The 72,089-nt window shown below is 37.3% G+C and overlaps 3 protein-coding genes and 2 long non-coding RNA genes across 6 annotated transcripts; 3 read left to right on the forward strand and 2 right to left on the reverse strand.

Moving 5' to 3' along the window:
* Positions 1 to 25,512: 25,512 nt before the first annotated feature.
* LOC135596584 (uncharacterized) lies at positions 25,513 to 28,914 on the reverse strand. The gene is made up of 4 exons (XR_010480969.1): positions 28,786 to 28,914; positions 28,575 to 28,704; positions 28,360 to 28,486; positions 25,513 to 25,808 (listed from the first exon to the last, which is right to left on the reverse strand). It is a non-coding gene; the product is annotated as an uncharacterized LOC135596584 (long non-coding RNA).
* Positions 28,915 to 36,265: 7,351 nt separating this feature from the next.
* LOC135596419 (vegetative cell wall protein gp1-like) lies at positions 36,266 to 37,156 on the forward strand. Its single transcript, XM_065088470.1, has one exon. It carries the CDS (start codon positions 36,266 to 36,268, stop codon positions 37,154 to 37,156), a length of 891 nt encoding a protein of 296 aa, XP_064944542.1.
* A 3,516-nt stretch (positions 37,157 to 40,672) lies between these two features.
* Positions 40,673 to 41,920, forward strand: LOC135597146 (uncharacterized). The gene is made up of 2 exons (XR_010481128.1): positions 40,673 to 41,378; positions 41,445 to 41,920. It is a non-coding gene; the product is annotated as an uncharacterized LOC135597146 (long non-coding RNA).
* LOC135597145 (probable protein S-acyltransferase 6) lies at positions 41,587 to 47,934 on the reverse strand. Of its 2 annotated transcripts, XM_065089702.1 has the most exons (7): positions 47,684 to 47,934; positions 47,077 to 47,266; positions 46,692 to 46,874; positions 45,471 to 45,779; positions 44,681 to 44,767; positions 42,403 to 42,636; positions 41,587 to 42,309 (listed from the first exon to the last, which is right to left on the reverse strand). In XM_065089702.1, the coding sequence occupies exons 2-7, from the start codon at positions 47,191 to 47,193 to the stop codon at positions 41,827 to 41,829; spliced, it is 1,413 nt and encodes a 470-aa protein (XP_064945774.1). In that variant the 5' UTR covers positions 47,194 to 47,266; positions 47,684 to 47,934; the 3' UTR covers positions 41,587 to 41,826. The 2 variants fall into 2 exon arrangements, with proteins under 2 accessions (XP_064945774.1, XP_064945775.1); XM_065089703.1 differs by lacking the exon at positions 44,681 to 44,767 and having other exon boundaries at positions 47,684 to 47,933.
* A 5,557-nt stretch (positions 47,935 to 53,491) lies between these two features.
* On the forward strand, positions 53,492 to 54,827 carry LOC135597147 (inositol polyphosphate multikinase IPK2-like). The gene has a single exon (XM_065089704.1). It carries the CDS (start codon positions 53,589 to 53,591, stop codon positions 54,519 to 54,521), a length of 933 nt encoding a protein of 310 aa, XP_064945776.1. The 5' UTR covers positions 53,492 to 53,588; the 3' UTR covers positions 54,522 to 54,827.
* The last annotated feature ends 17,262 nt before the right edge of the window (positions 54,828 to 72,089 follow it).

A 72,089-nucleotide genomic window follows, 5' to 3' on the forward strand; every position in this document is an offset into this window, starting at 1 on the left:
CTGTGATGTCCGCATATGGGACAGGTTCTATGATGCGTACGCTACTCGGCGTAATCGCAGATTCGCAGCGAGGTCGACGGTGACCATTACTGCTTAGCAGTTCTTGGAAGATAAAGGTAATTATGCATCGTAAATTAATTTACAGATCTAATGCATGATTTCAAAAACCAGGCTCTGATACAAATTGTAAGCATAAAGATCTGTAATTATGCTATGTCAATAATGCGGAAATAACCTATATGCCAGGATTGAAATCAATACATAGATCTAATTATACGATGCGTACCTTTTGATGCCATCCATTCAGAGATCTTGTTTGATCTGCTAAGCACCGTGATCCAAGATTGTTGTAGGCTCCGTCTTTAATCCGATCGCGCTGCGGAATATGCAGGGAGTGCGGAGAGTAGACCCTTTCTCGATTGATGGATTTGGGGAGAGAGTTTTGGGGAAAGAGTCGAGGAGAATAACTAAATCCCTTAACGGAGAGGTGCGACGCTCTAACACCCCCTCAACCCCTAGAGATCCTGTCCTTTTATAGGCGAGAGCAGAGGGTCTACGATGAGATCTCAGAAGATTTCCACCCATCAAGGATATCTCCGAGGAATCGTTCCGTAGTGGACTTAGTCTTGGCTAAAATATCTGAACGGAACCCAATTAGTTATTCTATTATATATCTTATTCAATTATAAAAGGGCCACATATTCTAACAACCGATTCTCGATGTAGGTTATGTTGGTCGAGTCCCTCGAGGCTCACCTATATCGCGATTCGCTATCTTACCTATGATATAGAGATGTCCCTCGAGGGTATATCATCGAATCAGACTCATCTTGTAACGATGATATTGACTTAACCGAACATCATGGTTATTCAAGTCTTCAAGACCATGGTGGTTCGGAGGCCGAACATGACGGGAATCATAAGGAATTGTGATTGGCAAGAGTTGCTTACCTTTTGAGCTTAGTGTGATTGGTTGAGTACCTTGAGGTTACACTAAGACGCTAATTGGATCCCGATCCCCACTAGAAATCTGCCAAAGACTTCCGTTTCACGTACTGAGGGTATTGCGTGACTCGTCAGTAAAATAGTGGGAGCATATTAAAATAGAAGTCCATATCGTAATTGTTTATTTTTTTAAAATCTACATATTATTTATTTCTACTACATCTTTATTTTTAGAAATATGTCGCATTGAAATCCCTTACATCGCATATTTGATATCAACTGTCTTACTAGTCCAAATTATACAGATTGACTCCGCAATTTGAGAATTGTTCTCATGGTAGAGAAAATTATGCACGTCCTTGATACAGTGATGCCTACGCCTGAGGAAGGGGCAAGCGAGGATGAGATTGCTCGTTACGTGAAGTACATGGATGACTCCACTCTTGCTTAGTGTTACATGTTGGGCTCCATGAGTCCTGAGTTACAAAGACAATATGAAAAGATGGATGCTAGATCCATTCTCTTACATGTCTGCAAACTATTTGAGGAACGGAGAATGACTCAACGATATAAGATATCGAAGAGCCTCTTCTGCTCTATGATTACTGAGGGGATATCGGTTCAGAACCATGTCCTAAAAATGATTGAGTGGATAAAGAATCTCATAGGTCTAGGTATAGTCCTAGAGGATAACTTGTGTGTTAATCTTGTGCTTCAGTCCCTACCAGATTCCTTTTCACAGTTCATAATGAATTTTAATATGAACAAGCTTGAGGTGACTCTTCCTGAGCTTCTCAATATGTTGAGGGAGGTAGAGAGCACTATCAAGAAAGAGAAGCTAGTTCTCTATACTAGTGAGACCAGAAAGAAAACGGAAAACAGAAAAGTCCCTTAAGAAGGGCAAGGACAAGGGCAGACTGGGTAAAGCAAAGATTGCTAAGAAAGACCCGGCAAAGGATAAAGGTCAGTGCTTCCACTATGGCGAAGATGCACATTGGAAGAGAAACTATAAAGAGTACCTTGCAAAGAGGGTGAAATAGAAGCTTGGAGAAGCTTTAGGTACATTTATGATTAATCTCCAGTTGTTAGATTTTTGTGATAGTGCATAAGTATTAGATACCGGTAGTGCTTATCACATCTGTAATTTGTTACAGATTCTAGCAAAACCTAAGAGATTGGCGAGAGGCGAGATGGACCTCAAGATGGGCAATGAAGCAAAAGTTACTACAGCAGCTATTAGCAATGTCACCCTACATACCTAGTGAAGCTATTATTGCATTGGATGCATGCTATTTTGTTCTTACTATTATTAAAAATATTATTTTTATTTTATGTTTGACAGTTAGTGGATATAAATTAGTTTTTGAGAACAATAGTTGTTCAATATTATTAGATGATGAGATTATCACGAGAGGAACATTGTATAATGATTTGTTTATGTTAGATACTACTCCACATATCATGAATGTAAGTGTATCTAAGAGGAAACGAGATGAGGTAAATAGTGCATACTTGTAATATTATAGGCTAGATCACATCCATAAGGGAAGGATCCAAAAGTTGCTAAAGGATGGATATCTAGATCCATTCGACTATGAGTTATATGCAACTTACAAGCCTTGCCTTTGTGGAAAACTGACCAACTCTCCTTTTAGTGGAACTGGAGAGAGAGCCATTGAGCTATTGGAACTCATACATAGTGATGTATGTGGACCCATGTCAACTCATGTCATAGGCGGTTATTCCTACTTTATTATTTTTACTAATGATTTCTCAAGGTATGGACATGTGTACTTGATGAAGTACAAGTCCAAGGCTTTGGAAAAATTCAGAGAGTATAAGAATTAAGTGGAGAACCAGATTGGAAAGAGCATCAAGACTCTTCGATCAAATCGAGGAGGTGAGTACTTGAGTACAGAGTTTATCCAGTTCCTCAAGGACCATGAGATTCTATCTCATTAACACCTCCTTATACACCTCAGCTCAATAGTGTATCTGAAAGGAGGAATCATACACTGTTAGATATGGTGTGGTCCATGATGAGTTTCACTGACCTACCCATCTCATTCTGGGGATATGCCTTAGAAATCACAGCTTACCTTCTAAATAAAGTTTTAACTAAATCGGTAGTGTTTACACCATATAAGATATGGAAAGGAAAAAAAACCGGATCTTAAGGTTGTTAAGATTTGAGGTTGTCTTGCCCACATTAAAAGACACAACCTTGATAAGTTGGAATCAAGGATGGAGCGGTGTAAGTTCGTGGGATACCCCATGGAAACTTATGGGTATTATTTCTATCATCCCGAGGATCAAAAGGTCTTTGTAGCCAAGAGAACGGTGTTCTTTAAAAATGAACACATTCTTGGTGGAGACAATGGGAGCATGATAGAGTTGAGCGAGGTTGAAAACCTAACTCAAGCACCACTCCACAGCCAGAGTATCACATCCTCCCGAGAGATATGTGAGACATATTAGAGGAGATGATGTTGAGGATATTGATCCTCAGACCTACGATGAGGCTATTACGAGTATAGACTTCGGGAATTGGCAAGAAGCCATGAATTTTGAGATTGATTCCATGTACTCCAACAAGGTTTAGAACCTAGTTGATGCACTTGAGGGTATTGTATCTATCGGTTGCAAGTGGATCTTCAAAAAAAATATCGGAGTAGATGGAAAGATAGAGACCTATAAAGTAAGGCTAGTGGCTAAGGAATATCGTCAAAAAAAAAGGTGTTGACTATGACGAAACCTTCTCACCCATAGCTATACTAAAATCCATTCGAATTCTATTGGATATTGTAGCACACTATGATTATGAGATCTAGCAGATGGACGTAAAAACCACGTTCCTCAATGACAACCTCGAGGAGGAGGTGTATATGATACAACTTGAGGCATTCGTGTCCAAGGACTACCCAAATAAGGTGTGTAGGTTGCTTAGGTTCATTTATGGACTAAAGCAAGCTCCCCGAAGTTAGAACATAAGATTTGATGAGGCAATCAGATCTTATGACTTCGTTAAGAACAAAGATGAATCTTGTGTATATAGGAAGGTAAGTGAGAGCACTATCACCTTCTTAGTGTTACATGTGGATGACATCCTAATATTATTGGGAATGATGTAGGAATGCTATCCATAGGAAAGACTTGGTTATTTAGACATTTCTCAATGAAGAATTTAGGGGAAGCATCATATATCTTGAGGATTTGGATCTATAGAGATAGATCCAAGCAGATGCTTGGCTTGTCCCAATCCAGGTATATAGACACAATTGTTAAAAGGTTTGGTATGAAAAATTTTAAAAGTGGTCTCATACCAATGAGACATGATATATCGCTCTCTAGGAGTATGTCCCCAAAGACTCTTGAAGAAAGGATGAACACAGATATGATACCCTATGCCTCAACTATAAGGTCTATCATGTATACAATACTATGTGTCACGGACTTAGTTGGAATTGCCTAAGTCATGAGGCACCCTTGTGGCAAAGACGCGAACTTAACTTGCATTGCCTAAGTCGTGCCTCGCCCTTACGATATGCGTTCACAAAGATTAGCCCACTTGCAACCTCTTGCAGGTCTCGAAGGACCTGTAAAAGATAAAGTTGATTAGTTCAAAAAACGAGCGACGGACAAGTCCTAACATCTCGCGAAAAGGGAAAGATTTACAAGCAATTCAGCGAGCACCTTGCGTGCATAAGAGAAAAGAGGGAGAGGAGGAAAACAAGGACTTTAGAAGGTTGAACGAATAGTTGCAAGTCTGCAAACAGCTGCTCATCGGGTGCCGGGCATGACAATAAGTTCCCATCAAGGCAACATACGAACTTACGAAAGATTGTTTAACGCCCGACATTATACCGAAGCCCCATCCCCCATTGTGCCACCTGGGTGGTTTTAGGGTGCTGAGATGGCCGACATTTCGCGTGCAACAGTGGGCAGTAGAAAACAACCCATGGCATGCAAAAATGGAGCTGTTTTGCTCGGTTCGGTGAGCGGTCGCACTGTAGCACTGTAACTTATTCGAACTTATATTTTTATAAGTAAAAGGACATAAAACCAAGCCAAAACATGTTGTCACGTAGCTGTACATGTAAACATAAACGACGAATGATTCGTTGAACAGAGTTGTTGTGGGTGCACATTGACTGTTCGTGACATTCTCCCCCACTCGAACTGTCGACGCCCTCATCGATGCTTATTAGTAGTTGTTGATGATTACTTCTTCATGTCGTAGGGAGTCTTCGGGCTCCCAACTAGCTTCAGTTCGGGGAAGCTTTCGCCACTTCACCAAGTACTCGGTCTGCTATGCTTCAATGGGTAGCTTTATCTTACGGTCCGCTAAAATGGTTTCAACTCGCTTCTCGTAGGAGGCTCTGGTGGGGGGTAGCTGAGTTGGAACACTTCAGAAAGCATCTTGCGGATCTTAGTTGTTGGCTTTCAAGTTGCTGGCATGAAGAACATTGTGAATTTTGAACCACGCCGGCAACTGCAACTTGTAAGAGACGTTACCCACCCTACTAATAATTGGGAAGGGCCTTCCATACTTGCGCACCAATCCTTTGTGCACTTTGTTCCTAAAGAATTGGAGTGATGCTGGTTGGAGCTTGACCAACATCAAATCGCTGATCTTGAACTCTTGCGGTCGCCTTCCCAAGTCTACCAACTTCTTCATTCTTTTTGTCACATTCTCCAAGTAAGCCTATGTAATTTCTGCATTTCGGTGCCACTCCTTTGTGAAGTGGTAGGCTAACGGACTACTCCCAGTATACCCGATTACCATGGTGTGAGAAGTTGACGGTTGTTACCCTATAATGACCTCAAAGGGGCTCTTGTTGGACGCAGAGCTCCGCCCAATCTCATTGGTTGACACTCACGTAGTTCCGAAGATATTACTATAGGAGCAAGTTTATCCTTTCGGTATAGCCATCCATTTGGGGGTGGAGGCTTGTGGAGAAGTATAACTTCGACCCCAACAATTTGAATAGCTCGGTCCAGAATCATCCCAGGAACCAAGCGTCTCGATCACTGATGATATTGTGCGGGACTCCCCAATACTTCACCACATCCTTCATCATTAGCTTGGTTGCCTCCTCTACTAAACAATGTAAGGGAGCAATAATGAAAGTTGTATACTTTGAAAATCAATCGACTACCATGAGTATCGATCCAAGTCTCCCTATTGTTGGCAAGCTTGATATGAAATCCAAGGATATGCTCTCCCACGGCCTTTTTGGTATAGGTAACGGGTCCAAAAGTCTCATTGGCTTTTGTTGCTCCACCTTGTCTTGTTGGTAAGTGAGGTACGTTCGAACATATTCTTCCACATTAGTCCCCATTTTCGGCCAGTAGAAGGCCCTCTCCACGAGAGCCAAGATTCTGTGAATGCTTGGGTATCTCGCCCAAAGGGAATCGTGACACTCTCTTAAGAGTTCACGCCTCAGATTGTCCACTTGAGGAATATAAACCCTATTCCATTTGGTGTAAACGAGTCCCTCCTAGATCCAAAACCGTCGTGCCTTGCCTTCTTTAATACGCTACATCAGGGTTACTACTTGGGGATCACTGTACAGACCATCCCTGATCCTAGAAAGGAAGTTGGAGTGCAACTGACTTGCTTGGCCTCTGCCCTCCAATTGTATGGCATTCACACGCTCCACTTTCCGACTCAATGCATCGGCCATGATATTTGCCTTTCTGGGATTGTACTCCATTGTCATGTTAAACTCAGCTCGGAAGTCATGCCATCATGCTTGCTTTGGGGAGAGTTTCTATTGAGTTTGGAAATAGCTCAAAGCGATGTTATCTATCCTTAACACAAATTGCGATCCAAGAAGGTAGTGTCACCAAACTCATAGATAGTGGATCACCGCTGTCATCTCCTTCTCGTGCACCGGATACCGTCGCTCGGTCTCGTTAAGTTTGCGGCTCTCGTAGGATATCGAATAACCCTCCTGCATGAGTACTCCCCCAATAGCAAAGTTTGAAGCATCTGTATGGACTTCGAAGGGCTCCCCATAGTCCGATAATTTGAGCACTGGTTCTTCCAACACAATAAGCCTTCAGATCTTGGAATGCAATTTCACATTTATCATACCACCTCCAAGGCTGCTCCTTCTTCAACAACTCCATCAGTGGAGTTGCATGCTTTGAATACCCTACTATGAAGCATCGATAGTAGTTAACGAAACTAAGGAAGGTTCTCAACTCTGGCACCTTCTTTGGGGTTTGCCATTCCGCAATCGCTTGCACCTTCGATTTGTCCATCCGAATGGAGCCATCACCGATTCGATGCCCCAAGAATAAAATCTCTATTTGAGCAAAGTAGCATTTCTTTATTTTTATAAATAAAGTGTTCTCCCTAAGAACCATGAAAATTGTTCGAAGGTGCTTGACATGCTCATCGAGCGTTTGACTGTAGACGATGATATCGTCCAAGTAGACGACCATGAACTTATCCAAATACTCTTTGAACAGTTGGTTCATAAGAGTGCAGAACATAGCCGGAGCGTTGGTTAAGCTGAAAGACATCACCAAGAACTCAAATGCTCCATACTTGGTCACACAGATAGTCTTCGCTTCGTCGCCTTCAGCAATGTACACCTGCCAATACCTCGACCGAAGATCGAGTTTTAAAAAATACTTGGCTTTGCCCAATTGGTCGAACAAGTCCACGATGAGCGGGATAGGATGCTTGTTCTTCACTGTCACTTTGTTGAGGGCTCGGTAATCGATGAATAGTCGAAGGCTCCCATCTTGTTTCTTTTGGAAGAGAACTGGAGCTACGGATGAGACCACCGCTTAGTAGTTCACCTAACTACTTTCTGAGCTCTACCAACTTTAGAGGGGGCATGCGGTAGGGTGGTCTCATTGGAGGCTTCACTTTTGGCTCTAGCTTGATGTGGTGATCCACGCCTCTGCGTGGCGGTAGAGTCTTTGGCAACTCGGGTGGCATAACATTCGTGAACTCCTTCAGGACGTTCACCACCATAGCAGGTTCATGAATGGCCTTCTCGTCGAGTGGCTCTAGCTTCATAGCAGCCACGAATGTTAGTTCACCTTTTCGTACCCCTTTCTTCAGTTGTAATGTCGTTATATGCTGGGGTTCCCTAGTTTCCTTCTGAGAAACGAGAACTACATAGGGGTCGTCACCTCCCTTCATACATAGGGAGTTTAGGAACGACATTGGCACCAACTTCGCTATGTGCATGAATTTTATTCCAAGAATCACTTGGAAGTCATCCAGTAGCACCGCCATCATGTTTGTGCTCCCGCTCTATGTTCCGATCTTGATGAGAACTCCCTTAGCTAACCCGAAGATTTGCTTGGCCTCCGAGTTCACCGTCTTCATTCGACTTGGGCTCTTCTTCAAGATCAGCTCAAGTCGCTTTGCTTCTCGATCGGCGATAAAGTTGTGGGTAGCGCCTATGTCCACCATTGCAGAGGTCATTTGGCCATTGAGCTTTATGTCTACATACATCAGCTCGCCACTTCCTATTTTTTGTAGCATTGTCTTCGTGTTCTCCCCCACTTGACCCCACATGGCGTTCAACAAATGCATTACTCCCATCTGGGGTCCTTGCGACCCCTCACCATCGCTGTTGGATTCAAAACTACTCAAACTAAGAGTGACAGCCTTGCCCTTGTCCGATCGGGAGGGATGGATTGAAGCTATTAAAGCATTGAGTGCCTGTTTTTGTAGGTACTCTCTCACCATGTGCGGCCCTCCACACAAGAAGCATCTGCCAGGTTTTGGGGCCTTGCCTTTCGGGTTTGGCCCTTTGCGGGATCTCTTCTTCATTTGTTCGCCCCTATGCTCCTTCCCTCAAGAATATTTTGGAGGGCGATTGCTTGAAGATTGTTTTCTTTTTCTCAGGTTTTCAAAGAAAACAAAGTCGGTGAGCCTTTCTGCGGTGACAATTGCCCTGATCACATCGACGACATTCCTTCGATGTAGTTCTTGTTAAGCTTATGGCTTCAAACCATCGAGGAAGCTGAACAACTTATCCTTCTTGAACATGTCCTGTATGTCTAGCATTAGCGCAGAAAATTGCTTCACGTAGTCTCGAATGGAAGTATATTGGCGGAGTTGTCTCAACTTCCTTCTTGCGATGAACTTTGTGTTCTCCAGTAGGAATTGAGTTCTCAACTCCCGCTTCAAGTCCTCCCATATGTCAACTCGACATCGACCTTGTTGGATCTCCTCCTAACAGGTTTGCGACCAAAGTTTTGCATCTCCGTTCAGATACATGGTTGCTATAGAAACTTTGGTTTCTTCAGAATCAGGCATCATAGCTTAAAAGTATTGTTTCATGTCGAATAGAAAATTCTCGAGCACTTTGGCGTCTCGAGCACCTCTATAACAATGCAGCTCGGGTGCTCTCAAGTTTTGTGCCTATGCAACATGGGTGTTGCTTCCTCCCGCATTCAGTGCCCTCGTGAGCATAGTCACCCTAGAAGTGAGTTCCGCCATGACTTTCTACAGGTGTAGCATGGAGTCTTTGGTGTCATCTGACAATCGGTCAACTAGAGCCTCAACCTTATCGATTTGGGACTCCGCTTCTTCTTGCGAGCTCTCTACCCCAACAAGCCTTCGTTGGCCATGGTAGAGTTCCTCCAAGCTCGCTTCAATAATATCCAAGTGGATTTTCGCTATTGTGAGTCTCTCCTTATGACTCTTCCTCCCGGTTGGTGCTTCAGATTGCGCCTCCTCCACTCGCGAAGAGTAGCCAACTTCTCACTCATCATGTTCACTGCCGCGCTCCTCCTGAGCGGCTCCAATAGCATAAGAGTGAGTATATACTTGCAGCCCACCTGCAGCTGCTTGGGGCAAGGGTCTAGCTTGCCTCGTCTTGCTTGATTCGTCATGATGCTTTGCCATGGTGAAATTACGAAGTTCCTTCACTGCTCGCTCAAATTGATTGCCCGCTTGGATACCACAATGTCACAGACCTACCTGGACTTACGACAAAGACGCGAACTTAACTTGCATTACCTAAGTCATGCCTCACCCTTGCAATATGCATCTGCAAAGATCAGCCCACTTGCAACCTCTCGCAAGTCCCAAAGGATCTGTAAAAATAAAGTTGATTAGTTCGAAGAACGAGCGACGGACAAGTCCTGATGTCTTGTGAAAAGGGGAAGCTTTACAAGCAATTCAATGAGCACCTTGCATGCATAAGAGAAAAGTGGGAGAGGAGGAAAATAAAGACTTTAGAAGGTTGAACGAATAGCTGCAAGTCTGCAAACAGCTGCTCACCAGGTGCCGGGTGCGATAATAAGTTCCCGTCAAGATAACGTGCGAACTTACGAAAGATTGTTCAACGCTCGACACTATATCGAAGCCCCATCCCCCATGGTGTCACCCGGGTGGTTCTAGGGTGCTGAGATGGTTGACGTTTTGTGTGCAGTAGCGGGCTGCAGAAAACAGCCCGTGACACGCAAAAACGAAGTTGTTTTGTGCTGTTTTGCTCGGTTCAGTGAGCAGTCGTACTGTAGCGCTGAAACTTGTTTGAACTTACATTTTTACAAGCAAAATGTCATAAAACCAAGTTAAAACATGCTGCCATGCAACTGTACATGTAAACACAAATGACGAGCGGTTCATTGAATAGAGTTGTTATGGGTGTACGACGACCGTTCGTGACAAAAGGTTTGGCATGAAAAATTCCAAGACTGGTCTCATACTGATAAGACATGAGATATCGTTTTCTAGGAGTATTTCCCCAAACTCCTGAAGAAAGGACGAACACGGATAGGATACCCTATGCCTCAACGATAAAGTCTATCATGTATACAATGCTATGTACCAGGCCTGATACCATATTCTCTGAGTGTCACAAGAATGTATCAGGCGCATCCAGGTTTGGAGCACTAGAAAGCAGTAAAGTGTATCTTTAAGTGCTTGAGAAGGACTAAGGATCTTTTACTGGTATATGGAGGTAGTAGCCTCAAGGTTGAAGGCTACAGGGACTCGAGTTTCTAGTCCGATGTCGATGATAGCAAGTCAAATTCGGGGTATGTGTACACCCTGAATGGAGGAGCAGTGTGCTCGAAGAGTTCCAAGCAAAATACTACTGCTGACTCGGTTAAAGAGGCGTAGTACATTGTTGCAGCAGAGGCAGCAAGGGAGAGAGTCTTGATGAAGAAGTTCATCACAGATCTAGGAGTCGTGATGGGCAACGAGGAGCCGATTCCCTTATATTGTGATAATAATGGGCGATTGCTCAAGCGAAGGAACCCCTGTCTTATTAGAAGTCTAAGTACGTTTTGAGGAGGTTCTACCTGATTAGAGAGATCATGACCCGAGGAGATGTAGCAGCGGAAATAGTTCTATCTAAAGATAACATCGCATATCCACTAACAAAGTCGTTATCTTAGATTATTTTTAAGCGTCACAGGGGTCTAATAGGGATCAGACACATAGATGATTGACTTTAGGTCAAGTGGGAGATTGCTAGTCATAGATGCCTTAAAAGTCAATCACTTGAGTGATGATACTATTGAATCTCGAATTGTGATGATGAAACCAATTGATAGTGTTTATGATTTAATCTGCGTTTTAAGTGATGTAGGGTGCTTCGATCAAGGATAGACAACTAAAGCAAGAAGAATCATGTTGGGTCGGAGAAACATGTCAGAAGATTGGACATCGAGCCGAAGGATCGGTCGACGTATCGACAGAAGGCTTCGGGCTATGGATTCGAGTATCGGACCAAGAAGAGCAGATATTGTGCCAAGGATATCGGAGTTGCGGAGGTCAACTAGCCGATTAGGCAATAGGCCGCAAGAGAGAACGATGCGTTGAAGAATCAGACGAAGTGTCGATGGACTAATGACATACCGGACGACATGATTCATGCTTAGTAGTAATTGTCTAGATCGAAGTGTATTTTTATATATGTAGGATTAACTACGATATCAAGGCATAAAACAAAATGAAGTCCCGGAGTCAAGAACGCGATTTCGTTGAGAGTTCGAGAGTTCATCGAAAGTCTGGACGTTCGTCGAAAGTTATACCAGAACCAATCGAGAAGTCCAGGAGCTTGCCAAAGAAGCTCATTGGAACTCGTCAATAAGATCATCGTGAAGTCTAGGAGCTTGCCGGGAGACCGCCGGAACATTGCCGAGAGATTGTCGGAAGATCGTCGAAAGCTCGCTAGAAGAAACCGGACTTATCTTGCTTAGATTATGTCTTAGGAATCATAGTTAGTACATAATTAGAGTTGTGATTGGGAGTAATCTCATCAACTCTATTAGGGGCCAATTGGGCCCGAAGGTGGGTTGGTTTGGGTCGGATTTAAGGCCCAACTAAGGTGCTGAAACCTTGGCCAACGGTGGCACCGCCAGGGTCGGCGGTGGCACTGCCTGGGGAACATCACCCTAGGAAATCTGGGCGGTGGTACCGTCGGCAATAATGCTGCCAGCAGTGGTACCGTCGACAGCAATGCTGCCAGCGGTGGTACGACCCCTGTTCGGCAATGGTATAGCCCAGTACTAGATCTTGCGGCGATAGTACCGCCCAGGAACGACGGTGGTACCACAAGTACCTAGGAAACCTGGGATGAGACCTTTTTAGGCTCCAAGTTTGAATCAACTTGAAGCCTATAAATACCCCTCTCATCCCTGGTTAACACATATAAGCACAGAGAGTTTTAAAGTGAGAAAACGCTGTAGAAATCACTTGAGAAATCCCTCCTCTAGATCTAACTTTAGAATTATGTTTAGAGAGGAGTGTATATGCTTGTAAGGGTTATCTCCTAAACCCGGTAAAAGGAGAAGAGGGGTGTAAGAAGGAGGATGATCTTCGCCTATTAAAAGAAGATCAATAGTGGATGTCGGTGTCCTCAACGGAAGAGGAATCAGAAGAGTGGATGTAGGTCACGACGACCGAATAACTATAAATCGGTTTGCATTTCTTTTTTGTCATTTATCTTAACTGCAAACTGTCTTCCTTGCTTTACATCAACTACACTTCCGTATACTTTTAATTTAAAGATCTTTCCGAAATGGTTTACGTAGAAATCAGAATTTATCATACAAAGGTTTTTCTAACCGACGTAATTTTTACTGCTGCACTAATTCACCCCCTCCTCTTAGTACTGACTCATTCTTAATAGTTGGTATTAGAGCCTTATTTTTTTATTTGGTTTAACACCCAAAGAGAAATAGCTCTTTTTAGCTTTCAAGAGGGTTACTCTCTCATTCGTCCTCCATTTTTCAATGGGACGGACTATACTTATTGGAAAACATGAATGAGAGTTTTCTTGCTTTTATTGAATCTCGATTTATGGCACATAGTCGAATTTGATTTTCAAATGTCTTCTCTTCTAATGAACCATTGGACTGATTTAGAGAAGAAGACTTTTTTCTCTAAATGCAAAGGCTATGAATGCCTTGTTTTGCGTCATAGATAAAACTGAGTTTAATCGGGTTTCTATGTGTGAAACGACTTTTGACATATGACGCACTCTCGAAATCACACATGAAGGCACTAGCAAAGTTAAAAATTCAAAAATCAACTTTTTAATGCATGATTTTGAATTTTTTCGAATGAAGCCGAATAAAACCATTGTTGACATGTACACCCATTTTACAGATGTCGTCAATAATTTAAAAGCTCTTGGTAAAAGTTTTTCGAATCTCGAACTTATGAATAAAGTTTTACGCTCACTCTCTAAAACTTGGGATTTGAAAATAATTGCTATACAAGAATAAAAAAATTTGAATACTTTTTTGATCGAAGAACTCATCAGGTCTCTAATGACCTATGAAATGACGTTCAATGCACATGAAAAACCCAAGAACAACCTTCCAAAGAACAATAAGAATTTTACACTTAGAACACATGAAGACCACTCGAGCATAAGCTCAAGTGATAGTGAACTTGAACTACTTATAAAATTTATAAAATTAATGAAACAAAAAATTAAAGAACAAAAAGAACGCAACTACTTGCTATGAATATAAGAAGAGGAAAGAACTTAGGCATGAATTGAGCTCCTCGGAAGACGAGGAGAAAATCAACAAAGGTAAGGTAGCAAACTACGCCTTAACGGCTTTATACAATGAGGTAAACAACTCAAACGAAACTCTTTTAATTTATTTTGAAATTACATGATGCTTTTAATGAGTTATTTTTAATTTAGTTTAATTATTTTTCTTGAAATTTGCATGTTTAATGATGTAATGAAAAATGCAAGAATAAATTAGGAATCATACTTATCATTCTAGTAATTTTAAAAATAATCATGAAAATTATATGTTTATGATAAACAAAATGATTTTGATTAAAAATGCCTTATGAAATCATGTTTAATGATATCATGCCTAATAAATTTATTTTTTCAAAATTATGCATGATGATTTGAAGTAATGATGAGTTTTGGGTAATTTATGGTTTATTGATTTTGATGATTTCCATGATGATATTTGCTCTTTCGATTTTAAACTATGATGTATGGTTTTCATACGAAAAAAAATTTAACATGCTTATATGAAATTAGTCACTTAAAATGTAACACATAGAAAGGAAAATATATTATTGGATTTAAAATCATGAATCTATTTATGTTATGAATTTTGTGAATTATGAAATTGATTTTGATGGTTTGAATTTAATGGGTTTTATTGAAATCATGATCTTGATTTCTCAAGATTTATAACTTGAAATCTTTTATGAATCAAGATTTCTTACTCTTTATTCTCTAACATTTTGAGAAAATTTTCAATATGAATCATAAGAGTTCTGATGCATGAATTGAAATCTTTTTCTCCTACGTTTCCTTTTACAATTTACTAAAGAGAATATCGTTTTCAAAATTTCATGACTTAAAATTTCATTTGAATATATTTTATTATTTGATCTCCTAAGAATTCTTTTTGTTAATTATTTAAGAGGAGATTTGTTAAAATAAATCATGGTTTCTCTTGATTTCTCAAACTTTAGGCTTGATCTTTCTTTTTTTGATGATTGAAATAATGATTGGAATATTGATACAATTATGAATGATGATTTGGTATTATACATGCAATACTTCAACTTATGATAATGATGCATGCAATGATAAAATATTCAGGATGAAAAATTATTTTGACATTCATAACTTGATTTTTTTTGAATCATCCTTTGTCATGATTTGAAAATTATTGTAAAGGGAAAAAGAGATACAAAACTGTATTCTTCCCTTCTTTTTGACAATGACAAAGGGGGAGAAAAATTGCTACCTCAAGATGCAAAATTTGAAAACTTACACATTGCAAAAGAAGCAAACTTGCTCATATCAAAAGAGAAGCAAGAAGTGCTATCTTGCAAATCTCAAGACACACAAATGCAAACTTAGAAAATTTATAATTTTGCACATCATTAAAATTTATGATGATTCGGTGATTATACATGTTCTATAATGTTGAAAGATTTACTAGCTTGCATGATATAGAACTTGCTATCTTGAACATCACCAAGAAGTGCTATCTTGCTTATCTCAAGAAGCTTGCACATCTAGCAAAACTTATATTTAAAGAAGCAAGAGTTATTTTCTTGAACATTTCAAAATTGCTAGCTTGCATGTTTTAAAATGTTGTAAAATTTTGCTAGCTTGCACTTTGCAAAGGAAGCAAAAATGACACTTCTCAAAAGAGAAGAAAGAGCTTGCTATCTTGAACATCGCTATCTTGCATTTGCTTTCGAAATTTTTGCTAGCTTGTATGTTGTAAACTTGCTATCTTATTACCTTGCATATCTAAAACTTGATAGGTTACATGATGTAACACTTGCTAAATTTTCTAGCTTACAAATTGCATGATGATAAAACTTGATATTATGTTTTTCATGCAATGATTTGAACTTGTATGTCTAAACATTTGATAAGTGGACTTCTTCTTTTTATTGATAACAAAGGGGGAGAAGTATGATGATGTTATGCATAAGTTTATGATAATATGTTACTTGAATTTTTGAATCCAAGAGTTCTATCAATATGATATATTGATAGGGGGAGTTTGGTTAAACTCCGGGAGTTAAGGTTAACTCCATCATCAATTGGTTGTCATTATCAGAAATGGAGAGATTGTTGAATCTCGAGTTTTGATAATGAAACCAATTGATAGTGTTTATGATTTAATCTATGTTTTGAGTGACGTAGGGTGCTTCGATCGGGGAGAGACAACTAAAGCAGGAAGAATCATATTGGGCCGAAGAAATATGTCAGAAGATTGGACGTCGGGCCGAAGGATCGGTCGATGTATCGATAGAAGGCTTCGAGCCATGGATTCTGGCATCAGGCTAAGAAGAGCAGACATTACGCCAAGGATATCGGAGTTGCGGAGGTCAACTGACCGATTGGGCAATAAGCTGCAAGAGAAGACGATGTGCCGAAAAATCGGACGAAGCGTCGATAAACCAATGACATGTCGGACGACATGATTCATGCTTAGTAATAATTATCTAGATTGAAGTATATTTTTATGTGTGCAGAATTAACTACGATAGCAAGGCATAAAGCAAAATGAAGTCTCGGAGTCAAAAATACGATTTCATTGGGAGTTCAAGAGTTCGTCGGAAGTCTTGACATTCGTCGGAAGTTCGAACATTCGTCGGAAGTTCTGCCGGAACCAACCAAAAAGTCTAGGAGCTTGCCAAAGAAGCTCGTCGGTACTTGCCAAAAAGATCATCGTGAAGTCTAGGAGCTTGCCGGGAGACCGCCGGAACATTGCCAAGAGATCGTCAGAAGTTCGCCGGAAGATTGCCAGAAGAAACAGGACTTATCTTGCTTAGATTATGTCTTAGGAATCATAGTTAGCACATAATTAGAGTTGTGATTAGGAGGTAATCCCATCAACTCTGTTAAGGGCCAATTGGGCCCGAAGGTGAGTTGGTTTGGGTCGGATTCAAGACCCAACCAAGGTGCTGAAACCCTGGCCAACGATGGCACCGCCTGGGGAACATCACCCTAGGAAATCTGGGCGATGGTACTGTCAGCAGCAATGCTGCCAGTGGTGGTACCGCCCAGTACCAGATCTTGCAGCGGTAGTACCGCCCAGGAACAACGGTGGTACCACCAGTACCTAGGAAACCGGGGATGAGACCTTTTTAGGCTCTAAGTTTGAATCAACTTGAAGCCTATAAATACCACTCTCATCCCTGGTTAACACACACAAGCACAGAGAGTTGTAAAGTGAGAAAATGCTATAGAAATCACTTGAGAAATCCCTCCTCCAGATCTAACTTTAGAATTTTATTAAGAGAGGAGTATGTGTGCTTGTAAGGGTTGTCTCCTAAACCCGGTAAAAGGAGAAGAGGGGTATAAGAAGGAGGTTGATCTTCGCCTATTAAAAGAAGATTGGTAGCGGATGCTGGTAACCTCGACGGAAGAGGAATTAGAGGAGTGGATGTAGGTCACGACGACCGAACCACTATAAATCAGTTTGCATTTCTGTTTTGCCATTTATCTTAACTGCAAATTGCCTTCCTTGCTTTACATCAACTATACTTTTGTGTGCTTTTAATTTAAAGATATTTTCAAAACAGTTTTTATAGAAATAAGATTTTATCATATGAAGGTTTTTCTAACCGACGTAATTTTTACCGCTGCACTAATTCACCCCTCCTCTTAGTGCCGACTCGTTCCTAATAGATACGTGTGACTTGACACATAGTATTTTTGCTTGTTATTATTATTTAGTATTTTATCAATTTATATTGCATGTTGCTTGAATATAATGTGATGTTCATGGATTTGTGCAATGAGAATCGGATCGTGATGAGATCACAATAATGAGATCGATTCACCTTTAAACACAAATCCTAAATAATCCTGGTAATAGATTACTCGAGAGGGACATCGAGATAACCAAATAGACCAGTGTGATATATACCCGTCTATATGATGGATGCAGTTGGTCTCATTATTGCTCATGTGGGGACACTAGAGATACAGTACAAGTGCTCATTGGAGAATGAGTTTACTGATTGATCCGTTTACTGAATGTTGGATGGCTGATGATGCCTTATTGTCAAACAATAATTTTATAGTCATAGTGGTGTATCTGGTCCTTAGACTTGAGACACCAAGGATATCCTATATGAGTACTTCACTCTTTGATACTAAACTTATAGGTCTGGAGGTTCCAGATCTAGCACAACCAGTCATCAGGAGTAGTAGCCAACCTTACGAGGACTATTGAGTATCGATAGAGGATCATCTGCTCTCGGTCTTATGAGAGGAATATCTTATATGTTCTTACTTAGACAAATCTAAAGCTAGGGTCATTCGGATTTGTAACATCCTCCATTTTTGAAAATTTAGTAAAAGGTTTGTTTGTAAAAATAAGGATTATTTAATAATTATTTTATATTAAATGATATTATATTAAAAGTTTATAGCTAGGGACCTAAGAGTAAATATTAGAAGTTTGATATAATTTATGAAAGATTCAGATTTAAGTTAAAAAGAAAAAATAGTGGACATGTGTCACTAGCTAATCTAAGGGTACTACTTATGTTTACTCGAAAGATGACACCTAGCCCCTTTCATGCATGCATGACACATTGCAACTTTTGCATTAGTCAAAACCCAAAAAAAAAAAAGAACTAGATGAAATTGTTAAAGAAAACAAACCTGAAGAGTTACAGCGAACGTGAGTTTGAGAAGAGAAGGGAAGAAGAAGAAGAAGAGCTTGAGGTTTTTCATCAATTTTCCCACATTTGGGATTCAAATAATTTTATGGCAAGTGTTCTAACCCCATCCCACAGTAACCTTAATCTCTTTTTCCATTTTTATTCTGTAAAATTTGAGAGATTTCAACTGAGAACCAAGCCTTCTTTCGTTTTGATACAAAGTCATGAATCTGTAATTTTTCGGTAATCTAACCTCTATGCAATGTTTCGGTCATAACATTTTGTAATAAACTCTGATTTAGACAAAACATTTGAAATTAGACAAAAAAAATCTTTATTTTGATACTAAGATCGAATGATTTGTAGTTTAAATGTCTATTAAGACTTCTGTTTAAATTAACCCTACAAATTCTACAAAATAGGGATTGAAATTCCTGACCTCTTATTGCTTAACTGCTTATAACTTTTTGCTGTGAACTCAGATTCATATAACATATGATTTATTCGAAGTTAGACTCAAAATTCTTTCGTATATACCTGATTTGAAATTTTTGGAGTATAATTGCTAACTGAAACATCTGCTTTCATTGATCCTATGGATTCAGTAAAATAAAGCTAATATTTTCAGACCTTTCGCTACGAAATTATCTGTAACTCCCTGTTGTAACTTCCAATTCTTATAAAACTTGATTTGCCTAAAACTAGATTGACAAAGCTTTCTAATAACATCTATTTTGTATAAATTGGAGTATAATTGGTTATCCAAATAGTTCATACAATGTTCCTATCAAATTCTGCCAGAATCGAGCTTTGGTCGATTTTGGCTTTTCTTGTTTCTTCTCTTTGGAAATAGATTTCGGCAAAAACTCTTACTTCAGTTAAGCTTTACATTTTTACCTTAAATTCTTGTATACTTTTGTCCTTTATTTATTTGTACATCTGCAGCTATCATCTAAAGTTCATGTTTGCATCGTAATGATTCGGCACATGCATCCCATTGTTCCGCATTTGCTTTCGATATGTGCCTCTTCCAGTTTCATTTCTTTGGATATTGAATTCATCAACTTTCTTATTTCAATTGAGCTATATGTGATTTCTTGAAATCTTTGTATGATCTTGCTTTTGTTTCCTTTCAAATCTGAATACATTTGTGAAAGATTATGTTTGTATCATATTGACTCGAAAGGCATATATACATTTCGTTGTTCCGTATGTGCTTCCGATATATGCTAATTTCATTATTCATACTGTCCCTTTATACTCTGGTGTTTGTGGGATAAATGTGAACCTTTGCTAGAAATGGTAAAGGGAGTTATGCTTAGAGCCCGCGATGCTCTGTCGACCCCCTATGACTTCACTCAGACGTGGGTGGATGGAGCTCCCAAACGTGGGAGACTTATGTTTGGTGGTCATTCAGAAATGGATGGACCATATTATGTTATGATCCCGCTTTATCTTCTATGTGTTTGATATAATATCCAAAGCTTTTGCTATGTTTCTGTGCATGTTTTGGATAAGAATGAAATGAATGCATCGTCATGTGACATTTGAGCTTATATTTATGTTTTGTTCTTTGATATGCTTCCGAAATGTTATAAGTCTTTGTTATACCTTAAAATTATCATATGCCATGGATATGCTCCTTATGTCAATGATATGCTCCAATTACCCTTCCTCGATTATATGAACAAAACATGCTTCGAACGAAATGACATCGTAATTCTGCATTCAAACAACACATGCTTCTGTTTCATCTTGTATCTCTGCTTTGTATTTTTGATACCTTATTTGTTTGAAAAACTGTTCTCTTTGCTATGGATATGTTAGTCGCTTGCTGAGCTTTATATGCTCACCCCGTTGATATATAAATTTTTCAGGATAGCTTATCACTCGCTAAAATATGTAGTTTGGGTTGAGGCAGTGGGAAGCTAGAAAATTTTGGGGCAAATCTTTTGTACTTGATATGTTGATGTTGTATAAGTTCCTTTTGTGTGTATCAATGACAAATCTAGATTGATGTATCTTGTAAATATTTGAAAAGTACCTCTCATGTTATGATTTTGGGAATGTTTAGTTAAATTTATGTAATGAATGATATAAACATGTGGTACATGTTGGTTTTATAAATGTATAGATTCTCACAACTATGGATTTATGATGTGGGTATGGTTTAGTTAAGTTGCCTTTCGATTTTAAGAATCATATAGTGACATGATGTATGATCATAAACTGCACAGGTTTTGTGAATTGTGGATTGTAAAGGTGAATGACTTGAATGTTTTTATTAGTGACCTCAAATATGTAATTGGATCTTGGATTGTTTGTTAAATTATAATATTATCAATTTTGAGTTAGGTTCACACCTCCTGAATGAAAATTAAATTCGAGAGGGGCGTGATAGGATTGAGAGAGAAATAGTTCTCCGGGAGAATCCGATTAGAGTGAGACTCGAGTAAAAACCGTATGAGTCTGACAATACCATGCCCAGTATACGGTCTTTGGGATATTAGATAAATGAAGGACTATATGTATATAGTAACTTAGGATAGACATGTTCAATAGATTGGATTCCCTTATATCATTTGAGGACTGTGGCGTAGTGGCCTAGTACGTCCGTAGTCGATGAGTTGAGTGAATTATTATGGAAATAATAATTCACTGATTTAGAAAGAATTCTGACAAGTATGACTCTTCAATATTGGTCCTAGAGGGTCATACACATACGATAGGTATTGCGATGAGTAGAGGTTCATATATGAGATATCCGCCGGAGCCCCTATCTTATTGGATATCCAATAAGCCCCTAAATTAGGATCCTAAGGATGAGATGCAATAAGAGCCAATGAGAGATTATTGGATAGAGATTCACTAATCTAATATGCTTGGGTAGTTGGATGGTGATCTAATACTCAATAGGGCATGATCCATTAGGGTTAAGTTGATAGGGGCCCTTTATAAATAGGAGGGAACTAATGGTTCATAGGCTAGAGCATTTTGGGTTCCCTCTCCTATTCTCCTCTCCTTCTCCTCCTCAGATATTAGGCCTAGAGTTTTGAGGAGCATCATCACAATCTTGTTGTGTGGATCACTACTAGAGAGGAAGACGCTTGACCTCCTTCACCCTCTCCTATAGATCTGTAGGGATTCAGGGATGTACGATCTCTCTAGGTAACACAATATTTCATATACATAGTTTTAAGTTTCACGGATTTTGCGCACCAATCTTCGCACGATGACAAACACATCTTTGGAAAATAGGGGATTTTGTTTTTAATGTTCTTCCGCTACGCATATGATGTTTTTAATGTTCTTTCGTTGTCCCAACAACTTGAAGCCTCTCTCAGTTGGCTCCTTTGCTTAACTCATAGAGTTTGAGCTCTACTTCCTCGAGAATGTGTGTCCAAGGTCATCAACGATGATGCTTCTCGGACTTAGGCAAGGGGAGGAAGAAACAATATCTGACTTTGTCACTCAATTCACTAGTGAGATCCGAGGTGTGCAAGAAGACCATATATTGCTTGTAATATAGGCTTCCATGGTGGAGCTAAAACACTATCACTTTTTATGATCATTGGTAGAGAGGCCACTAGCAACAATGCCCAAGGTGCTCAAGAGAGCCAACCAATATATTACCACTGAGGCAATGGTTTTGAGTAAGTGTGATGAGATATGTAAAAGGCTAAGACAAGAGCGACTACCATCAGTCCCAACCCTGAAGTCACCACAATGAAGAATAAATGACCGATCCGAGTTATCTTGCCGTAGGTCCTAGTCGACTCCCTTAAATATGACTAAAACCGACGTCTTTTTGCAAATAAACAAAAAATTGGCTCTTGAAAGACCCTTAATCGATGAAGATACCATTAGAGTAGAGGAACAAATCTAGGTACTACCACTTCCACCATGATTATGGTCATGATACGAAGGACTATCACGATTTGAAGGAGCAAATTGAAGAACTCATTCATCGACGACACTTGGGGAGGTTCGTTTAGAGGCATCGAGAACCCTCACCTCGACCTTAGGGGTTGGTGGAGAGATAGATCGACATTATCATCAGTGGACCTACCTTGGGATGAGACAACTCCTCGGGTTGCAAAGTCTATACCCGAGCTGCTATTAAAAAGCGCTCGAGGTCTGAAGACGACTCAAAAATAATATTCAAGGAAGAAGAGATAGAGTACCTCGACTCAAATCATGATGATGCCTTTGGTGATCGATATATGTAACTCAATCGATATCCTCTACTTTGGCACTATTCAAAAAATTAGGCTTTCGACTAACAATCTTGCCCTTATGACTTTTTCGCTGACGAGGTTCACTAGCAACTTCATCTTCTCTCTCGGGACCATGAGCTGACACGTTATATTCGGCAATGAGCCCTGCTCAAAAACAGTGGTGACCAAATTCATGGTGGTCAACATCCTCTTGGCGTACAACGGGATCATAGGCTAACCTATACTTAAGAGAAATTTGTTACGTTGAAGGCACATGACGAAATATATCAGAGACATGTGCCTAAGGCAGGCCGTTCGAGACTATCTTCCCCCTACCACCCATGTGGACAAAATACCAAGAGGGGGACGTTGGAGCGGTTACAAGTTGTCCCCTCTAAGGTCAGGTATAAAAGGTATTTCCCAACGCTACGACAGATGACTCACTTTTCGAGAAAAAACCCATATCCAAAAATGACCTCGGACTAACTTGAGGATTAGAGGGACCGGGTCGAAAAATTTTCTTTGACACCGATTTTAATATAGGTGACGCCCCGAGAGCTTGACACTTCCACCTCAAATCTACTTCGGAGCCACTTCAAATACTCCTATACTCTTGAGTTTGTATCACGTCGGGTAGACTTAGAGATCGAGGATGATTTTTCCTAATAACATAAAAAATTAAATTTAAACTCATAACCTGCTATAACATAATGATAGATATCTTTTTATTCAGTACATACTTAAATTACTAAAAAAATACCTGACATAATTATTAACTCTAATGAAAGCTATGACAAACAAAGTCTCCGAAACCATCGGATGGTCATAACTAGTAACTCTAATGAAAGCTTTGACGAACAAAGTCTCCGGAACTCGGATGGTCAATGTCGAACACTATTAGAGATATTTTCATGATACTTAAATTGATATTGACATAACATAACAAAGTTGCCAACTGAACGGTCAATGTTTTCTATAATTGCTAGTAACTAGCTAGCGTGGAGAGGAAATTGTCATCCAAATTCTTTTTAATTGTTTTATCTATATAATATTGGCATTTTTTCCCCCATAAACATTCTTTTTTTATTTTTTTAAATTGTATGTCTAGGATTCTATTGTCTATCTGTTGGTTTATTTTTAAATTATTTTTGTATGTTACTATATGCATTAGAGTTGTTTATGACGAGATTCAAATCCTTGATCACTTTATTATATATACAAATATGTTAATCATTGGATGTTTTCTTAAATATGTCTTGTATACAGAAAAATATTTCCATATGTATTTTTCTTACGAAAATAAGATTTGATCACGAAACATTACTATCGATAATCAAAATACTCGCTCTGTCGAGACGTCGAGTGGCCGAGGAATTGGGTAGAGTGACGGTGTGGGGGCCCAAGAACAGATGTGAGCACGTGGCGATCTCTTCGAGGATGGGTGGGCGCGCGATTCCTGTCCGTGTCTTTTCACCATCGCGTATCGTTTTCACCACTGGTGCGTGGCATGCGAGCTCACGTCAATCTTTGCGGCTCAAAGGCTTGACCTGAAGTCACGCTTTTGTGCACTGCCAGAGAGAAGGAAATGATTGATGGGTGGAAGACAGATCCATTATCCAACTCCATACGGTATATGTTTTTTCACCTCAATTATATGATCTCAAACAAATTTATATTAATAATAATATTATTATTATTATTATTATTATTATTATTATTAAATTTAAATAAAAATAAACCAAACACATCAAAATATATCAAATAAGATTTTAAATCCTGATAAATAAATTTAATATATCATCATCAAATTAATATATTATAATTGAATTCTTACTACCGTCGATTGACTAAAGAATGGATCCAAACCAATTAGATGTCGATGAAAAATCTACCTTTAATGATAGTCTCTAAGGACAATCTGATAAGATTGTCATTTTAAATTTAAATAAAAATAAACCAAACACATCAAATGTATCAAATAAGATTTTAAATCCTGATAAATAAATTTAATATATCATCATCAAATTAACATTTTAAATATAAAATTATAATTTTATTTTAATATAATATAATTGAATTCTTATTACCATCGATGATGTCGATGAAAAATCTAACATTATTGATAGTCTATAAGGACAATCTGATAGATACTTTAGAAACGTTGGTAATCTTTAAAACCTCAAGAACATAGAGTTTTACTCTATCATCAATGAAATATTCTTCGAATAAAATGTTAAGAGGCCTATCTATGAGAACTAACCTTTGTAGACATATGAAAACATGACTGCGAATGCACAGAACATATTTCATTTAGTTCACAGGTTCAAAAATTTCTCCCAGAAATTTTTCAGATGCATGTTTCCTTCATGATTATAAGCCTTCAATCCTCTGCCTCAAAATGGACCAAGACATTCCTATGTTGTGAGCAGGTGGCAGGTTGGATATTGTGGTTAGTACAGTTTTGTGTATCGACCCACAAGTAGCAGCAGAAAGTAAGAAACAAGTTGTCCATGCTTGGGCTCAGACTAAAACAATGTACTTGTGAACCTTTGTAGTTCACCCTCTAAGAATGATATGTAAGCTTATATGTATCTTCCCATAATTTACAAACCAATCTGTCACCACATAAAAATCACACTTCCGATGAAAATATAAAAGAAAAGAAAGAAACAATCTGACGGTGAAGAAATTCGAGCGAGCATTTTGATAAATTATCGACCACAGAGAAGCTGTAGAAAAGAATATATTGAAAGAACAAATGGTACATTAATCGAGCTCAAGAGATTAAGCTGCAGGACTAGGATTTGCTCAGGTCTCCGGTGCAGCCGTGTAGATTTGACATAATCTTGGAGTGGATAACACACAATACCCACAGAACACAGTTAGAAAAATATAAAACATGAAAATAAACATAATACTAAAAGGAAACACAGATTTTTTATGTTTGAAATGCTATACAGGATTGTTCTTGACTGCTTCTGGTGCTTGCTCTTAGCAGTAAGCCACTTCCACAGATCTGGGCTTTCCTGCAGAATTTTTTACAAGCAAAGGCAGTGTCAATACTACAGAAGAAACATCTAGCAAACTCATTAGCACTAAAAGTGGCAGATAAAGCCAACAAAATATGTAAATAATTGCTACACTCATGCAGGGACTAGTGTAGCTATGTGGAATAAAAACCATGTTATTACCATTAATTTATTCAATTGGAGCAAGACCATGTTATTATTGTGAATTTCTTCCCAATCCTCCTTATTCCAAATTACATTCTTAATAACATAATGAACCTGTGCCAGTTGCTAGTTATATGTGTTAATACATTCAGAAATCAAGAAAGGCAAATTAATATTAGAGACATTTGGAATAAGGACCACGCTACTATTGTAAGTTTCTTCTTAATCCTCCTCATTCCAAGTTACCTTCTTGATAACAAATTCAACTTGTACAATAGTTGCCAATCATAACATTAATACTTCAGAAATTGAGCAAAGAGAAACTAAGATTAGAGAAGGGCCACCACGCTAGATTATTGAATTAAACTTGACATATAGCAAATACATGGTGTCCCTGATATCACACACAACACACTAAAAGCCTCAATAATAATGAGGTAGGCAACTATTTGCACCCAAAATCTGAACAAAAGTACCAAATCTATGAATAAAGATCTGAAGAACTAGGATAATAATTTTGTGATGGCAATATGAAGAGGGAAGCAATTAAGGTGATATATCAAAAGTTGGAACTTCTCAAAATTCAGTGTTGGTTTCACTTGTAAGCAAATACCTAGGAAGTTATTTCAGAATTCATAAGAGTTAAGAGCTTTAATAAACCAATTGAGTGCTATTGTGGAAAATACTAAGCTTATAAGCAGTATAATAAACTTCAATAGGTGTACCTTGTCTGAATTATCAATCAAATAACTGCTGAAAATGTTCAAGTTCTGATGAGTATGACATCAGTTTATTTTGCTTTTGAAGTATTTTCCTTGATATATCTTTTATCAATATGTATAGAGTCGATTTCTTGCATCCCAATCTCATGAAGATGTTCTTCTATATACATGTCTGATCTAATATTGAATTAAATGAAGCATATGACATGTCAGGTTATAAAGGTTCATTAGAAGAGTTACCAAGGATACTACTCTGGAAGAAATGATTCGGCATACATGGTTGAATAAGCAAACTGAAGATAATTTTTTTATGATTACATGAATAGTTAATAAGATTGTATATGTGGAGGTAAAGGTAGCTAAATTTGATGAAAGATATATTGTACATATCTATCAAACAACATACAGATGTTGGATTGAAGGTGTGATCCATGACAATGAATGGCAACAATTTGATAATTCTGCTAAACAGACAGAAAATGAAAGAAAGTTGTATTGGCATGTGGAGCTCTAGAACCAAGGCAAGATATAGTAAGTGGAAAAAGGATGAAGAGTCCTTCATAACAATTTTGAATATCTTATATGGCAGCACTTTAGTCTTAATGATGATTATATGTGGATGCACAAAGGAACATGAACAAATTGACTGGAAGAAAACTCTCTGCTGCTCTTCAAGTGATGAATGTAGTTACCCTACATAACCTAATTGAACTGAGTGAGCAAATAGGTTCAGAAACGTGGGCATCAAAAAGTTTCTGACATAGTTGTACAAGATGCATGCATGACAAGCCTAAATTACCCTCTGATATGATGCTTGAAAAGAAAGTCCTAATTCACGGTTACAAATGAATGAAATAATAGGTCACCGGCACACTTAATTGTAAAATGTTGAAATTTTGACCATGGTAAAAGGTGTTTTCTTGGTTTGTCTTTTGGTTGCATCAATAAGGTGGATCTACTTTAATGCTCTCACAATGGAAAAGAACCTAGAGAGGGTGCCTCTTTAAGTTCATCACCCAAGCATGTTATTGTTCCAACTTGAAGCAATTTATACCTGCCTCAACAATTAATATCTTTTATAAACTAAGATCTCAGTTATGGCTAAAGACTATTCAGACAAGTATTTTGAGAATTCAAAAAGAATAGACAACACTACTTCTTTTCCCCAACTACAAACCCAAATATGAAGCACCATGCTGCCACTGCCCCTAATACCAATTGCAACATAAGCATAAGTCTCAAAAGCTGCTCAACAGTAAGTTATAACACCAATTCCAGAGATTGAATAAATGCAATTCTAGCATGAAATACCTGTTGTTTGAAATCTGAATGAGGATCAGCAAAAAAAAAAGAAATCTGAATGAGGATAACATTGTAAATTGGAGGATCATTTTGGCTTACTGTAATACTAGTACACATTCTTCTTATTGACAATTTCCGTTCCTTAATAGACCTAAAAGATGAGACCTAAAAGATGATTCAAACCCCACACGGCATGATGAGACCTAAAAGATGACCTTAATAGACATCATAAGATGATTTCATCAGAGCAGAGAAGAACAATGGAACACTTTTGGTACCTATATGGCTCAGCAGCTTTAGATATGCTAAATTCAGGAACATTGCAACAGAGTAATATGAGGCAAGCAAATTAAGATAGAACACAAATCAACTAAACTCACCAGGTCAAGAACATCCATGAGGGCTCTGATATGGAGCTGATCCAAGGCACGAATGTGCTCCCCTACCCATGTCCCCACTACCAAATCCAATTCAAGGAACCCCCTTTGCCTGCTCCTACACAATAACCTGCCCACAACAAAGTGAACTCTTTATGGCTTCCAAGATCACACAGCACACGAATCGATTCGTCATGATGGATTGACGAGCAAAAGACCTGTTATGAAGGCGGCGCTCGCTCTCTTCGTCGGAGAGGCCGACGTCAACCGACCCATGACGCGAGGAAATCCAAGAAACGGGTCCAACATGATATTGAATCAAGGGAGAGGATCAAATTGGATGAAACCCTAGAATCCAAGGAAGCAGCTAAAATCAGGCATGGATTGGAGGAACAAATCGAGGATCAAGGTCAGAGAAATATTCGGTACCTGAGGGATTGTGTATATCTCGGAGCATTTAGCATGATGATTTGGCGAAGACGGAGGAGGGATCTGCTTAAGGTCGCCTTGGGCGTCGACGGCGAGCTCGAAAGCGTTCGCCGTCCCTCGCGTTGCCGGGGGATAGAAGAATTGAATTGATATAACGACACCATAAATTTTACTTTACCCGCGAGAGTGGAATTTAGTTCAGCGACTGGGCCCCCCCGGACTGGTGGTGTAGGCGACAGAATGGGTGAGCATATCAAATTTGGTCACCTCAGTTGGCTCGACGGGTTTCTGGGCGGATCATAATTCGTCGCACGTGCTGCGGATTTGTCACCGTTCGTAATCCACGAATTGGTAAATCGGATATGGCCATCCGGAATAAGTCATATTTTTGTTTTGATTTTTTTTGACGAAATTATACATAAAATGCTCGAAATTATATCTAACTTTTTTTAAATAACTACTTATGAATATATGAAGATAATCTTTTAGTTGTCTCGAGATTCAAAACCAAACATGTTTCACTTTTATATTAAATTAGACTTGAAATATCCATTCAATATATCTATTTAGATCTAAGTATTATCATCTATCATTTTTTTATAATATTTCTTTTACACATGAAGATCATCATATGTATGTTCGATTTTAGTTATCGATGTAATAGAATAGATAGAAGTACATTATGGCATGATTAGTCACCGGGGCAAACCAATCCTATCCCAAGATTTATTGTGCTATGCCCCTCAATATCCCTATAGAGTGAAAGAGTTATTTGGTGATCCCTAAGTTGATTGTTAACTCTTAGCATCACTATCATCGTTTCTCGGATCGACCAATGTCTCGTCTTATATTATAATGTTAGGAAAAAATCGATTAACACCTCATCTTAGGTTATTCTTAGGTTATGGTGTTAGGAAAGCAAAGATCCAACCCTATATTCTATAAAAATTATATGGAAGGCAAACCAAACAAAGTTTCTATAATATTAAGTTAGTTTATATTTGAAAGATTCAGCTAAATACAAAGTTTATAAGCTTGAAAGAGTCATGAGCCCTTAACAACATACTTGCAAACATTTTTATATAGTGTTATCATCATCATGATTAATATTACAAACAATTATATGTCTCGTATGATTATGAGTGTGAGTGTAAAATCATGAACAGAATAGGGTAACAATTTTGTTGACTCAACTTCCCTTACATGGTTGATGTCCTTCAACTAACGTTGGTGTTGGGTCCAGCTCATAGGTGAGCCTGGATCAGACAATAGGACCATTGAGCTAAAATCTAATTAATTATTAAAATTAAAAAAAGAAATTAAGACATGCAAGCGAACGAACTAAAGAAAATGAGATGAAAAAAAGAAAGAGAGAGATAGAGGAGAGAGAAAGTTAGGTTTGAGCTTTTTATTAGACGATCAAGCAACTAAACTTTATTAGTTTTGATCCAAATTTTATGAAAATAATCCTTGCAACAAGCTCTATAATCTTAACAGTGTTAATCTGTGATTTATCCTCTTTGAGATACTTTTCTGATATACTCACTTAGTGAAATCTAAATCTTTTTTTGATAAAATTTATTTATGGTGATGATAATATATTATTGTGGAACTAAAATCTATATTCTTGATGTTATTATCATCCTTTAGTTATTCTGGAGAAAACTTGTTGTAAACCTATTATCATTATTAGTGATAGTGGAGGTTTGAAGTGGACTACGGTCCCGTAGTTTTTTCCGTATTGGAATTTTCACGTAAAAATTCAGTATCTCACTTTGTGATTGATTCATTGTTCTACTGTTTATGCTGCTCTAGTTAATATTTATTTTTAGTAACAAGTTGGTATTTTGGTGATGAACTCATTTTGATACACAAAGAGAGAAAAGAATTATCCCACTATAATTATTTTTTCCTAACAAGTGGTATCAGAGTCAAATAGTATGATTAAATTGAACTAATCAAGTTATTTCACTTGGAAGTGTATGATGGAAGATTTGTTCTATTGCAAAGATTTGTATAAGCTCATCAAAGTTAAAGAAAAACCTTTTACTATGGAAGATAAGGAATGAGAGGTTCAATATAAAAAAGCTATTGCCTATATTAGAAGATGGATGAATATAAATTTGCATGAGCATATTTCTAATGAAATCAAAGTTGATGTTACTTAGTAAAGGTTAGAAAATCTATTTACGAAAAAGATAATGATGTAATTTCTCTTCTTAGAAGACTTATCAATTTAAAGTATAAAGATGATGGCAACATTGTTGAGCATATAAGTCTATTTCAAAGTCTTACAAATAAACTGGTTGCTATGAAAATAAATATAGATGATGAGATGCAATGATTGTTACTTCTCAGCTCTTTATCGAAAAGTTGGAAAACATATATGCTGATAATTTCTAACTTCACGCTAGAGAGGACTCCAACCATAAACATGGTTAAAGACAATTTGCTAAACGAAGATACCAAAGAGAAATAACAAAGATAATCTTCTTCTAGCGTACTTGTTATTGAAAAATATGAAAGACGTGAAAGAAGTCATAGTAGAAATCCACATGGTTATAGAGGAAGATATAAGTCTAAAAGAGATATCAGTGTTTCCACTATAATATACTATGTCACATGAGAAAAGAGTGTAGGTTTTGGAAGCGAGAGCATAATGAAAAGAAGAAAAATGAGAAAAAAACTAATACAGTTATTGCTGAAGGTGATATCATTATTGTTTATGATGACGGACGTGTCAGTCTTGCAACTCAAGATAGTAATTGGGTAATTGACTTTGGTACTTTATTCCATATTACTTTTTATAGTGATTTTTTTCAAATCTTACAATGTTGGTTATTTTGGTAATGTTAAAATGGAAAACAGTGGTACATCTAATATTATGAGTATTTGCGATATTTGCTTGGAGACTAGTACCGAGAGCAAATTAATACTTAAAAATATTAGACATGTTCCATATATTCATCTTAACTTGATATCTATAAGCATACTTGATAATGAGGGATTTACAAATTATTTTGGTGAAAGCAAATGGAAGCTCACTAAATGTACTCTAGTTGTGGCAAGAGAAAAGAAGCTAAACTCTTTCTATGCTAGGGAAGTTAAGCTACACAAAGGAAAGATTAATGCAATTAAAAAGGGTGAAAGCATAGATGTTTGACATAAGAGACTTAGTCATATCAGCAAGAATGGACTTCGAACTCTTGGTAGAAATCAATTCTTACCAAAGTCGTAAGATACATATCTTAAATCTTGTGATCATTGCTTAGTTAAAAAAATACATAGAATTATCTTTCATACATATTCACCATATAGAAGATCAAATGTTATTAATTTGGTTTACACTGATATATGTACTATATAAATTAGAACTCTTGGAGATGCTATTTATTTTATTACTTTGATTGATGACTATTCTAGAAAAGTTTAGATTTTTACTTTAAAATTTAAATATTAGGTACTCGATGTTTTCAAAGAGTTTCATATCAGTGTTGAAAGAGAAACTAGTAGAAAGCTAAAGTGTGTTTGAGCAGATAATGGTGGTGAGTACAAGGGTCCTTTTGAGAATTATTACAAGTTTCATGGTATTAGGCTTGAGAAAATAGTTCTTAAAACTCCTCAACAAAATGGTATGACAGAAAGAATGAATGGAACCATTGAAGAAAAAATTAGGTATATGCTTTATTATGCTAAGTTATTTAAATCATTTTGAATGAAGGCTTTGAGAACTACAATTGACTTGATAAACCTTTCTCTATCAGTTTCTCTGAAAGACGATGTTTTAGAGAAAGTACGAAAAGGAAATATGTATCTTATAATCACTTGAGAGTCTTTGGGTGCGAGACATTTATTCATATTCCTAAAGATGAGAGCTACAAGCTTGATAATAAGACAAACACATACATTTTCTTAGGGTATGGTCATGAAAAATTTATGTACAGATTATAGAATCTAATGAACAAGAAAATTATTAGAAGCAAAGATGTTATATTTCTTAAAGACCAATTGTTTAATAATAGAGACAATATTGAGAAGCCAAAAACCTCTGTTTATATCCCTTAGAGTTTGGGTCTAATTCCTCTACCTATAGTTCATGATGATCATGAGGAAGATGAACAAAAAGATTATGGTGAGAATATCAGTAATGATGCTCCTATAGTCGATGATGTTGAACCAACTGAACAATTTGAGCAAGCACCTCCACCACCAGTTGAGATTCCATTAAGAAAATCCACAAGAGAGCAACAATCATCTACAAGAAATCATCCATATGAGTATATTATATTTACTGATGGGAGAGAGCCAAAAACTTACTAAGAAACTTTTTTATATGAGTACAAGAATGAGTAGGTTAAAGCCATGCAAAAATAGATGAGATTCATGCTTGGGAACCATACCCATGACTTAGTAAAGTTGCTTAAAGGGAATAAAGCTCTTAAGAATAAATGAGTTTATAAATTAAAGACTGAAAATAATAGCTCACAATAAATATACAAGGCATGACTAGTTGTGAAAGGATTCAGTTAGAAAAAAGGTATTGACTTTGAAGATATTTTTATCCTATGGTAAAAATGTCCTCTATCCGAGTTGTTCTTGATTTAGCTGCCCACTTAAACTTAGAAGTTGAGCAACTTTATGCGAAAACTATATTTTTTTATAGTGACTTAAAAGAAGAAAGTTACATGGAGCAACCATAGAAAATAAAATCTAGTGTACAAGCTTAAGAAAAGCTTATATAGACTCAAACAAGTACTTTGACAGCGATACAAGAAGATTGATTCCTTTTTTATTAACCAATAGTATAATAGAACCACATCTGATCATTATGTGTTTACAAAAAAAATTTTAAATAATAATTTTATTATTCTTCTACTATATGTTGATGATATGCTGATTGTTGGCCATGATGCTAGTAAAATTAAGAAGCTTAAAAAAGAGCTAAATAAGTCTTTTGTCATGAAAGACTTATATCAGCAAAACAAATACTTGATATGAAGATTCTTTATAATAGGAATAATGAGAAGATTTGACTATCTCAAGAGATCTACATTGAAAAGGTTCTTAAAAGATTTAACATGAGTAAAGATAAAGCAGTTTGTTCTCTACTTACAAGTCATTTCAAGCTTAGTTCGAAATAATATCCTACAAGTGAAAAAGAAAAAGAAGAAATGTCCAAAGTGTCTTACTCATATATGGTAGGTAGTTTGATGTATGTTATGGTTTGCATTATGCTAGATATAACTCATGTAGTTGGAGTTGTTAGTCGATTTCTCTTTAATCTTGATAAGGAACATTGAACAATAGTGAAATGAATATTAAAATGTCTAAGAGGCACTTTCAAGTTATGTTTATGTTTTGGCAATGGTGACTCTGTGCTAGAAGGGTACATAGATGCAGATATGTCAGGTGATACTGATTCCAAGAAGTCTACTTCGGGATTCTTGATGACATTACAGGGGGAGCAGTCTCTTGGCGGTCTAAGTTATAGAATTGTATTACTCTATCAACCATTGAATCAAAATACATAGCAATTACCGAAGCCTGCAATGAAGCTTTATAGATGAAAAAGTTTCTATAGGCAATGCCTTGAAACAAGAAGGATATATTATTTATTATGATAGTCAAAATATCATTTATCTCTCCAAGAATTCAATATACCATTCTAGATCGAAGCATATTGACTTAAGATATCATTAGATTTGTGATGTGCTTGAAATGAAAGAATTACACTTAGAAAATGTACATGTCAATATGAATATATCAGATATATTGACAAAGTCTTTATCTAAGGAGAAACTTGAAGCATGTAGATGAAGAGCGGGTTTAGTACAGCCCACCAAATGAGTTGGAGGGAGAGAGTTATTAGGTTCAAGATAATAGGACCATTGAGCCCAAATCTAATCATTTATTTAAAAAAAATAAAAGAAAAGGGAAGCGGAGATGTGCATAAATAGAAGGGAATGAACTGAAAAGTGTGGCGGCACAAAAAAAAAAAAAAAACAAAGAAAGAAAGAAGAGAGAGAAAGCTAGGTTTGAGGTATTTGCTAGACGATCAAGTGATTAAACTTCGTCGGTTTTAGCCCAAATTTTATGAGAAGAATCCTTGCAACAAATTTTATAATCCTAACGGTGTCGATCTATGATTTGTATACTATAAGATACTTTTTTGATATACCTACTTGGTGATGTCTAAATATTTTCTTTGATGAAATATATTATGATGATAATATGTTATTATTGAATTAAGATTTATATTCTTGATGTTATTATGATTCTATAGTTAATTTGGAGAAGACTTATTATAAACATATTATCATTATTGATGATAGTAGAGGTTTGTAGTAGACTACAGTCCAGTGATTTTTACCGTATTAAGTTTTTCATGTAAAATATTTACTTTATATTTACTTTCAGTAACAAGTTAATATTTTGATGAAAAATCGTTTTAATGCATAAAGAATGAAATGAATTACTTTACTACAATAGTTGTTCCCAATACTTTATATATTTCTTTTGATGCAATACAACCTCAAACTACAAGCAACAACAACAAAGAGGCAAACGACATGAAGAATCTATCGCGTCGTTTCTATTCCATTCTTTTCTTTTTATTTTACTTTTTTTTCCATTAAAGCTTATTTATTTTCACCGAGGAATGGTGGCTTCAAATTGAGCCAAATAATTCCCATTCACAAAATGGAGTTAAATTTGACCAAAAATATATGTTAATCTGGAAGATTATAGGACAGAATTTAGCATCTTATAAGAACTGTTCTCGATCACTTCTGTGATGAGGATCGACTTGTGCTCATCGAGGGAACGAGTTCCTCTTTTTATCTCCGTCTGTTCCATCAATGTCCGTGCTGATGCATCACCCAGTCGTTTTCTGCTGCGCCCCCAGCACAGAGAAAAAAGAAAGGACACGTCATACATCAGGCGATGCGACTCCTCCACCTCCTGCAGGTCAACGGCAGAGCGAGTTCGAGAACAGCATCAATGCCAGATTCCCCCGAGAAATCGGCTGGAGGGCACGCGGTGTCTTGTTCGGCCTACACAACCCAATCTTTCCGAGCTCCAAAGGAGGCACCATGGCCTCATCCTTTACCGACACTGGAGTGTGCACGTTTGAGCGGTTCATCGGAAGATTTGCAGAGCTGCTGCTACGTAAAGGAACCATGTACAGAACGCCACCTTTCTTCAGCTTTCCACGATGACTTGATACCAATCTTATGCATTTTGGAGAACATCTACATCACATCTCCCTTTTCCTTCCGCTGTTGGAAGTATCTGATTCGTTGCCTTTTGCCGTAGTTTAATATTAGCTGTGTCACACGTCTCCTCAGTCCTCCCCACCTACAAAGAGGACTGCAGGGAGCCCTTCTGTCACCATCCCCCCGAGTGACACAGGGCGAGGGAGATGGAGAATCAGCCTCCGGCGGGCCGACCGTGGTTGCTCCGACTGGCCTCGCAGGCCCGAATGGAGCCGCAGATTCAAGCTCCGCCGCCCCAGCCGGCGCTGCCTCCTCGAGGTCCGCCAATTCGCCAAGCATCGCTAGCCCTTGGTAGGTCACCACTTTTAGCATCAGATCCACCACCACCGCCAACTCAGCCCCGGGCATTGCCTCAGACCGCACAACCGGCACAGCCTACATCACCACAACCAGTGGCCCCGCCAACACCACAGCGCCCACAGTCGCCAAGGCCTGTGGCGACGGCGGCGACCCGGTCGCCGACGCCTCCCCAGTCTCCCAAGGTGATCCAGACTCCCTCCCCTCCACCATCCTCGCCCTCCAGGATGACCTCGACACGGCCGCCTTCTTCTACTCCGGTGCCACATCCGGAGCCTGAACCGAAGCGCACAGTCGAGCAAGAGAACGCCAAGAAAAGTGGCGCCAACGGTTCCAGCAACGACGTCGTGGAGGCGCAAAAGAACAGCCGCAGCAGCAACCACAGTGACTCCTCCAAGCACAGCGCACAGCCCACCGACATGAAAGCATTCCCTTCTCCTTCTCCCCTCGAGAAGAAGGATATCCGCAAGATGAAGGCCATCACCATTGCAGGACACAACGTCGGAGCGTTCATGGATCTCGGTTCCTCCTACAGTTACCAGAGCAGAAGGCAGCAGGTTCACTACGCGAAAAGCGAATCCCAGGTTGAGGACGTGAAGAACACGGAGGGCAAGACGTACGCCGAGGAAAAGGTGACGAAGGCCGCAACCAACCAGCAGCCGATGTTGTCGCTGGTGAACAGCAACGTGCAGAGTGTCAACAACTCGTTGCTCTTCAACACCTCCTGCGCCCACGGCAGCCCGGGCGTGCACATCAATCTCGCCAGCAATGGCCACAAGAATCCTTCGTCTCCGCACTGAGACCGGCTATACATGCTTTCTGCCCATGGCCGGCATCAGCTATATGTCCGTTTGTTTCCACTAGGAGTTTGCTCATGGTATAACTCTGCCTTTCTACAGCGAGCATTTATTGTAATAAGTGTCGGAGATATAATAATAAAATAATCTTTGATTAAATCAAAATTAGATATTGCATACTATCATAAGCCTATTATTCCTCAACCGCATGCGCAACTGTCATCAAGGAGTCACCAAACATATAACTGAGATGATTCTTTTAATCGTAAAGATTCTGAAGACTTTTATTTTTATTTTTATTTTTTTTCAGAATTTTTGGTGTATTTTGTTTTCACCCCTCTGTGTTAAGTAGGAAGTGGCTTATTTGTAATTAATTAGACACAACAAATAAGCAAGTGTCGTATGGCAATATACAAATATAGTAGCGAGCGGTGCAAGCTCTCACGTGGCGCACACTCGGTCGACACGTCGGTGAATGCCACGTTAACGCATGGTACACACTCGGGCGGGCGGCACTTGGCGATACTTATGCAGTGGTGATTACTATAGTAGAGGGTAAATGGATAATTTTATAATTATCCAACGACAATTACTGTAGACATGGGTGATTTGCTATAAAATAAATCAAATATATATCATTCCTAAATCTAACTTATCAAATTCAAGTGTATATTAATGGGGTTGGGCCAACCTTACTTTTTAATCTTTTAATGAAACTTGTAAGGTAAAAAAGTTCAAGAGAGAAATCCCTCAATGTAGGACTAAGGTTCAAGAATTTCAAGTTCCTCCTATAAGATAAAAGATGAACATCTTGCCTGAAGCTTCACATGCTTCTGAAAGAAACTATCCAGATACAAATTGATGATTTTTGTTTTGGAACAAAACTAAAATATAATAAAAAAAATTAACTACCACACTTCTGAATGGAAATATACATGGATTAAAGTGTACAAAATAAAATTTAAAAAAATAGATGTTTCCTTTGAAAAAAAAATAATTTTGATTTGATTTGAAAAATAAAATAAATATTCTTATTGTTATTGGTGTGATAGGCTCATGAGTAATTATTCATTTTGGTCGATGAATATACTTATACGATTTTATCTTTTTGAAACTCGTGAGTTCTAAAAAGTACTTCTAAGGATAAGGATAACCCCAAGGGCTTATAAACTCTTAGTTCTCTTATTTTTCAATCAATGTGAAACTAAATATCCTCATCAATACTCCCCCTATAGGAGAGCCAAGAGCTTATGACCCTCCTTCTAGCATCAATATGATAAGTCAGGTTTTGTCCTCATTAGTATAATAGGCTCACGAGGAATTGTCCACTTTAGACGATACACGTACCTACACGATTTTACCCTTTCGGAACTCGTGAGCTCCAAAATACGTATTTGAGAAGGATGACTCGGAGGGCTAATAAGTTTTTGGTTTGTTTACTTTTCAACCAATATGAGACTAACTATTCCTATCACTTCCAATCTTCAATAAAGAATGAAATTATTATTATTTTATATAAATATTATTATATACATAAAATATTTTAAACTAATCAAATTTAATTTATTAATAAATAAATAGCAGCGCTCATAAATCTACGGATGCATGGTCAAGATGGTTTATATCTTTTCATCAAGCTGGTGAATGGGGAAGGAGAGTGAGGAACGGAAGCCAACAGGTGCCGGAGGAGAATTTTCTCACGACTATAAGATAAGCTTTCTACAGCAGAAAGAGGAATCAGATTTGACATGGATTGCCCAAATCAAGTTGAATCCAGTGACTGGCTAAGGAAAAGCATAAGTTTCCAGGACGCAGGAATCGTGGATGGATGGGCACAAGCACTTGACAGACCAAAAATGCCATGCCAACCACAGACTTAGTAGCTTAACGTCAGCTCATTATTCCTACAGTGCAAAAGAGATCATCAAAGCAAAAAAGAAAGATGTGCTGTTTCACCATGAACAACGAAAAGGAAGGATAGATAGAGCAAAAGCAATCAAGACTGTGTTCGAATATATAGAATTTTTCTGTTTAAATGCAATACTGAAATAGCACAGCCATTGTTAATTTAGACTCGGACATTTTGAATCGCCATACAACTTCGTCTTTCGACAGCGAAGAAGAAACAGATGATACAACTCTGAACGTTGGTAACAGCGGGCACTTCTTCCGGCAGGGAGTGGTGTATCTGCTGCTGCTGGTCGTGGCCAGCAAGAGTTCGTCGGATCGTCAACGACGTGTATGATTCGTCGAGGCAGGGAGGAAAGTCTTGTCGAAACTTGTACTTCGTGTCGGCTCATTCAAAGTACATGTCAAAGTTGAATGAATCAAATGTCGATTCATTCAACTTGGACATAGGCTTAAACAAATTACCTTGAAGAAAATAGTCTCAAATAAAAAAATTTAATTTGTACACAGATCTCACGAACCAATCTGAAATAGATTAACCATATTCTCTAGATTACTAGTCTCTTAGAACCATCATTGCACGGAGGATCTGGATGTCCAGAAATGATGTAGTTTTCAGAGTTAAATGTGCTCCTTCCTCCATTATTTACCGACCTATACGTACCATCTATTGTAGTTGAAGGAGGTATGGGGTCAAATTTTATTCTAGACAAAGTCCTGTTGGATGGTTTAGAAAGAAGGTGATCAGAGACAAGAATGAAAAATATGTTCCTACATTCCTCCTCAGGGAACTACTAGGAAACAGAGTCGATGACTATTAAAATTGGGTTGAGACAAGCGTGATCGGCTAGTATTAAGAAGACTTGAGGTGGAGACTGACGGAGAATACATTGTGAAAATATTAAATAAGTGTTGATAAATATTTTATACTTTTTTAAAACTCATCATCACCCGGGGAATAGAAAATTCTAGTACAAGAAAAATTCTAAAAAAAATGATATTTGAGAATTTATTTTTTATCTGATGTATTTTTTGGATTTTAATGAAAGAGAACAAGATGTGAGAAATACTCTTGATGCTCTTGGGTTTATCTATTAGTGTTGTAGAATATGCTATCTAGAATTTATAGAAAGAGAGAAAGAGAGAGAGAAATATGTATAAATTTTTTTGAAGATTATGTGAGAGAGTAGGTAAGAAATTTGTCCTTGAGTGATAATAATTCAAATGTCTCGTAATTGATTTCACATGATAAAGAATTTAATTTTATCTATGGATGTAAATAAAGATTTATCGAATCACATTAATCTTGTAAAGATTTTATAGTATATTATTGATTATTAATCTCTATTTTATTATTTTAATTTTTTTTTTCTTCGGAAACAATAAGAAGGATCAACCACCTTAGTTTCTTTTCAAACTGTACAAACAGATCTCTAACCTAGTGATACAATTTACGAAAAGAAAACTCTAGAAAGGGTAATAAGAGTGCACGTTAAACTGCATATTTTGCTAAAATATTGGTCATATTACTAATGGTTGAAAAAATAATTAGCCATCGGAGTTGGAATGTATTTTATAATTTGATGAGGAGTAGCTTGTAATAGATTGATTAAATAATCAATCTATTTTTGTTCTATTTCTGTAAAAAAAAGAAGAAAAATAATTATAGCTTGCAGTATTGGTCAAATGCATGTATGTATGTTTGTTGTCTTTGCCGAGACTTCACATTCACTGCAGGTCGTTCACTCGATGATTCCAGCACCGAGTCATGGGTTGAACACTACAAAGTACAAACTATAGCTGTTGTCACTTAGCGTGCGCAGAGAGGCGCGTAGGGCGGATGTGGCTCTCCACAGGCCACAGTCCTCGCCCTTTCGATGAGGTGAATAGCCACAGCTTGGAGTTTTCTTATGTGGAGGCAAAACGAGGATAAGGTTGTGATAGACAAAAAAAAAAAAAAAAAAAGAAGAGATGTGAACAACACATCACTTTCCACAGGCTATTTCTAATCCCTTAGGCCGGTGCTATGTGGCCTATAAATACCCACATAGACAGACCTCCAATGGAAGACATCATAGGAAAGACAAAGAAAAAAGGAGCATGGTTTTCTTGGATCTCTCTCCCTCAAAGGTTTCTCTTCAACCAGAGGCTTAGAGAAACTTTTGTTGGAGAGGAACCCCAGAATGGTCCAATGCATGCATCATCTGTTCCCCCCCTTGGTTCTTTGGCTCTAATCTAACATTTCGTCTTTTCCTGTAGGTTAGCAGTAATATGCAAAAATTAGGCTTTTTGGTGAACATCAACAAGCGAGAATAAGGTGGAAACACAAGATTTGAAGCTTACACGTGTAGTAGAGAATGATTATACCTTTTGGTTCATGCAGATCTTTCATCCGTCTTTCTCCAGCTCAATGATTTTGGTCGGGATGATTGGCACATAGTCTATAAAGAAAGATCCACAATTATCAAGTTTTACTTCACCCTGGCCTTGAGCAGTTTAAGAATCATGTCAGTTCTACAGGTGCACAACAAAAATAGAAAGATAAAATTACCAACAAATTAGCGACTCATGCAGACCCTTACAAACATCTTTAAATTGAGGTCAACTACAGTATACAGTTGATACAGCATCATATTACTCCTGTCGGAAGCCCTCGGAGCAAGAGTGAAATTACAGGCACCTGCTTTTCGCAGCTCGACTCAGACAAAGGCTTCATTCCAAGTCCATCAACTCCTAGATTGGATTCCGGCTAGCTTGATTAGCAACTACGTTGCTGCTTCTGAATGAAACGTGTCGCCAAATCCACTTTCTGTTCCAAATTCAGCAGACGATGCTTCTATATCATGTGTTCTTTCCCAATTGTGTTTGGTTCCAAATCCAGCAACCAGTTCATCATCCCAATTACCTTTGTCGTCAGTCCAGATCGAATGTGATGGTTGGGTGTTGCATCTTTCCAACGGCCTGATCTCGAATTGGTTCTGTATGTCTTCAAGCTCCTCCGTAGACACAGTATGCCTCTTCACACCAATCTCGAGGTCGAAGCTTGGCTTTGACAGATCTGGAGCCATAACTTGCCCTGTAGAATGTAATGAGGTGAACCTGGCTGAATCCTCTATCACCTTTGCTCGAAAATTATTCATCGACTTGGGAATTCCTGAGAAGAGGACCTCCTTCACATTATGAAAACACCCATGGTTATAGGGATTCATTTTGCCATCATAGCGATATCGAAAATTCTCATATGTCGTCTGCAAGCACAATGAGTTCAAGCATTAATGTTTATGTAAGTGCAGTATACAAAACAGACCAGCAATCCATGACTTGAGAAAGAAAAAGCAAACCTGGTTGCTGCAAATTAAGTAAATGTGAAAGGTTGTCAAGCCTCCAACGAACCAAGCTCCTATGAATGTATAAATGATGAGAAAGCCAGAAACAGGTGATTTCACAACAGCTCCCCAAAGATTGCATTCATATGCGTCCATAATCCTTTTGATGTTAACCCAGCAGAAGGAAAAGACATATAGACACAGGATGGTCGTGGAGGACACGAACATAAAAAAGAAATGATAATTCCTCTGCTTGAATAAAAAAATGAATCCAAGTGAGGCATAAAGATGAAACATGTGGTGTCTGTATTTAATTGATGATTTAATGCTTTTCTTTTTTAATTAACTAGATTATATGTCATCGGAGAAGCATGGTGGTAAGAATAATGTCTTGCAAAGGTACAAACGGTACTTGAATAATGCAAGGTGAATCAGAACAAAAATACAATCAGAAGTTTGTTATCATTTCATCTTAAGAAATTAATCCTTTGATGAAAAGTTTCAAACCTTGAAGAACAAACCTGCTACTTTTTGATAAAGTAAAGAAATAGCTACCTCTAGTATGACATCAAGACAGTATTTGACTGCATATATTCTTCTCTTTGGAAGTAAAAGTTGGGAACAATGAAATTTTATGCTAGCAAAATCTGTGCCAACAACTGACCAGGCTGGAGCTTGAAATAAATGTGTTCAGCATAATAGCAGAATCGGACAGAAGCCTACATGGCCTTGCTGAAGCCAATAAAAGTGCATAATTTTAATAATTGCTTAGTTTAAACCATCCATCTAAAATGATGAATGGTCAAGAATAAGCTCTAGAGATAAGATGGCTAACATTCTGTTCCCCTCATGCATATCCCACCGGCTGGACACTATTCTCCACTAGATAGTCGATAGGACTAAGTTTAACAATTTTGTCCAGTGTTGCTTTTTCTTTCTTTTATGCTAGATCAATAGGTGTTTCTAGTGGATAGGGAAGGAGGGGAAAAGAAAAAATTCTATCATCAGGCTTTGCACAAGAGAAAGGAGTTTGTTGACAATAAAAAAAGATCCTTCTTAAAGAAAAATGGAAGCAGTACAGACTCCAGCAAATAAATTTGTAACTTGGACTGGTAATGTTTCTGGAAGAAGAAAACAACCTCAACCAACACCGACACTAAGATTCTCATCCCTCCATCATATTAACATCTCCAACGCGCAGGAAGCTGACGACAATATCAGGACGATTGTGACTGTCATGACTCACAAATTTAGGGGCACAGAGTGGAGAGGCTATCTAGAAATTAGAAGGGCTAGGGAATCCCATAAATGCCACCACCAATGAATAATAGTAATTGAAACTTTGCACAAGAGTAAGTCAAGGCTGACACGACCTAGGATTCTTTTGTTGGGTCCAAACCTCGCTCAGACATTTGTGAAGTCGAGTTGTATTGGGCTAAGACTCTGCTCCAGCTAGACCTAAACTTCACTGCCGAGTCCACGATAGCCCATGAGACCCTATAATGAATGTGAAAATAAACAGCTAGTGTTTGTTTCCAAGATCTATAAATAAGATTTTCATTTTCGCAGGCACAATTGTGTCAACTGACAGTAGGCCTGGAACGTGCAATTTATACAGCACACTAAACCTCCACAAACACACCAATGTAAGTAACAATTATTTGAAAACCAACGGTTAGGCTCTCAAACGTAAAGTTTCTAAGTAGCAACAACCCCTATTTACCACATAAAAAAATTATGTTAAAACGAGTCTTTTATAGTTCCCATCACAACAGTGCAAGAACCAATTTTATAGTGGCATGATGAAGATTTTCGCTTACCACAGGCTAGCATTGGGTTGACAGTAGAAAACACTATGGTAACTTTTTGATAATTATTTCAACCCCTGAGGACCATTGGATCACATAGGAGGGATCCTCTCCCATGGAGTAACTTCAAAATAACCACCAATGATTAAACCAATCACTTTGCATTTGTCAAGAGTTCCTGGGACAGTTTTCTCTTTCCCTAATCCTACGAACTTTGCGGCACTGAGCTTTCTGGTTGTTGATAAAGTTCGAATATTTTCAGTGCAAATTATGTTTGTCTTTGTCCACCAAAAACTGTGTTTGTGGATAGCCAAGACATTTTGCTCTTGCAATCATTCAAGTAGGTTGTTTTCTTTGTGAAAAAGTGCGACGAGTGAGTGTCATATGGATTAGTCTGACAACAACTGTCAATGACAGTGCAGAGACGGGTTATCAGCAACATCCAAAAGAAAACATAGTCGGACAAAAAACACAAATGTATTTACCTCCATCCTCATTTTATGTTCAGCTCCAACCTCTCCTAGTTTGTCTGTCATCCCCATGGAAAAATAGCAGCAACAAGGCCATTCTAGCTGGAAACACTATAAAGTTAAAATCCCCAAAACCCAAAAGAGGGCTGACAGGATCAGATTTAAACTTACTTTAAAATCAGTCAAGTCTGCAATCAGAACTCTATGTTTAGTCCAAAAAAATCTTTAAAACCAGCATGCCTAAACTGATCCAAGTCCCCTTGTCATGTCTCAATCACTACAGCACATCACTTTCCATCTAATATGGCTTAAAAAATATGAATTCAAATCCCTAATTATAAATCACATGGAGCTATGATAATAGTGTCTCTTCCCCTCCTATGTTGCATCCATGAGTTATATCGAATTTCCTGAAATATTCATGCTCAAACTATAAGACTTGAGGATTTTTGAAGTACTAATTGTTCAAAAAAAGTAGTACCAAAATTTGACATCAGAACAGTAATTTATAAATTAAGAGACATACTAAGTTGCTTTATTGAGTATTGCATAAGTGTTTAGACACCAACGTTATTCAGTACCTCTTTTCTGCCAAGTATAATTTAACTCATGTGGACTTCAGGGATTTAATGTCATTAATCAGGCACAAAAATACTAACACCTTAAAACTCTCATGAGCTCAGGATGCTTGGCATCAAATCTAATTTAAAAAGAACTTGCACTTAATCCATGGATAATTTAACAGGAAAAAAAAAGAAAGCTACGGAAAAGGGTAGTATATGAAAAAGAAAAAGAAAATTCATACTCTTCCAATACACTGTCCAACCCAGGGACAATGATGATCAAAGCGCTCCACACAGTTGTTGCAGATAGAGCAGTGGGAGCAACGAGGGGGGCGATATAGCATGCATGTATTGCAATACTTGACCTTCACAATTGTGCCATTTACAAATACATCTTTGGTTGGTGGTAAACTTGAGCCACCATAAATCCCTGACAACTCTGAAGATAACCTGAGCGAGGAATTACCATTATCTGTTGGTTCAGGAGGACGTGCATTACGAGGAACAATTCCTGGATCTCTGCCAGAAGTAAGAAAGAGAATAACAATGTCCTGTACATACCACAGACCAACACTGCCAATATTATCCATTAATCATAATAACAAAGTTATGACAAACATAAAGTTCCACATGTATTGACATCATCAGCACTCCTGCAATCCAACTGGTAGCATATTCTGGGCAGAGTTTGAAATGCTGTTTAGTTTTGGCTTGTTAAGTATGAATTTTTAGCATTTTGGGGGGTTAACATGCTTGGTATTCTAATTTCTCGGGCTAAAAAAGTCTTAGGGCTCTTTTAGGAGATCCTTTAAGATTGAATTTACTATATAATTCGGTTTCATGTATAGGATATGTAAAGCTGTTTTTAAGGTTCCATCACACAGATCCTTGAAATTTGCAGTTTCTGATTTTGGGGCTCCATGACAACACTATAATGTAACTTTTAGAGAATATCAAACATAGAAAAGCAAGTAATAGAAGCTCAATTATGTTCCTTCAAGAATATATTCTTCTATCAGCCAAGCCTTCTCCCAAGACAATGCAAATCGTACATTGACTTGACATCAGTCCGAGAAAAACAGCCTCCTAAATTTTTGCACTAAGACAAAATGGATGACCTTCATGGTAATATTAACAGTCAAAAGAAGATCCACAGTTAGCCAACTAGGTTTCAAGTGCCTATAAATTTTTACTGGCCAACTCAATGGCTATTCGAGTAGCATAATCCATCATATGAACTATAACATGTCCAAGCTAAATTAAGTACTCCACAATTTATGTTGATTTTTATTCTTGAAGATTCTGATGGTATTCTTATTCTTCAGCAATGAAGGGTTTGGTAACCGATATATTGGGCTCAAGGATATCGATCATTTCTATTATAATGATCCTAAGTTTAACACAAATTACATTTGTCTGAAGCTATGACACTGATATTAAACGTGATAAGAAAGTACACTCACATATGAGGCAAAGAGAACAGCAAAAGCTACAATGAATTTCCCAAGTTGATGTTGGAACTCATTAATCAGCTTCTGTGAAACAAATACTGAAAAGAGGATAACTGGAACTACGATAAGAGGTATTGTGAGCATCAGAGATCTCACATCTGGACCAAATATAAGTCTCCCTCCCAGAAAGAATTTCTGTAGAGTATCAAAAAAGAGATAATTAATTTCTCTTCCTAAAGTGCAATTAGCAGGTTTAGCAATGAAAAGAAAATGGAGATTGAATGATCTAACATCTAAAGTTATTTTAGCATTATATCCCCTCGACTGTATCAGAACAAGTCAAGTTTCGAAAACAAGAAAAATCATAGCAGAAAGCATGACGTTGGAGATTCCTTACGTTGCTTCCTTTCCACACTTGATACAGCCGCTTAGACGGACCACTTGTCTCAACGATCATTCGTTTCGATTCAGAGACATGACGTGGTAAAGATTTCCCGTGCATCTTGCTCTGCATGCTACCAGATCCTCAGGGACGAGAAAACCAACTACCCTTAAACGTAATCCTGCATTGCAATCTGCAACAATTTCTGATCCTCCAGTGGCATGGACAAGTAAACAGATCAAAGAGCCAATGTCAGTTTGTTCTAGTCACCAAAACGTTGTCATATCAAAAGACAGCAACATCAAATTATTCCCTTTTTTTCTTCTTCTTCTTTTTCAAGCGAAAACAAACAAATCGATGGAAAATGAAAGTAAAGGATGCTGAAATGATCTCGAAGACCTAACACATGACCTTTCCACACAAATAATCTCTGAACCCGAAGGATTGCATAGAATTCTCATCCCCGAAAACCAATAATAATCACGGAGACAGAATAATTAGATTTAAGAAAGAAGGCAGAATTCCAGGCAGGGAAAAGAATCAAAATTAGGTGATAACTAACTTGAGGAAAGTAGAAAGAAGAACCAACGAACGAACCAACGAACGGGGGCGGCATCATCACCTCGAACGCAGAAAAGGGAATGAGGCTGGGAGGGAGAAACCCTAGACCGGGCCTCTCCCCGAGAATTGTCCGGCAAATGCTGGGGATCACGTCCAATGAGGTGACGGGAGTGGCATCGGAAGGGCGACAAGAGGAGGCGGCGGTGACCGGAGGAGCTACAGGTGAGCGATTCCGGCAGGGCGGAGCACCGATTCTCGGTTCATGGCCGACAGGTTGAGCTCCGCTTCCGCGATGGCGGAGGCGCGGTGGGAAGACGAATTATTATTAATGTTGTTATCGTTGGTTTTGTTGGTAGCTAAAAAAAGCGAAACCGCGCCAAATAGGCGATAGCCGATCGAGTAAAATGAGGACACCCCCATAAATTACAAAACTGCCCCCACGCCTTCAAGCTTTAAGATTCGGACACTGATCGCGCCAAATATTTTGAGTTGTTGTTGTTGTTCCCATCACAATATTTTGGTATAGATGGCAAAAATATTATAACTACATTCAGAAATACAGCAATTTACATAAAATTTAATTTTTATTTTTATTTTTAAATAAATAAAAATGTCTATTTTATTTTTTTATATTATATTTTAAGTTTTTGTTTATTAATTATAATATTTTTATTGATGTATCAAAAATATTATAATTGAATCGATTCTATCCAATAGAACAGAAAGACTGGGTTGCTTTGGATGGCCGATCAAAAGAATTTTGAAATATATGAAAAGTGGAGGCACTGATAAGAAAAAAATCGATTGAAAATTTTTGAAAATAAATACTTTTTTTTTCTAAAATTTACCAAAAAATAGTACGTGTTTAATGATGAAACTCAATTAGTGTTGACAAAAAGAATAAGCTACAAATCTTTGACAGAAAGAATAGAAAGGAAAGATTCTGCTAAAATGGCTGCAAACGGATCACAAGGATTTATCAAAATCTACATTTTATTTCCGCAGGTGTTCAAAGGGTGCCATCATCACGACAGTCAACGCCTGCTTTCAATTGCCTTTCTTCTTTGAACCCTTGATCGAAGGGAAGAAAAGTATGCAGAGCCACTGATCCATGGAGTGCCAGGCTGCTTTTACTAAAAGAGACGAAGAGCCGACAATCATTTCCCCTTTAAAGCGATCACCGCTGCGTTTCTTTTCCGCCGAGAAAGAGAGAGAGAGAGAGAGAGGATTGATTCATTCCTATCTGCACACCTTTTGGTGTTGAACAGAAGCTTGCTTTCATCAGACCATCTTTTATCAGCTTGGTGATGTCTCAGGACTGTTGCTAGTCCATCAAAGTTGCTGTGTCTCCTATGACCAACTCACTCTGCTCCATTCTTCGAGGAACAAGAAAGAGCACATTATCTTAGAATAAAAGAGCATCTGTGGGTATTAGAAAGGAAATGACTACCATATAGTTGAATCCACACCAAAGACCACCCATCTATGAAACTTCACAATTCGGCATAATAAGATAATTAATCTATTAAGTTTATATTGACTAACTTAAGATGCTTGATTCTAAATTAATAATAGTACGTATATCAAACACTTATAAATCAATTCAATCCTTCTCTTATTGGGGTTAAGGTTAGGAGTATTATAATCTTATCTACTTAGAATTCAAACTCTCCATCCACGATTAATATTATTTAGAATCAAAGTATTCATTCATGGCTAGTGTATTTCTATTATTACTATTCTACATCAACTATGATATCATTTGTCACTATTTAATTATTTAAAAATAAATTATCCATTTATCGATAGTGTATTTTTACTTAAACTCATTATTTTTATAGGAGGTCGACTATGATATTATTTATCATCATCCAATTCAATAAGATTATTGAGTCTAAACTATTAATTCAAGATATTTAAGCTTAATTTAATGATAGTAAGCCCATCAAATCTTTATAAACCAATTTAATCATTCTTTCGTTTTTAATGTGAAAGTAAACTTACGAGTGTTACATTAAAAAAAACAACTAAGAGTATGACAAAATGAAGGTGGCTTAAAATATGAACGGGAGCCTCTTGATAAGTAATCTCTCTCAAAAAATAAAAAGGAAGCTTCATGGCAAAATGAACGAGGAGAAGCTCTTTGTCGACACCATCGGTGATGTTATCTTTCATAGTATGTCCACTGTCACTGAGATTTGTTCTGTATAGTAGAGGATATCTTAGCAGATAGAGTATATTTCTCGAGATGTTGGATGATGACTTAAGAAAATATTGGATAGTGTTTTCAATTCAATGAATATTTTGAATTTGGAGGTATTGTTTCGCTGAGCTGCCTTCAAGCTATCAAGAATGGCTTAGGTTTCTACCTGGAGGGGCATAGTAGAGGGATGCTCGCGTAACCCTCGAACATTGGTTTGTTTTCTTTATTCGTTAGACGAAAATCTATACTTGTAAAAGGAGAGGAGGGATCTCATAGAAAGCATTGTAAAAGTGATCTTCAGGAGGTGATCACTTTGAACAATCCGAGTACGGATCTTTTGGTCTCTTTAGGGTGGGAGCTGAAAATTCTATCATTGATAAGGGAGAGGGTTCTATATCATTTGGCTCCCGTTTAGCATTGGGGGTTGCAAAAGTGACAATTGTTCTTGTGCTTTCATAGCAACTAAAGACTATTTATTATAAGAGCTATGAGGCAAGATTTGATACATTCTCCAACTAAGAACCATGTCAAAGAAATAAAAGTAGTAATGGAGTTTTATTTCAGCAAGGTGCCAATAGTTCTATGCTAAGATACACTTAGAGAATATACGTTTAGTGGAATCCTAGCTTGAGTTCAAACTGGGCAAGAAGATATGTAATTGTGGAAAAAATTCAATGTCCGAAAGATACAAAGTCTTTTGCAAAGGAGTTTTCATAAGAAATTTTTTACTCTGGGAATAATCAAGAAGATTCCATATTATTATGCACCAATGTTAATTGGAGTTCTCCCAAAGGGATCTATCTAAAATTTTACAGTGTATCTATCAAGGCTTTGGCTCTTCTCGAGACCCACAAAGATTTGACAGTGTATCTATCTAAAATTTTACAGTGTATCTATCAAAGATTTTATAATTTCAGAGATGAAAAATTCAATCATGAGCCCATTGTGGAAATAGGACGGAATAGGTGACGAGTGAGCCTAGGAAGGCTGGGTGGTAGAAAGGGAAGGAAAGTTCGTCTATAACTACTTGATGAAGGCATTTCTAATGTTATCGATATTTTTAATGATGGTTCCATTGTTTAACTTGATGGATTAGATGTTGTTAGCTCTACTCCTTTGTCTTAGGAGGTGACAAAAGTATTTTTGAGCATTAGTTCTTGTTCAAAAAATCTTTTTAATCAAACGAATTATTTTTATTTTATAGGTAAATTTATCTCCCCATTTCATGTGATTGACCAAAGGCTATTGAAAGGAGTGGATGATCAAAGGAGAACATAATAATGATCAAAGGAGAATAATAAGAAACACTTTCTAAACTATGCTAACGATAACATAACAATATGTATCGATCATTTTTATGTGTTTAATATTAAAATATAACATATATAAGAGTATTATTATGATCAATCGTGTTCAAGTCTAATTGTTTGACTAGCTCAGCTTGAGTGAATTGGACTTGACTAGTTTAGGTATGTCAAATGGGTTAATTAACTTGGCTTGGGTCAATTGGGTCCTATCGACTTAAGTCAGGCTTACACAAGTTCAACCAATATACCATTAGTCATAGATGCTCTGCAAGCCAATCAAAGAGTGATGACACATGTGACTTGATACATAGTCTTTTTGTTTATTATTATTATTCGATATTTTATCACTTTATATTACTTGTATGAATATATTGTGATGTTCATGGATCTGTGTAATGAGAATCGGATCATGATGAGATTACAATAATGAGACTGATTCACCTTTAAACACATATCCTAAATAATCTCGGTCATAAGTTACTCGAGAAGGACATCGAGATAATTGGACAGACTATGTGTTATATACCTGTCCATATAATGGATGTAGTTGATTTCATAATTATTCGTGTGGGTACATTAGAGATACAATACAGTACTCATTAGAGAATAAGTTCACTAATTGATCCGCTCATGGAATATTGGATGGTTGATGACGTCTTATTATCAGATAGTGATTCCGTTGTCATAGTGGTGTATCTAGTCCTTAGACTACACCAATGATGTCTTATATGAGTACTCCACTCTTTAATACCAGACTTATAGGTCTGAAGGTTCCAAATCTAGCACAGTCGGTCATCGAAAGTGATAATCAAGTTTACGAGGGCTATTAAGTCATGGGAGGAATATCTCATGTGTTCTTGCTCTAACAAATTCCTAGCCAAGGTCATTCGGATTGAGAGAAAAATAGTTCTTTGGGAGAATCCGATTAGAGTGAGACTCGTATAGAAACTATATAGGCCTGACAGTACAATACTCGATATAAGATGTTAGATGGATGAGGGACTATAGGTATATAGTAATTGAGGATAGATAGGTCCAAAAGATTGTATTTTCCTACATCGTCTAGGGATTGCGACGTAGTAACTTAGTATCTTCGCAATCGATGAGTCAAGTGAATTATTATGGAGATAATAATTCACTGAGCCAGAAAGAGTTCTAACAAGTATGACTCATGACCAACTTGATATTGGGCCTAGAGGGTCACACATATATGACATGTATTGCGACGAGTAGAGATTCGAATATGAGATATTCATTGGAGCCTCTATCTTATTGAATATCCAATAAGCCCCTGAGTTATTCGATCATATAGATGAAATCCAACAAGAGCTAATAAGAGATTACTGGATAAAGACACACTAATCTAAGAGGCTTGGGTAGTTGGATGGAGATCCAATATCCAATATGACAAGATTCATTAGGGTTAAATTGATAAGGGACCTCTATAAATATGAGAGAACCAAAGACTCATAGGCTAGAGGTTCTTTTTTGCTACCTCCTTATATTCTCCTCACTCTCTCTCCTCCTCATATTGCAGCCCCTCTTTAGGGCATGTGGACATCATTTGAGGAGCCCCTTCTTGATTATATGGTGCTCACGATGAAGAATTTTGAACAGCGATTTGAGGAGCATCTTCGTAGCACCACCACTAGAGAGGAGGATAGTTGATTTCTTTCATCCTCTCTCATAGATTTATAGGTTTTTAGGGATATACGATCTCCCTAGGTAATTCTCTTACGCATAGTTTTTTTATTTCGTGGGTTTTTACACATCAACTTTTGTACGATGGTGAAACCTTCTTTTTCTATAGAGAATTTTGTTTTTTTTTTTTTAATACACATGTTATGTTACCTCATATTTCCTAACATATACCTCATTTCTTCGAGAAAAAAAAAATTTTACACACACTAAGATTCGAATACCGAATAACATCTAATTTATGTGTAATACATCTCCCATGATCACAGAGCATGCATAATACAACCCAAGAAATCACCTTTGTGTATGGATGCATTCGATATAATAAAATACCCAATGCATCCTAAAATATCTTATTTGCACATGATATACTGACATAAGATCAAAAAAAAAAATCCAAAGTGCCCGTTGAGTGTATCTATTTTGTGTATGATATATCTGTATAAGACAGAAGCATATAGACATCCAATACAATACGACAACAACATCTGAAATTATTCGATGCAACATAACATGAAATCATCTGATGACGTGTCTTTTTGCATGTGATGCATTTGTTTAGAATAAACAATAATTAAAATTACCTGATATAACCGAATGCATTTTCTTTGTGCATTTTGTATTTGCTTAGGATAAAGGAAGAAGTATATGAAACAACTTGGATTCGAAAGCATCCTCTTTACAGATGATACACTCGTCCAAAATGAAGCATCCATATTAACACATTGTGACCGCCGCGCCGTCCCCGACCCAGCACGATGCTGAAGCCGCCGGAGCACCAGGTGGCGGGCCACCGGGCCCAGGACGGGCAGCTGGGTCCGCTGGTCGATGGCTGCGGCATCTTTTACAAGCCACTCCAGGGCGACGGCCGGGGCGACGCCGAGGTCGCCTTCTACACCTCCTTGTTCTCTCACCCTGCCGTCCCTCCCCATATCCACTCCTTCTTCCCGGGCTTCCACGGCACCCTCGTCCTCCCTGCCTCTGATGCCTCCGGCCCGCGCCCCCATCTCGCCCTCGACGACCTCCTCGCCGGCCTCCGCTCGCCCTCTCTCATCGACCTCAAGATCGGCGGCCGCACGTGGCCCCCCGACTGCTCCGAAGACTACTTCCAGAAGTGCATCGTCAAGGACCGCGAGAGCACCAGCGTCGCCCTCGGCTTTCGCGTGTCGGGCGTCCAGATCCAGGATCCTGCGGGCGCCGACGCGTTCTGGCGCCCCTCCAGGGCCGCGGTGAGGCGGTACATGGTCGAGGACGTGCGCCGGGTCCTGAGGCAGTTCGTTTCGGCCAATCCGCCCTCGCCCGATCAAAAGCCCGATTGCGCCCTCGCGTCCGCCGTCTACGGCGGGCCGGACGGCGTCCTCGCGCAGCTGATGGAGCTCAAGGCGTGGTTCGAGGAGCAGACTCTGTTCCACTTCTACTCCGCATCTGTCTTGCTGGTGTATGAGAAGGATGCGGTGGTTGCAGCCGCGGGGCAGCAGGCTGGGAAATCCTCGGGGGTCCGTATGAAGCTTGTGGATTTCGCTCATGTGAAGGAGGGGCAAGGAGTCATCGATCATAATTTCTTGGGGGGTCTGTGCTCGCTCATCAAGTTTATGTCTGATGTTCTCAATGACCCTGAAGCTGGTGGCCGTGAATCCATCAAGGTCCAGTTAAGCTGCGAGGATGGGAGCTTGGAGAACCTTGGCATTTAAATGCCTTTACTTAAACCATTCACTATATGGCTTCTGAAATCATCAGCAACGACAGTTTCCCAAAAGCTCAAATTTGGTGCAATGGTACACTCTAGCTCTTCTTAATTTAAGTGTGGTACCAAATTCTGATCAGAATATTTCCTATGTACCTTATGTTAGTTGTATGATCCAGACAAACTCACCCAAACTTGTCTGCTCTGCTATTTTGGCTCCTCTGATGCTCAATTTTGCAATTGAGTTCCTCTATTTGGTTCACAATGCACTTGAAATCTTTTATATAATTTGGAACATGGTTGTCTTCCGGCATTGAAGGTTTACAACATGAATTGCAGACAATGGAGATCAAAATGGTTAAGATTCAGAACTATGGATCATTCTGATAGTTTGCTCGTCAAATTTATTTGTTTCGATGTCTCTAGCTTATTTACTAGTTGATACGAGGATGACAAAGAAGTGAGTTCTAGAGTCAAGCATAGCCAAAATGAATAGCTTTTTACATGTAGTTTATAAGCTGAAGCTGGAGGTCGTGCTAAATCTAAGTCGATAAAAGGTTGAGTGGGTGCAAAATACAAATCTTGTGTTGCATGAGATTTGTTTGGTGCCATATCCTATCAATGTGTGTTTAGGCATCATGCATTGTGATGTACATATAGCATGTCACAGTTGATAATTATTTGTCAGGTAGTCCATGTCTTAATAAAAGGTATATGCAATGGCTAATTTAGTACCTATTTTTTTCCAGTGGGGAACAGAGTTGTAAATTGACTTGTCTATGACAAATTGATGTAGAATCTCTTGGTTTTAAGATGGGTGCAAGGGGTAATGTACGTTGGATCTAGGTCAAGGAATAGAGCTACATGTGTTGTTTTTTAGTTCTTATGGCTGAATTTTGGTGTCCAAATACAAAGGAAACGAAGGATCTTTTGAATGATATCTGAATTCTATTGGTGCAACCCAAAAAATTTACTGAGCTCTGATATTTCAGAAAATAGGGCAGTGAAATAAGTAAGCTTAAGGGAACAGTGTTGGAAAACCGAGCGTAAGTCCTCATCAGTTTATGATTCTTAGTTCTGGCTTAGCGAATATTACATATAAAAGGGATCTTGCACGAAGAGCAAAAAGATTGATTAGGTATACAGGGCTTTCTATCTCCAGTTCAGTTTTCCTCCAATCTTTTGGCTAAATCTTTACATTTTTCTCTATATTTGTCCTTTAGCCTGTGCTATACAAATAGTGAGATGTTCTTCACTAAGATTAACATCCCATACGACAATGAGATGTCAACCCTGATCGCAACCATTGCTTGATGTGTTTTTCGTCAAATTACATGGTTTTGGAGGTCCAGTGCTAGTGTGAGGACTTACGATCAGATAGGATCTCTGTTATTGGTGACAGACTTAATGCGACTCTATATGCTTGGTTGATGTACTTAGGAAAAAGCCGCAAATGCACAATCACCCGTTTGAGTTTTGCTCACAAGTGAATTATGTTTAGCATTGTTAAATGACAATATGCTATCGGGGAGTATAATCTAATTCAGGGATCTTGGCTGTTTTGCATTTTATTTCCTCCCTTTACTTTTTATCTGCAGGAAGTTTCCTCCCTTTATGTTTTGAGTACATGTTGACTGAATCAGTTTAACAAGTGATCTTTAGGATGTTCATCTTATGGGTGTTAGTCCTATGTCAATTCCATTGTGTAGCTTGCTGTAGTCTGAAGGGAATACGAGTGTAGATTGATAGCTGGTTTAGAGTGAGATTCATCGACTTGGGAAGGTAAAAAGCATCCGCGTAATACTGAAGTTTTAATTCCAGCAAAAAACCATCTAGTTCTATGAGGAGCTTATGGCGCAGGAGGGAACACTTCTGTTCTTCTGGAGCCATGGCCTGCAGGGTTTGTCCATCATGAACAAGTTGCTGTAATTTCTTTCATGTTCAAATAACAGAAGGATATGAAGCATTGGGTTGGAATAATTTCTCCTTGAGTTCTTGGTTTCCACTATCAGTTGCCTGTTGGGAAGTTTGGGGATTGTTTTCTTGGTCATTGACACATCTACCTCTGATACTGAGTTTCCACAGCTACACTCTGATGTTCATACAAGCTTCTGGTCATTTGTTCAAACATGTCTAATTATGCAAATGATCCCCCTTCTGAACTTTAATTTGCCATCATTAGAAGTTCCAAGTTGCTGCTGAAAAGTATTTTCAATTGGTGTCCCTTTTAACAGGTTTGGCTGCTACAGATATATTTACACAGGACAACAAATTATATTCAGAAGATACACCAACACAACAATTTCAAAAAATCATTGATCATTGATGGTGACGATGTATCATATCAACTTACTTTGATATAATTCGAAACCTCATTCAATATGTTTTTTTTACTTTGATATAATTCGAAATCTCATTCCATATGTTTTTAGATTTAAGACATTTGTATGAATCACCTATGAAAGGTTGAGGGTTGAAAATCTCATTCTATTTTTTTAATATTATCAATTAGTTTAATTGATAAAGATTTTATATCGTAAGTTTTTAAATTTGAATATTATTTTTATGATTTATTCTTTGTAATAAAAAATAAAAAAATATTAGGATAAATCAAGTGCTAAATAGAGCACTTGGCAATAAATCATCTAAGAAATTTTATTGGCTATCGCCATATGGATTGTTTAAATAAGTTATCCCTTTAAATCTAATTTGAATTAACATATCGTTGCAAAATTTAAACATGCATATATGCTTTGATAATTAATTATCTTCAGTTTGTTGGTAAAATAATCGTTGGTAAAATAAAAATACTGGGCTTTAATTGACAATAAAACCTTCTAAATTGATTATGATGGAGAGAAAATTTTATTATATTCTTATAAACTTAAAGTCTCTACTGTTGATTCTGATTTACAGGGGCAAATATATAAATTTCTAATGTTAACAAGGTTAAATATGTCAACAATCGGGATTGGGCCGAGTTATATTGGATTGCCCGTCAATAGAAGTTGGGCTAAGTGCTGCGGGTGAAATCGTAATCTATTAAGCTATGTCGTAGAGAAAACGTAAACGATGGTCATCAAATTTAGGCGGAATCGTCTGTTCGATTCGACCCCCTATAAATAGCCAGCGCAAAGAATTTGAATTCCGAGGTCACTTTGCAAAGAAGAATAGACGGAGAAGAGAGGCGACGTGATGGGGAGGATGTTGCTGTGCTTCTTGCTCGATCTCCGAACCATTTCTGTCCTATTACACCTGCTCAATCTCCAAACTATTTCTATCCTATTACACCTCGATCTGAAGAAGGTAATGCCTTCCGTCTTATTCATCGTTTCCAAATGCTCTTTCTTGTTCCTTGTGATCGGGCTCTCCATGCTTGTTCTTTGACTTGGGATCTCTTTGGATCATTTGATCTAGTTCTGCCACTACATTCCTTCTTTTTATCATAATAATACTACAACCTTTACTTGGTTGACAGGCTTTGCAAGCTTTACTTGTTTCTCCTCTTTTATGGAGGTCAAGAATGGCTACCTCTCCTACGCATGGATTTGATTTAGATCATAACGTAAAACTCCCTTAGCTATGGCTCGGTCATTAGGCCATAAGTATTTCTATAGAATCTAAATCTAGTCTATGTGAGAATAAGTACTAAAGAAGAATGTTGTGTTGAGAAAAACTTGTTAAAGCGGAATAATTCTTTTTCCTCTTTGTGTATCAAAATGGGTTCTTCATCAAAATACCAACTTGATATTAAAATGAAAATATCAACTATAACAACATAAACAATAGAGCAATAAATCAATCACACAGTGAGACCAAATCTTTTAACGTGGAAAACCCAATGCAGAAAAAATCACGGGATCGTAGTCCACCTCAAACTTCCTCTATCAATAGTAATGATAACAGGTTTACAGTAAATCTTCTCTAGAATAACCAGATAATCACAATAATATCAAGAACATATATCTTGACTCAAGAATAGCATATTTTCATCCTATAGCATAAATATTATTAAAAAAAATTCTAGGTCTCACAAAATGGATATAGCAGGAAAGTACCTCAGAGAGGGTAAACCACGTATCAACACCGTTAGGATTGTAGAGCTTGCTGTAAGAATTTTCTATATAAAATTTGGGTCAAAACTGACAACATTTGGCCACCGATCGTCAAACAAAAAACTCAAAGACCTTACTTTCTCTCTCATTTTCTCTCTCTCTCTCTCTGCTCTTTTCTCTCTATGTATAGTCGCTCACTGCACGTGTTCACTGCTCGCTTGTTGTGTTTGTTGATCTCAAATTCCTACCCTATCTCATATTTTTCTCTTTTAATCAATGATTTGGGCTCAAAAGATCCAATTGTCCAAGCCCACATATGGGCTAGACCCAATAATTCTCCCCCTCCAACTCATATGGTGGGTTATACTAAGCCCGTTCTTCGCCTATATGCTTCAAGCTTCTCCTTCGGTAAAGACATTGTCAACATATCTTAACCATTCTCATTGGTATGCACTTTTTCCAACTTTAATTCTTTCATCACATCAGGAATCCGGTGATATCTCACATCAATATGCTTGGATCTAGAATGGTATGTTGAATTGTGAATGACGCTTTGATTGTCACAGTAAATAGTATATACTTCTTGTTTCAAGCTCAATTCTTGTAAAAACTTTTTCATCTATAAAGCTTCCTTGCAGGCTTTAGTAATTGCTATAGTGGACTTCTTGGAATTAGTGTCACCTGCCATGTCTGCATTTGTGTAAATAGTATATACTTCTTATTTCAAGCCCAATTCCTGTAAAAACTTTTTCATCCATAAAACTTCTTTACAAGCTTCAGTAATTACTATGTATTCTGCTTCTGTGGTTGATAGAGCAACACATTTTTATTACTTAGACTGCCAAGAGATTGCTCCTCCTGCAAATATCATCAAGAATCCCAAAGTGGACTTTCTAGAATCAGTATCACCTGTCATGTCTACGCTTTTGACAAGTTTGGCTGCTATAGATATATTTACACAGGACAACAAATTTTAATCAGAAGATACACCAATACAACAGTTTCAAAAAATCATTGATCATTGATGGTGACAATGTATCATATCAACTTACTTGATATAATTTGAAACCTTATTCCATATGTTTTTAGATTTAAGACATTTGTATGAATCACCTATGAAAGGTTGGGGGTTGAAAATCTCATTCTATTTTTTTTAATATTATCAATTAGTTTAATTGATAAAGATTTTACATCATAAGTTTTTAAATTTGAATATTACTTTTATGATTTATTCTTTGTTATAAAAAATAAAAAAATATTGGGATAAATCAAGTGCTAAATAGACAACTTGGCATTAAATCATCTAAGAAATTTTATTGGCTATCGCGAGATGTATCATTTAAATAAGTTATCCCTTTAAATCTAATTTGAGTAAACATATTGTTGCAAAATTTAAACTTGCGTATATGCTCTGATAATTAATTATCTTCGGTTCGTTGGTAAAATAAAAATGCTGGGGCTTTAATTGATAATAAAACCTTCTAAATTTATTATGATGGAGAGAAAATTTTATTATATTCTTATAAAATTAAAGTCTCCAATGTTGATTCGGATTTACAAGGGCAAATATACAAATTCCTAATGTTTACAAGGTTAAATATATCAACAATCGGGATTGGGCCGAGCTATATTGGATTGCCCATCAACAGAAGTTGGGCTAAGTGCTGCGGATAAAATCGTATTCTACTAAGTTGTGCCGCAGAGACAACGTAAGCGATGGTCGTCAAATTTGGGTGGAATTGCCCGTTCAATTCGACCCCCTATAAATAGCCAGCACAAAGAATTTGAACTCCGAGATCACTTTGCGAAGAAGAATAGATAGAGAAGAGAGGCGACGCGATGGGGCGGACGCTGTTGTGCTTCTTGCTCGATCTCCAAACCATTTCTACCTCGTTACACCATGATCTGAAAAAGGTAATGCCTTCTGTCTTATTCATCATTTCCAAGTGCTCTTTCTTGTTCCTTGTGATCGGGTTCTCAATGCTTCTTCTTCGACTTGGGATCTCTTTGGATCATTTGATCTAGTTCTACTACTACATTCCTTCTTTTTATCATAATAATACTACAACCTTTACTTGGGTTGACAGGCTTTGCAAGTTTTACTCGTTCCTCCTATACCAGATCATTTCTCCTCTTTTATAGAGGTTAGTAATGGCTACCTCTCCTACGATGGATTTGATTTAGATCATAATGTAAAACTCCTTTTGTAATGGCTCGGTCATTAGGCTTTTAGTATTTCTATAGAATCTAAATCCAGTCTATGTGAGAATGAGTACCAAAGAGGAATGTTATGTTGGGAAAAACATGTTAAAGCAGAATAATTTTTTTCCCTCTTTGTGTATCAAAATGGGTTCCTCATCAAAATACCAACTTGATATCAAAATGGAAATATCAACCAGAACAACATAAACAATAGAGCAATAAATCAATTACACAGTGAGACCAAATCTTTTAACATGAAAAACCTAATGTAGGAAAAACCAAGGGACTATAGTCCACCTCAAACTTCCAATATCAATAGTAATGATAACAGGTTTATAGTAAATCTTCTCTAGAATAACCAGATGATCACAATAACATCAAGAACTTAGATCTTAGCTCAAGAATAGCATATCTTCATCATATAGGATGGATCTCATAAAAAAAAATTTTAGGTTTTACAAAGTGGATATAGCAGAAAAGTACCTTAGAGAGGGTAAACCACAGATCAACACCATTAAGATTGTAGAGCTTTCTACAATGATTCTTCGTATAAAATTTGGGTCAAAACTGATAACATTTGGCTACCGAAAACTCAAAAACCTTCCTTTCTCTCTCCTTTTCTCTCTCTGGTCTTTTCTCTCTTTATGACATTGCTCACTGCACGCATTCACTTCTCGCTTGCTGCTGATCTCAAATTCTTGCCCTATCTCACATCTTTCTCTTTTAATTAATGATTTGGACTCAAAAGACCCGATTGTCCAGGCCCACATATGGGCTGGATCAAACAATTCTCCCCCCTACTCATATGGTGGGCTATACCAAGCCCGCTCTTCGCCTACATGCTTCAAGCTTCTCCTTAGGCAAAGACATTGTCAACATATCTAAACTATTCTCATTAGTATGCACTTTTTCCAACTGTAATTCTTTCCTCTTAAGCACATCACGAATCCGGTGATATCTCACATCAATATGCTTGGATCTAAAATAGTATGTTGAATTTTTGAAGAAGTGAATGGCACTTTGATTATCACAGTAAACAATATATACTTCCTATTTTAAGCCCAATTTCTGTAGAAACTTTTTCATCCATAAAGCTTCCTTGTAGGCTTTAGTAATTACTATGTATTCTGCTTCTGTGGTTGATAGAGCAACACACTTCTGTAACTTAGACTCCTAAGAGACTGCTCCTCCTGCAAATATCATCAAGAATCCCGAAGCGGACTTCCTGGAATCAGTATCACTTGTCATGTCTATATTTGTATAAACAGTATATACTTCCTGTTTCAAGCCCAATTCATGTAGAAACTTTTTCATCCATAAAGCTTCCTTATAGGCTTCAGTATTTGCTATGTATTCTACTTCTATGGTTGATTGAGCAACACACTTCTGTAACTTCGATTGCCAAGAGACTATTCCTCCTGCAAATGTCATCAAGAATCCCGAAGTGGACTTCCTAGAATCAGTATCACCTGCCATGTCTGCACTTTTGACAAGTTTAGCTTCTACAGATATATTTACAAAGGACAACAAATTTTATTCAGAAGATACACCAACACAACAGTTTCAAAAAATCATTGCTCATCGATGGTGACGATGTATCATATCAACTTACTTTGATATAATTCGAAACCTCATTCCATATTATTTTAGATTTAAGACATTTGTATGAATCACCTATGAGAGGTTAAGGGTTGAAAATCTCATTCTATTTTTTTAATATTATCAATTAGTTAAATTGATAAAGATTTTATATCGTAAGTTTTTAAATTTGAATGTTACTTTTATGAATTATTCTTTATAATAAATAATAAAAAAATATTGGGATAAATCAAGTGCTAAATAGAGCACTTGGCATTAAATCATCTAAGAAATTTTATTGGCTATCGCGAGATGTATCGTTTAAATGAGTTATCCCTTTAAATCTAATTTGAGTAAACATATCGTTACAAAATTTAAACTTGCGTATATGCTCTGATAATTAATTATCTTCGGTTCGTTGGTAAAATAAAAATGCTGGGGCTTTAATTGATAATAAAACTTTTTAAATTTATTATGATGGATAGAAAATTTTATTATATTCTTATAAAATTAAAGTCTCTACTGTTGATTCTGATTTACAGGGGCAAATACGTAAATTCCTAATGTTTACAAGGTTAAATATGTCAACAGCCGGGATTGGGTTGAGCTATATTGGATTGCCCGTCAACAAAAGTTGGGCTAAGTGCTACGGATGAAATCGTAATATATTAAGCTGTGTCGTAGAGACAACGTAAGCGATGGTCGTCAAATTTGGGCGGAATCGCCCGTTCGATTCGACCCCCTATAAATAGTCGACGTAAAGAATTTGAACTCCGAGGTCACTTTGTTAAGAAGAATAGACGGAGAAGAGAGGCGACGCGATGTGGAGGATGTTGCTATGCTTCTTACTCGATCTCCAAACCATTTCTGCTCTGTTACACCTCGATCTCAAGAAGGTAATGCCTTCCATCTTATTCATCATTTCCAAATGCTCTTTCTTGTTCCTTGTAATCGGGCTCTCAATGCTTATTATTTGACTTGGGATCTCTTTGGATCATTTGATCTAGTTCTGCTACTAAATTCCTTCTTTTTATCGTAATAATACTACAACCTTTACTTGGGTTGATAGGCTTTGCAAGCTTTACTCGTTCCTCCTATACCAGATTGTTTCTCCTCTTTTATGAAGGTCAATAATGACTGCCTCTCCTATAATGGATTTGATTTAGATCATAATGTAAAAATCCTTTAGCAATGGCTCGGTCATTAGGCCTTAAGTATTTCTATAGAATCTAAATCTAATCTATGTGAGAATGAGTACTAGAGAGGAATGTTGTGTTGAGAAAAACCTGTTAAAGTGAAATAATTCTTTTTCCTCTTTGTGTATCAAAATGGGTTCCACATCAAAATACCAACTTGATATCAAAATGAATATATCAACCAGAATAACATAAATAATAGAGCAATAAATCAATCACACAGTGAGACCAAATCTTTTAACGTGGAAAACCTAATGCAGAAAAAACCACGGGACCGTAGTCCACCTAGAAAAAACCACTTTCATTATCAATAGTAATGATAACAGGTTTACAGTAAATCTTCTCTAGAATAACTAGAGGATAAAAATAACATCAAGAACATAGATCTTGGCTCAAGAATAGCATATCTTCATCACATAGGATGGATCTCATAAAAAAGAATTCTAGGTCTTATAAAGTAGATATAGTAGGAAAGTACCTCAGAGAGGATAAACCACAGATCAACACCGTTAGGATTGTAGAGCTTGCTGCAAGGATTCTCTGTATAAAATTTGTGTCAAAACTGATAACGTTTGGCCACCGATTGTTAAATAAAAAACTCAAAAACCTTACTTTCTCTCTCCTTCTCTCTCTCTCTCTCTGCTCTTTTCTCTCTTTGCGTTGTCACTCACTGCACGCGTTCACTGCTCGCTTGCTGCATTCGCTAATCTCAAATTCCTGCCCTATCTCACATCTTTCTCTTTTAATTAATGATTTGGGCTCAAAAGGCCCAATTGTCCAAGCTCACATATGGGCTGGACCCAACAATTTTCTCCTTCTAGCTCATATGGTGGGCTGTACCAAGCCCACTCTTCGCCTATATGATTCAAGCTTCTTCTTAGGCAAAGACATTGTCAATATATCTAAATCATTCTCATTGGTATGCACTTTTTCTGACTGTAATTCTTTCATCTTATGCACATCACAAATCTAATGATATCTCACATCAATATGCTTGGATCTAGAATGGTATGTTGAATTCTTGGGGAGGTGAATGACGCTTTGACTATCATAGTAAATAGTATATACTTCCTGTTTGAAGCTCAATTCTTATAGAAACTTTTTCATCCATAAAACTTTCTTGCAGGATTCAGTAATTGCTATATATTCTACTTCTATGGTTGATAGAGCAATACACTTCTATAACTTAGACTGTAAGAGACTGCTCCTCCTGCAAATGTCATCAAGAATCTCGAAGTGGATTTCTTCGAATCAGTATAACCTGCCATGTCTACATCTGTGTAAATAGTATATACTTCCTGTTTCAAGCCTAATTCCTAGAGAAACTTTTTCATCCATAAAGCTTCCTTGTAGGCTTCATTAATTGTTATGTATTCTGCTTCTACGGTTGATAGAGCAGCACACTTCTGTAACTTCGACTACCAAGAGACTGCTCCTCTTGCAAATTTAATCAAGAATCCTGAAGTGAACTTCCTGGAATCAGTATCACCTGCCAAGTCCGCGCTTTTGACAGGTTTGGCTGCTACAGATATATTTACACAAGACAACAAATTTTATTCAAAAGATACACCAACACAACAGTTTCAAAAAATTATTGATCATTGATGGTGACGATGTATCATATCAACTTACTTTGATATAAATCGAAACCTCATTTCATATGTTTTTAGACTTAAGACATTTGTATGAATTGTTTAGATCGAAGTGACACTAAGAGGGGGGGTGAATTAGTGCAGCAAATTAAAACTCATAAGTTTGAAAACGATTTCGTAAATACGTAGAGATTTTGATTCGACAATGAATGACTTGGTGAAAGTAGTTCGAGTAAAGTGAGAAGATAAAAATCAAAAGTTTCTACTATGTAAATAATGGTTTAAGAAATGTAAACACTCACACATTCAAGGAACACACTAATTTAAAGTGGTTCGGTCAAAATGACCTACATCCACTTGTGAAGTCTTCTTCGATGAGGCTCCCAACTTCCACTAGCAAATCACTTTGAAGGGGAAGGACAAATACCCCTCTTACAACCTTTTATAAGTGGTTTACACTCTTACAGATTTTCAAAGAGAAAGAGGGAGGTGAACACTTAAGATATTGAAAACAAGACTTGCTAAAGATTTTGCTAAGGCTTTATCTCAATCTCTAACTTCTCAAAGGTTGTTCTCTCTGCTGAGAATTGAGGGGCATTTGTAGGCCCCAAGAGGATTCAAATTTGGGCTCCAAATTTGAATTACTTTTGAGTTCTCGGTGCTGGCGGTGCCACCGCTTGTCAGTGTTTGACAATGATAGTGTACTAGCAATGCCACCGCCAATCTAGCAGTTTGCTGGTGGTGCCACTGTCGGAACTCTTGGGTTCTGGGTAGTGCCACTACCCAGGCGGTGCCACCGCCTAGACTATTTCAGCTCACTGGTTGGGCTCCAAACTTGGCCCAAACTAGTCCGAACTTGGGCCCAATTGACCCCTAACCAGGTTATAGGATTAACCCTTAATCCTAACCCTAATTATACACAAACTATAAAATTAAGACATAGTCCTAAGCAAGTTTTTAATCGGTAACGTCGAGTTTCCTTCTAGCGAGCTTTTCGGCGAACTTCTGGCGGACTTCCGATACACCCTCAGATTTCTTCCAACAGACTCCGAGTAGGCTCCCGGTCTTGTGGTGAGTTCAGCGAGTCTTTGTTAAGTAGTCGAACCTTCTTGGTGATCTCCGCGAATGATCTCTCCGGCAGACTTCCGAAAACTTCGGCAAGTCCCCGATTTCTTCTTGGTTGGTTCCGGCAGCACTTCTGACGAATCTTCGGACTCTCGGCGGACTCTCGAACACCCATTAAACTTGACTCTGGTAGACTTGCTTTATGTCTTCAACCTATCGTAGTTAATCCTACACAAGTAAAGCAAAACTTCGATCTAGACAATTACTCCTAAGCAATTAATCAGGTTGTCCGGCATGTCATTGGTCCCTCGACGTTTTGTCTGATTCTTCGGCTCATCATCCTCTCTTACCTATTGCCCAATCAGTCAATTAACTATGCAACTCTGATATTCTTGGCGCAATACCCGCTCTTCTTGGCCCAATGCTCGAATCCACGGCCCGAAGCCTTCTGTCGATACGTCGACCGATCCATCGGCCCGACGTCCAACCTTCTGACATGTTCCTCCGGCCCAACATGATTTTCCTACTTTAATTGTCTTATCCTGATCGAAGTATCCTGTATCACTCAAAACGCAGATTAAAACATAAACACATATCAAGTGGTTTCATCATCAAAATACGAGATTCAATAATCTCCCCCTTTTTGATGATGACAACCACTTGATGACGGAGTTAACCTTTAACTCCCGGAGTTTAAACAAACTCCCCCTATCAAAATGGCTTATTGATAGAAACTCTTGGATTCAAAAATCCAAACAACATGTCATCATAAACTTATGCATAACATGTCATGTCATCATACTTCTCCCCCTTTGTCATCAACAAAAATGAGAAGTTCCAACTCTAATGTGTTTAGAGATAAAAAGTTTAAATCATTGCATAATAAACATAGTATCAAATTTTGTCATCATGCAATCTAGCAATTAAAGATGTACAAGTTTAGCATATTTGCTTCTCTTTAGGCTACAAGCTAGCAATTTTTACGATATGCAAGTTTTGCTACATACAAGCTAGCAAAAATTTCGAAAGCAAATGCAAGATAGCTTTCTTGTGTAAGCTCATGATTCTTGCTTCCTATTACAATGTGCAAGTTACAAGTTTTGCTTCTTGAGATAGGCAAGATAGCACTTTTGTAATCTTTGTTTCTTAAGATAGGCAAGCTTATGATGTTCAAGATAGCAAGCTCTTTCTTCTCTTTTGAGAAGTGTCATTTTTGCTTTCTTTGCAAAATGCCAAACTAGGAAGAGACAATGTTTTACATGAGGCAAGCAAACAATTTGGCAAGTGTTACATTTGCATCTTCTATTTAGATGTGCAAGAAAGTAAGCAAGTTTTTACATTTTTTTGACTTGTGCAAGCTAGCTAATTTCTCTTTGAGATGACCCTTTACATCAATTTAAGATAGCACATTGGCAACTCTTTCTCTCCCTTTATCATTTGGCAAAAAGAAAGGAAGACCCTTTACATCAATTTCTAAATCATGACAAAGGTAAGTATCAATTTTATTTGTGCATCATTATATTTTCAAATTAAAATATGCACAATTTTAAAACTTTACATTTGTATCCTTACTTCATGCATTATACAAATAGATTAATCACTATAGGCATATCATACATGATACATCATTTTGGTAACAAATCATAGCATTTATCAATATTTTGATCATGATACCAAGCATTCATCATTTAGAGCATTCATGATACATATTATATGCATATATCATCACAATAAAAAGCAATTGCATGCATAATTTCAAATCATAAATGTTTCAAATCATGATGGTATTAATTTGTCAAATTGCATCCTACCATACATGATCAAAACTTCTCCCCATTTGTATTTCATGCATAATTTTATTTCATCACATTAGAAATATCAAGAAGAATTAATTGGGTGATGCGATAAATATTTCATGAATACATGAAATTTTATAAAAATCATATCATAGTTTATTAGAATTAGTCTTCTTTTCGGTGAATAGCAAAAAGAATAGTAGGAGAGCAAGATCTTAATTTATGTAAATCAAATATTCAATTATCAAAATCATGATTCATCTAGAAAATTCTCCTCTTTAAATATTCAAAGAGAGAATCATGATGAACAATCTTGATTTACATAAAGTTTCAAAACATAATTATCAAGATTATGAATACTAAAAGACCATGAAACATTTCGACAAATCTCCTTTTAAATAGAAAATAATCTTGATTCATTCAATAGAAAATTCAAATTATAATTACGAGAAATCAAGATCATGATTTCAATAAAACCCTTAAATTCAAATCATTTTCATAATCCATGAGATTCATAAAAATAATACAAATGGATTCATCAAAGTCAATAAGATAGCGAAAAAGAATTTTCAAGAAAATACTTTTCTCTATTTAGTTGTTTCATACAAGCATGTCTTTGTCCTTTTTGTGCCAAAATATATGTGTGTATATACACACACACACTTTTTGTGCCAAAATATATGTGTGTATACACACACACATATCATCAATCATTTAGGATCGAAAAATAAATTTTATCAAGATTCAAATCATTATTTCAATTTACATATCATGAGAACAATAAATTTGTACTATGGATAATCTTATGTTTTATTATTCAAGCTAGCATATATTTTTGCAATTAGCAAGCTAACAATTTCCTTTTTCTTTTATAACAGTGATTCAATCTAACATATCATAATTACAAAGGAGTATTGATTCATAAAGAAAATTAATTTATACATAAAATGTTCCAAGCATCAAGGTACATTTTCTCAAATTGTGGGTATCGAAAAATTAAGAGAAAACAGCTTAATTACTCATTTTGAAAAATATTCTCTTTGATAAAACGAGAGAATCATGATTAAAAATCTTGATTTATAAAATGAATACTCAAGTTATAATTCAGAAAAATCAAGAGAAACCGTGATTCATTTTAACAAATCTCCTCTTAAATAAATAATGTAAAGAATTCTTAGGAAATCATGAAAAAGATAGAATTCATTTAATCTTGTAAGAGAACAAGATATTAATTGATGCATATAGAATCTTGACTTAAGCATAAGAAATCTCAATTTAAAATTTTCAAAAAATCAAGATAAACCTTATTTAAATCATCAAATCAAGATCATTTTCAAGAGATTCTGGTACAAATAGATTTATTAATTTCCCTTTTTGAAAAATCGATAAAGTCATAAAACTAATTTTTTTAAGAAGAACCCTTTCTACTTTTTAGTTGTTTTAATTCATATGATTTATTTCATATATGCATGTTCTTTTCTTTTATAGCAAATAAAAACATGCATAAATGTTTAGGATAAAAAAAAAATCACAAAAACTTCTTTAGTTTTAAAATCTCATGCATAAAATCGTCAATCATGGTATCAAAACATTTAATATTTTCATTACATCATTATGCATTGGTTTCATTGAACATAATTTTGAATGATTCTTATAGATAACTAAAACTTCTTTAGTTTTAATTTATGTGATTGACTTTATATTAGCATGCTCAAGTTTTGTTCTTATGTCAAAACCATACATCATGTTTAAAAACCAAAGACAAGATTTATAAAAAAAATCATTAAGCCTTCCATACAAAAGCCATGCATTGTCATTGAAAATCAATATGGAAATCATCAAAATACACATTTTTTCTTCTTAAGAAAAACATACATATGATCATTAGATTTAAATCTAACATTTTATTCCATTAACATAAAATATATAATTTTTAAGAAAAAATGATTATTAAAAAAAAAATAAAATACATCATGGAAAACATCAAGTAATTTCAAAATAAATTAAGGGGGTTTTGATTACCTCATCATTGAATACCATTGAGGCATAGTTTGCCACCTCGCCTTTCTTGATTTTCTCCTCGTCTTCGGAGGAGCTTGATTTATCCCAATTTTTGTTATTCTTCTTGCGTTCAAAGCAAGTAGTTTCATTCTTTTTGTTCTTTAAATTTTGTTTTATTTGTAGTTTAAGTTCACCATCACTTGAGCTTATTCTTGAGTGGTCTTCAAATATTCTATGTCTCAAATCCTTCCTGTTCTTTGGAAGGTTATTCTCGAGTTCCTTTTTTGCCACATTGTTCATTTCGTAGGTCATTAGAGATCCAATAAGTTCTTTGAGAGGAAATGTTTTAAGGTCCTTGGCCTCTTGAACAACCGTAACTTTTGGATCCAACTCTTTGGAAGGGATCTTAAAATTTTAGTTATTAGTTCAAAGTTAGAAAAACCTTTACTAAGAGCTTTAAGTCCATTGATGACATCCATGAAACGGGTATACATGTCTCCAATGGACTTACTTGGTTTCATCTAGAAAGTTCGTAAGAATGCACAAAAATATTGATTTTGGACTCTTTCACTCGGCTAGTGCCTTCATGAGTGACCTCAAGAGTTCTCCAAATATCAAAAGCCGAATCACAAATCAAAATGTGATTAAATTTATTTTTGTCAAGTGCACAATATAAGACATTCATAGCCTTTACATTTAGAGAAAACATCTTCTTCTCCAAATCATTCCAATGATTCATTAGAAGAGAAGACATTTCAAATCCATTTTTGACTATATGCCATAAATTCAAATCCAAAGAAAGTAAGAAAACTCTCATTCGAGTTTTCCAATAAATGTAGTCCGTCCCATTGAAAAAGGGAGAATGAAAGATAGAGTAACCCTCTTGAAGGCCATAAAGAACCATTTCTCATGGGTGTTAAATCAATTGAGAAATAACGAAGCTCTAATACCAATTGTTAGGATCGGAGCGGTACTAAGAGGGGGGGGGGGGGGGTGAATTAGTGCAGCGGATTAAAACTCGTAAGTTTGAAAACGATTTCGTAAATGCGTAGAGATTTTGATTCGATAATGAATGACTTGGTGAAAGTAGCTCGAGTAAAGTGAGAAAATAAATATCGAAAGCTTGCTACTATGTAAATAACGGTTTAAGAAAGGTAAACACTCACACATTCAAGGAACACACCAATTTAAAGTGGTTCGATCAAAATGACCTACATCCACTTGCGAAGCCTTCTTTGATGAGGCTCCCAACCTTTTACAAGTAATAAATCACTTTGAAGGGGAAGGACAAATACCTCTCTTACAACCTTTTACAAGTAGCTCACACTCTTACATATTTTCAAAGAGAAAGAGGGAGGTGAACACTTAAGCTATTGAAAATAAGACTTGCTAAAGACTTTGCTAAGGCTTAATCTCAATCTCTAACTTCTCAAATGTTATTCTCTCTACTAAGAATTGAGGGGTATTTATAGGCCCCAAGAGGATTCAAATTTGGGCTCCAAATTTGAATTACTTTTGGGTTCTCGATGCTGGCGGTGCCACCGCCTGTCAGTGGCGGTGCCACCACCTGTCAGTGTCTGACACTGATAGTATACTGGCGGTGCCACCGCTGGACCTCTCAGGTGCTAGGCGGTGCCACCGCCCAATCCAATAGTTTGCTGGTGGTGCCACTGCCAGAACTCTCGGGTTCTAGGTAGTGCCACTACCCAGGCGGTGCCACCGCCTAGACTATTTCAGCTCACTAGTTGGGCTCCAAACTTGGCCCAAACAAGTTCGAACTTGGGCCCAATTGGCCTCTAACTGGGTTATAGGATTAATCCTTAATCGTAACCCTAATTATATACAAACTATGAAATTAAGACATAGTCCTAAGCAAGTTTTTAACCGGCAACATCGAGTTTCCTTCCGGTGAGCTTTTCGGTGAACTTTCGGTAGACTTCCGATACACCCTCGGATTTCTTCCGACGGACTCCCATAGGCTCCCAGTCTTGTGGCGAGTTCAGCGAGTCTTTGTCAAGTAGCCGAACCTTCTCGGTGATCTCCATGAACCTTTGACGATCTTTCCGGCGGACTTCCGAAAACTTCGATAA

This window comes from Musa acuminata, chromosome BXJ1-11 (assembly GCF_036884655.1).
Source record: "Musa acuminata AAA Group cultivar baxijiao chromosome BXJ1-11, Cavendish_Baxijiao_AAA, whole genome shotgun sequence".
In the NCBI taxonomy this organism is placed as follows: domain Eukaryota; kingdom Viridiplantae; phylum Streptophyta; class Magnoliopsida; order Zingiberales; family Musaceae; genus Musa; species Musa acuminata.

What these genes read in the sequence shown, in the direction of transcription:
- LOC135596419 (XM_065088470.1), top strand. Translation starts at nt 36,266, where the DNA reads ATGGAGCCGCAGATTCAAGCTCCGCCGCCCCAGCCGGCGCTGCCTCCT.
- LOC135597145 (XM_065089702.1), bottom strand. Translation starts at nt 47,193, where the DNA reads ATGCAGAGCAAGATGCACGGGAAATCTTTACCACGTCATGTCTCTGAA. An exon ending in AAGTGTGGAAAGGAAGCAAC is followed by an intron (nt 46,875 to 47,076) that starts GTAAGGAATCTC and finishes GATACTCTACAG; the next exon opens with AAATTCTTTCTGGGAGGGAG. An exon ending in ACTTAATTTGCAGCAACCAG is followed by an intron (nt 42,310 to 42,402) that starts GTTTGCTTTTTC and finishes TTGTGCTTGCAG; the next exon opens with ACGACATATGAGAATTTTCG.
- LOC135597147 (XM_065089704.1), top strand. Translation starts at nt 53,589, where the DNA reads ATGCTGAAGCCGCCGGAGCACCAGGTGGCGGGCCACCGGGCCCAGGAC.